This window comes from Myotis myotis, unplaced genomic scaffold (assembly GCF_014108235.1).
Source record: "Myotis myotis isolate mMyoMyo1 unplaced genomic scaffold, mMyoMyo1.p scaffold_m19_p_12, whole genome shotgun sequence".
In the NCBI taxonomy this organism is placed as follows: domain Eukaryota; kingdom Metazoa; phylum Chordata; class Mammalia; order Chiroptera; family Vespertilionidae; genus Myotis; species Myotis myotis.
This window is the reverse complement of record NW_023416316.1, coordinates 53,709,545-53,781,633: the sequence shown is the minus strand read 5'-3', so window position 1 is coordinate 53,781,633 and position 72,089 is coordinate 53,709,545. Positions and strand designations below refer to the sequence as shown.

Below are 72,089 nucleotides of genomic sequence, written 5' to 3'. Positions count from 1 at the left end.
GGGGTCCTCAAACTTTTTAAACAGGGGGCCAGTTCACTGTCCCTCAGACCGTTGGAGGGCCGGACTATAGTTTAAAAAAAAACTATGAACAAATTCCTATGCACACTGCACATATCTTATTTTGAAGTAAAAAAACAAAACGGGAACAAATACGATATTTGTATTTGCATGTGGCCCGCGGGCCGTAGTTTGAGGACCCCTGTTCTAAAGCTCTGGGACTGCACAGAGCTTGTCTCTACACTTGGAGCGGCAGAAGTGCTTATACCAAGTCAAAGTTCAACCTCAGAATGAGACCACCTACTGCAGGGGTGGGGAACCTTTTTTTTCTGCCAAGGGCCATTTGGATATTTATAACATCATTTGCGGGCCATACAAAATTATTGACTTAGAATTTAGCCTGCTATATTTGGTCATACATTTAATTAACTCACCCCTAATACCTTGGCAGGGCCAGACTCAAATGGTTTCTTGGGCCTCGATGGCCTGTGGGCTGGAAGTTCCCCACCCCTGACCCACTGGGAGGTTACCACAGATCCAGAGCTTCGTCTCAACCTCATACACACAGAGAAATTTGAATCATCTCATTTTAATTTAGCAGAATAACTATAGAAAGGAAAAGTTATTTTTTTTTCCAAAGGATTCCTTTAATATAGCACCGAAACCATCAGATCATTTATACATAATTTCTGATCATTCTTATATTGATGGACTAAAAATGAGTCACTATGGTGCTTATAGGTTTTTTTTGAAACATGATTTATTTATTAAAAAGTTAAATAGCAATAAATGAAATGGCACAGGGAAGGGTGTGATTAAATATTTAAAGAACTGGTGATTAAATGTGAATGTTTGGGAATATGACCAAAATAGTGGAGCCATTAAATTTTGAATAATCTTCTATTTTCCATCCTTGTTTTATTGTCTTTGATGCCTACAGGTGTTATACATAAAATGTCTCAAATTACCTTTAGAGCAGATGGAATTGGGAAGGTGGAACAATGGTCTTTGTCCCTTTGCCCATATTTAGTGCTATTGAATGTGCATGTGCTTTTGCTTCTACCATTATGTCCTGTTGCTCCTGTAGTTCTATGCCAAATGCTGCTGCCTTTCAAAGTAAAATTGGTTCTTGATAACCGCCTTCAGGAAATCCCCCAAAAGTATTTTTGTAACTTTCTGCATCCTGAGTGCAGTCTTCCTTCGAATATCTTAAGAAAGGAAGAAGGAGTCCTTAGTGCTGCTTATCCTGTCCTGACCCAGAAAGGTTTGCTGCTCATTGTCTAGTAAAATGACCTCATAAAAACATCATAATATAAACTGTGATTCAACATGTAGCTAGTAATAGGCGCTCAGCCATTTTATTTTCACAATAACTTTGAGCTTTCCATGTATACACACATAAGTCTATTTATAAACTGACCAGCCATATCTAATTTTTTAAAGGACACTCCCAAAGGTGCTCAGAGTAGAATAGACACATCAATGTTATTTTTTTAAAGGAGATCATTTTTTTAAAAATATATTTTTTGTTGATTTCAGAGAGGAAGGGAGAGGGAGAGAGAGAAACATCAATGATGACAGAGAATCATTGATTGGCTGCCTCCTGCACGCCCCCTACTGGGGATTGAGCCCTAAACCTGAGCATGTGCCCTTGCCTGGAATCGAAACTGGGACCCTTCAGTCCACAGGCCACCACTCTATCCACTGAACCAAACCAGCTGGCGCCAAATCAATGTTATTTTAATGTCAAAACTACTGCAGTGATACACATGCCAAATTTTTGCCCAAGGGTCTAGGAAAATGAACTTCATTACGATAGCACGGGGCTACAAAATCTCCATTTTGCTTTCACTGTAGCACAGGAAGGGAAATGTAAAGTCACTGTGCTCGAGATGGTGGTTAGGCCATTCTTCTCTCAGCCTGCTTGTAACTTGCTGAACATAAGAATTGCAGGTGTCTGTCACATGAGAGCAGGCTGTTAAAAGGAGCTGGGCAGAGTAAATGAGGGTGCTAGCAGCAGCCTGTGTGTGAGTGTATGTATTGTTTTAAGGGTCACTGGGAAGGAAGAAAAAAATATTGTACATTGAATATGTCCCTGGCATTCGGCTGGATGTATTATCTAATTACCCACCTATACTGTAAGGTGTATATTTCTATTTATTACTCAAGTTTATGGGTTAAGAAAATGAGACTCAAAAAGGGAATTAACTTGCCTAAGGTCACACCGACAAACACCTGATATTTTTACCTTGCTCGGTCAGGGCAGGTAGTTCAGTCTTGGGGAACAGATGGTGCAGGGTATGGAAGCCTGAAAAATTGTGGCATTGTTTAGGACACACTAAATAATTCAGTATGCTTGACTGAAAATATAAATGAGAAGTAACAGGCTCCGAGGAAGGAAGGGTGGACATGGGTTAGCTCCAAGTGACTTCTCACCAATGGAAAATTAAGGATTTGGCTCCAGTTTCCCTTAAATTCCATGAATATTCCATAGGAGCTCGCCCCAGACAGGCCAGCGTACAGTCAGTTGGTAAATCCCATTGTTTTTTCTGCTTCCCCTGTGTAGCCTGTTGTACTCTACTGACACCATCCTATTCTGATTTTTTTTTTATTTTTACTTCTTGTCTGGACAATTAGGATAGCTTTCTACCTGTCTCTTTCAGCAGCTTCATTTACTTTCAGTTCTTCTTTGATCATACCACATGTTTAATGTTTTAATCCGTGGGCTACTTTCTTTTGCCAAAAGCTGTATGTAGAGGGTGGGGCAAGGGTAGGCGAGGCACAGTTTATTGTATTCTTTTCCGTATGAATAACTGTAAACCTACTTTTGCCCCACCCTGTATATATACACTTTTTATTTTTTAAAGCAGTTTTAAATTCATAGCAAAATTGAGCAGAGAGTACAGAGAGTTCACATACATTCCCGTCACTACACATGCACAACCTTCCCCATTATCAACCCACTAGAGCAGTGTACTTGTTACGACTGATGAACCCAAATTCACACATCACTGTCATACCAAGTCATAGTTGACATCAGGGTTCGCTCTCGGTGTTCTACTGTGTGTGGATTTTGACAAACATATAATGACATGTATCCACCATAGAGTGTTTTCACTGCTCCAAAACTCCTCTGCGCTCTGTCTAGTTGTTCCTCTCAACCCACAAACCCCTGGCAGCCGCTACATTTTTTACTGTCTCCTTTTCCAGAATTTCATATAGTTGGAATCATAGGGTATGTAGCCTTTTCAGATTGGCTTCTTTCCATTAGTATCATGCATTTAAGTTCCCTCCATGCCTTTTTGTGCCTTTCCAGCTCATTTCTTTTTAGCATTGAATAATATTCCATTGTCTGGATGTGCCATAGTTTTATATATACATTTACCTATTGAAGGACATCTTTGTTGCTTCCAAATTTGGGGACTTATGAATAAAGCTGACATAAACATCTGGGTGCAGGTTCAAGGAAGATGATATCTAGATTGAAAGGTAAGCATGTTTAGTTTTGTAAGAAACTGCCAGACTGTCCTCCAAAGTGTCTACACCACTTCCCATTCCCATCAGTAATATATGTCTATTCCAGTTGTTCACATCCTCGCCAGCATTTGGTGTTGTCAGTGTTTTGAACTTGGCCATTGTAATAGGTATGTAGTGGTCTATTGTTATTTTAATTTTCAATTTCCTAATGACATATGATGTTGTACATCTTTTCATATGCTTACTTGCCATTCATATATCTTCTTTGGTTAGGTGTCTGTTAAAGTCTTTCACTTACTTTTTAATAGGGTAGCTTGTTTTCTTATTGTTGTGTTAAGAGTTCTTTGTATAATATATAACAGTCCTTTATTAGAAGTGTCTTTTAAAATTTTTTAAATTTATTTTTATTTATTTTCACCACCCTATTATCTGTGTTCATGGGTTATGCATATATGCATACAAGTTTTTTGATCTCTTCCCACCCACCTATCATCCCCCCCACCTTCTCTCTGAGGTTCAAATGTCTGTTCCATGCTTACATGTCTCTGGATATACTTTGTTCATCGGTTTATTTTGTTCAGTAGATTCCACATATGAGTGAGATCATGTGATACTTAACTTTCTCTGACTGGCTTATTTCACTTAATATTCTCCAGGCCCATCCATGCTGTTGCAAATGGTAAGAGTTCTTTCCTTTTTACAGCAGCGTAGTATTCCATTGTATAAATGTGCTACAGCTTTTTAGAAACATTGGTCAGGCTGAACTATGGCATCTTTAAATGCCATAATAAGAAATTTAACCTTCAGTCAAAAATGTTATTTGACATGCCACTTTTAAAAAAGGGTTTTAAAAGGGCAGAGAGTAAAATATTAATAATAATAATAATAAAATATAAATGTGGGAGATTGAGAAGATAAGCCACAGACTGAGAAAAAATATATTCAAAAGACATATATGGTATCAGAAAGAATATATATTGACATAGCAATTCTGCTTGGCAATTTGGCTTTACATTAAAAAACACACAAAACAAATCCAAAACACTGGTCTATTCCAACCTATTGATGGATTTCCTGCCTCACAGAAAATCCTTCACAAATGGGTATATGAGACCCAAGAGGACATTTGCTGAGGCACTGAAGAGGTGATCTGTTCTTCTAGATGTTGCTGTGTTTGTGACACCCAGAATTGTTGCTATCATTTTTTTTTTCACCAGCCAAAGGATTAAGCAGACCTTTTGAGAAAAACAGGGCCAAAGGATCTCAGTGAAATGGAGCTTTAGTTCTGATTGAACTCTAGCTGACCCATGCCCCACCTCTGGAATTTAACCAGTTATGTGAGCCTTCATGATCCATATGAGCCTTAATGTTGCTTAAGCAGTTTATATTGGATCTTCTCTTTTGGTTGAATCCATCAAAATTTGTACTTTATGGAGGGAACACTGAAAACATCCTAACTATCCACCAAAAGGGAACTGGTTTCATCAAAATTGCAAATGCAATGGAATAGTAAGTAGGGATTAAAGATGACACTAGAAGAAAATATAATGACAAAGAATGGTATTCATAATAGTTTTGTATGTAAATGATTTAATAAAGCAGTATATATGTGGTAATTAATTTTGCCTTTGTGGGAGGAAGATACTTTTCTGTACCCCAAGGTCCTCTCGGCTAGTCTAATAATCAAATAGACATGAGATAGATTAACAAGAGAAAATAACCAAATTTAATTATATGCATGAGTATGGGAACACTGCATACGCGAGGGAGTCAGAGACCCCACATACATGAGAGGTTCAAAGACCGAAAGGAAAGTAGTGAGGTCTCCCTGATATCCTGAGCCGAGGATGAGGTAGGGAACCCTGAGGCTTCAGAACGTAATTGCAGGGAGAGTGCTCGCTCAGTGATCAGTGGTGTTTTCCTGCCATATTGATAGGTTGTCTCTGATAATCTCTTACCATGGGCAAGGCCCCTAATTAAAATTCCTCTGGGTAGTTAAGAGGAACAAAAGTCTTTCTTGAGCCCCAGGGTCTAGGTTGCCTTTAGTTCAAAATAATCCACATACCACTGAGGTTCATCTTTGGGCGGCCTTTCTGAAACCCCTCTGGACATTTCCCATTCCCAAAGTGGGACTGATAGACAGTTTTATATCACAGTCTCGAGAAAGTTTAGCTCAGTTGAGTCTCATTTTCAGGAGGCAGCGATGCTGGCGGGCTCTCAAAGTGAAGCCTATGGCACAAGCAATCAGGTATTTAATAAGAGGCATCACTATGGGAACAAAAGAAAAGGGTTCACGATTGGAGCAGACTGTGACCGCGGTTCCTGGGTTCTGAAGGCAGGCAGTCAAGAAAATGTCTTGGAGCATCTTCAGGTGGAGTGTAGGCAGTGACAGTCTGGTAGACTCCCCTGGTCTGCAATCTGCAACTTGAATGTAACTGGTGCTCTTTCTTTTTTCTTTCTACCCTTTTATTGACTTTATTGGAGTGACATTGGTTTCAGGTGTACAATCCTAGAATGCAACATCTGTCTATTGTATTGTGTGTCCACTACCCCAAGCCAAGGCTCCTGTAATCTTTCTCTATAGGAATGGGGACTGGAGATTGTCCATGTATGAGCTGTGGTGGTGATTTCTCTGAAGTTTATATCAAGTGGTCCACCTTTACCTTATATGACCTTGGGAAAAGGGCAGTTTTGGTTTTCAATAATTCCAAGTCGAAGGATGAGGGGAAAATTGGAAATATTACCTTGGAGAGTCATAGGCAGATATTGTAGAAGAAGTAAAAAAACAACAACAACTCAACAGACAATGAACAGCACTAGAATCTAATACCCATGAAGGTGTATTATAGTTTCTCTTGAAAATATTTCTCCCCAAAATAACCCTTTTTTTATATAAAAAGACTAGAGGCCCAGTGCACAAAAATTTGTGCACTCGGGGTTGGGGGAGGGGGGGGGGAATCCCTCAGGCCGGCCTGTGTCCTCTTGCAGTCTGGGACCCCTCAGGAGATAACGACCTGTTGGTTTAGGCCTGCTCCAGGGTGGCAGAAGGCAGGCCTAATCCCTAGGTGCAGGCCCTGGTCAGGCTCAGAACAGGGCCAATTGGGGAGCTGGGGCGCCGCCCCCTGTCATGCACAGAGCAAGGCAGATTGGGAGGTTGCGATGCCACCCTCAGTCACGCTCAGGGTAGGGCCGATTGGGGGATTGGGGCACTGCCCCCTGTCACACTCAAGGCAGGGTCGATGGGGAGGTTGCAGCGCCACCCCCTGTCACGCACAGAGCAGGGTGGATCAGGGGGTTGGGGCGCCGCCCTCTATCACCCACAGAGCAGGGCCGATCAGGGGGTTGGGGCGCTGCTACTCTCACACTCAGGGCAGGGCCAATGGGGAGGTTATGGCTCTACCCCATCACAGAGTAGGGCCAGTGGGGTGGGGGAGTTGGGGCGCTGCACCCTGTCACACACAGAGCCGCAGGGCAACCAGGGGGTTGGGGAGCTCCCCCCTATCAGGCACAGTGCAGGGCCAATCAGGGGGTTGGGGCGCCTACCCCTGTCAGGAACAGAGCAGGGCCCATAGGGAGGTTGTGGCCCCGCCCCCGTCACACACAGAGCTGCAGGGCGATCAGGGGGTTTGGGTGCTGCCCCCTGTCACGCTGATCCCAGTACCGGGAGGCTTCGCGGCTCCGCTGATCCCGGTGCTGGGAGGCATATTACCCTTTTACTATATAGAATAGATGCCTGGTGCACAGGTGGGGGCCTGCTGGTTTGCCCTGAAGGGTGTCCTGGATCAGGGTGGGGGTCCCCAGTGGGGTGCCTGGCCAGCCTGGGTGAGGAGATGATGGCTGTTTGCAGCTGGTCACACACCCTTCAGGGTGGGGGTCCCCACTGGGGTGCCTGGCCAGTCTGGGTGAGGGGCTGAGGGCTGTTTTCAGGCTGGGACTGAAGCTCCCTACTGCTCCTTTTTTTCTTTTTTTTTTTTTTATTCTGGGCCAGCTTTAGCCTGGCTCCAGCTCTGAGGCCTCTGCTGCTGAAAGCAGGTATCTGGTTTGTTTGTGTTCTATAATCAAAACTCTGTATCAACTCCAGCTCTGAGATCCTGGCCGGCTGAAAGCTGGTTTCTGGGGTTTTGTTTAGCTTCTATATTTGTTACAATGTTCAAACTGCAGGTTCAGAGGCCAGCAAGGCAGGCGGGGAACGTTGGAGTCCTCCATCACTGAAGCAAGCAAGCCTCATGTTCAGTTTAAGCTGCCTGGCTGCTGGCTGCCATCTTGGCTGGCAGTTAATTTGCATATCACCCTGATTAGCCAATGGGAAGGGTAGCGGTCGTACGCCAATTACCATGTTTCTCTTTTATTAGATAGGATAGCCATTAAGACTTGATTTACTTGCAAAATAAGTCTGGTTTCAATAAACTTGGTCTGTTTCTTTGTATATGTCCCACAAGAATAATACTTAACCATATAGGCTCATTTAAATCTGCTTTGCTAGACCTTTTCCATTAGAAATCTTCAGAAAGGCCTCTCAAGGCTAAAAAATCCAATGCAAGTACTTGATATCAGAAGTTGCCTGCAATACCTACAGATTTGGGTGAGTTCCTCTCTGCACAAGGCTCCCCCAAATATCTTGAGGTTTCTGCACCTGCCAGGAAGTGATCTTCTTTATTCAATTGCAAAGACTGTTGGGGAACCTGTAAGCAAGTTAACAGGTGGATATTTCCAATGGTTTTATTGGCTTCCATAAGTCAATTTTAATTCCTTATAGCTGTCTGGTCACATCTGAGTCTATGACATTCCAGCCAAAGCCTTGATAAATAACCAGTTTCCAATTGTGTCCTGTGAGAAGGAAAACAGATTTTTATTCAAATTATGTAAATGACCACATTGCCATAAAAATAAGAATATTAAAAAGTTCCCAATTCTGGGGGGTTAAGGTAGGGAGAAAAAGATAAATGTTTTCACTTCTGCTTACAAAGCATAATTTACCAAACATTCTAAGTCCTAGCTAGCTTAAGGAAAAAAAATCCTTATATCAGTAAAACAAACAAACAAAAAGAACAAGCAATGTTACAAACAAAAGGTCATACAAATTTTAATCATTCCATCAGAACATTCAGTCCTGTGTAATCAAAACTTGTTCTGCTTGTATCCAGTTTTTAATTTTTTCTCTCAATCTTGCCTGAGAATTCAGGGCAATAGAGATAGTAACAATTACAAGAAGTTTGAAAGGTTCTTTGTCAAGACTTGTATGATTTGTTCAGTGAAGTGGGTGCTTTGATCACTAGAGATTATGGAAGTTATACCCCCAGAAGTGTTAAAAAATTTTTAACAATTTTTTTTTTTTTTGCCATTGTAAGGGCATCAGCTATGGGGGAGGGGAAGTGTCAACCTACCCATTCTGTATGTACAACAAGAATATATTGATAACCCTTTCTAAATGGAGGTTGAATGAAGTCCAGTTTAAATGTACTAGAGTGGATGAAGGAATGCAAAAAACAAAAGAATGGGGGTTTATGGGGAGCTGGAACAACCAAATGGCCATCTTGGGTTTCCCATGGCTCTGTTTATTTGAATTACATCTATGGTTTACCCATACAGTATACCCTAGAAATTCATTATCACTTATTTTACATGCTTCCCGAGCTACTTAACATACTACATAAACCTGATTAGCTTAAACTTTCTAGGAGAGGAAACAGGTCTTCTGAGGTGTTCCAGGGGCCCCTAAGTTGTCCCTAGGCCAACTTGAATTTTGCACAGTTTGCTACAATATATCAAGAGGTTTGGACAGTGGACTAAATAAGATCATACGTCATTTTGAAAGCATGCTATGATCAATTTAACTAGAGTGACAGTAAATGATTTCAGAAATACAGACATTTACATAATTCTTAGCACAACTTAGTTCATACTATTGAGGAGATTTCGTTTTATTTAGTTAGTTTTATTAATTAAGGACACAATTATGATAATTCTTATCAGTAGCAGACCAATAGTCCAAGAAAACTTGGTCTTTTTAGCATAGAAAGAACCAAATTCTAATTTTTTATCAGCTTTTATTTGATATTTAAATTCACTTACTTGATTACACTTATTTCAACCTTTGAATTCAGCTTGATCACATAAAATTTCTTTCTCAAGATTTATTTTTCATAAACTTTCAGTGTCCCTTTTACCTTGTCTCTTACCTGTTCAGAAATAATTAGGGCAAAATTACTTCATTTCCCTTAACAAAAACATGTCTCCACGTCTCATACCTGTTTTTTAAGCCAAAACGTAATCTATTTTCTTGTATATATAGTTGTTTCCCTATTGTTATTCATTTTTATAGTTTTAATTATATATAATGAAATGCTTTAAGCTCCTTAATTTCTAGTTAAGACTAAGAAGTGAACATTTATGAATTGTCTGTTACAGCAGTATTCTTTAGAGTGATAAGTTTATGAACACATTTCATAATTTCTAGAAATATATATTTCTTCACAGCACAATTTTTTTCAATGCGGCACAAGACATGTTTACTAATATCTTCAGTGCCTCTATAATAAGAAGCAAAAAGTAGATAAACCTATGTTCAGTAATTAATGTTTAATTATCTTATTTGGAAATGCTCTAAATAGTCAATGACTATCTGTCATATGGTTTAACTAGCAAAACTTTAAAGTTTCAAGTTACCAAAGAAATTTCAGAAACCATATTTAAGTACATGTACAATATAATTATTGCTAAAGAGTTTACCTAAAAAGGAAACTTTTTATCCTACTTAACTTTATTGAATTTACTTGCTCTTAACAATTACATTTACATTACTCTTGGAATTTCATCATACCAAGTTATTTTTCTTGCTGACAATTTTGCAATAGAGACAGCATGAACTTACTTGGCTAATAAACCCACCTAGGCTAACAGTATTACATTTAATGCTGATGATTCTGTAGACATACTTATTTAACCAAACCCAACACAAACAAGCTTTAAGATCAAATATTTTCCCAGGTCATGTGGTTCTGAAAAGCACTTGGGTTAGTTTCTGTTATATTTTTGGGAATTGTCCATATAAGTGCTTATTTGTTTAAGCCAATTTGATAGAGCTCTTTTATAAATTAACAATGTCTTCTAAAGGGAGAAAACACCACACAACACATAGGAACAAACAGTCACAAACAGACCTCGTAGCCTTCATTTTAAAATTCCCATTTTCACAATCTTATCAATACTAACATTTTGATATTCTTTTCATCTATTTTTAGTTAGAGTTTCACAACTGGGTTTTGGTACCAGAGTTCATGCATTCTCATAGCAGGGAGTCCTGGAAATTTCTGATCATTTACCCACTCTTGACTAAAAAGGCTTTGGGTCCCCTTGGCAGCCAAGGGGTCCTGGTAGTGCTGTATTAAAACCTTTGTTTTAACCCCATCAATGTTCATTTTATTTACATCAACTTTTTCAAGTAACCACCAGCGGTTTCCATTCTGCCGGAACAAGTCCTGCCTGTAATTTTCCTCTCTGTTTGCTCTTTGCTTCACCCTCGTCACTGTTTACAAATAGGTATCTCATGCTGGTTATTTGATTTGGAAGTCCCCATTTTATGAGGGCACTTTTAAATGACCTAATCTAATTGGAACGTTTCTCACAATCGCCTGTACTTGTGGGCTATAATTTCCTCGGGAGCTGGCAGCAGTTTGATTGGAGCCTCGCTGTATGTGAGTGGGATTTAGCCCATGTTTCTGTCTGGCTACATTTCAGAGCTTCCAACAAGCCGAGTCCTTGGAGTATACCATTTTTAGGGTTTTTTTTAAAGTAAGATTTTACTATTATTTTTCTCCTTAAGTGCAGGACAATTGTATTTCCAATGGCCTCATTTTTACAATGTCTGCAAATGACTGAAGGCAAATAGAAATTGGTGTGAGTGGACTTTGACTTTTATTTTAATTTCTGTTCTCCCATCTTATTAAGGGAATCTTAGTGACTAGCCATTATAACAATATGAAAGACATAAACATTTTTTTCTTTCTTTTCAATTTAGAAGTTTTTCCATTATGTCATCTTGCCTTGATGAGTAGGGACTCGGCCTAATAAGCCTTTTATGGCTTACACAAGGAAGCAAGAAAATAACCAGAGAAAGCGAAGGCACTTGTTGCACAGACAGGAAGGATGTATGTATAGCTTTCATCTCCCACAAAATTGTGAGATGCCTCCAGCCACAAACCTGCTAACTTGTGACATCAGGCAGGCACTACTGGAATGAGATTTTTCCTGGATGAACAAGCACCGAAGGTTGAGATAACAAAGGACCATTATGGGCTGGGGCTGCTTATGACAGATACTCTGAGAGTTGTGTGACTGGACAAAGGAGGACCTATACACCTTTATAACTTAACCAAGGCTTGGAGCCCTGTCTATGTGACTGGCCACCAGATGGTGGAGACAGAGAAGACATTCCCGCTGGTCATAAAGGTGAAGCTCTCAGGACATAGAATTAGGTAAAAGAGCAACACCAGACAGGGAGGGCGGAGAATAAAGCAGAATTTACAAAACCCGTGATGATTCGTACCAAATAACCAAGGGTCGCTAAGCCCAAGAAACTAGCTTCACAAATATTTTCCCCTGCTAAACCAAATTTAGAAAAGAAAAAAAGGACTCTCACCACTTTGCTTTCCCCAAACCTTGTAGGTAGAGATCTGGGTGTTTGACTTGGCAACAATTCTTACCTTTGCTGGCTTGCCGCCCACTGTGGGGCGGAAGAAACTTTCCTCTACCTCAGGGTTCTTTCGCTTAATCTAATAATCAGAAAGACCTGTAACAGATTAACAAGAGAAAATGGCCAAACTTAATTACAATCATATGTATGGGAACCTCCATTACATGAGGGAGTCAGAGACCCCACATGCACAAAAGGTTCCAAGACAGAAAGGGAAAGTGATGGTACATGACATTCTGAGCTGGGGATGCAGTAAGGAACCTTGGGCTTCAGGAGGCACTTGGGGGAAGAGCACATGTCCAGTAATGATCTTTGTCATTTCTAGTAATTACTCTTATCATGGGCCAGACCCAAATTTAAATTCTTCTAGACAGGTGAGGGGAGGGTGGGCATTCCTTTGTCTTGAGCCTCTAAGGCAGTGGTTCTCAACCTTCCTAATGCCGCGACCCTTTAATACAGTTCCTCATGTTGTGGTGACCCCCAATTTCATTGTTACAAATTGAACATAATTAAAGCATAGTGATTAATCACAAAAACAATATGTAATTATATATGTGTTTTCCGATGGTCTTAGGTGACCCCTGTGAAAGGGTCGTTCGACCCCCAAAAGGGTCGCGACCCACAGGTTGAGAACCGCTGCTCTAAGGTCTCAGTTGATTTTTGATCAAAATAATACACATGCCACCGAGGCACATCTTGGGGTGGCTTGTCCTGAACCCCTATGCTTGCATGATAACAATTAGCTTAGATTGGATGGCAGCTGCCCTTTTAAAGTGTTTGTTTCCTGAAGCATTTTATTCATTTATGTTGTCTCCCGGCCCCCGTAGACATTTGACTCCCACCATAACTTGGTGGGACTTTAGGCAAGCAGGGATATTTTGGCGCTTGCTTAGTATACACTGCTTTGCATGGTTGTTTTTTGTATGTAGATTTTCTATCTTTTAAGCCTCCTTGGGCCAAGGCCCATGCCTTCCACATGTTTGTAAATTCATAGTGTCTTATGCACGGTAGGCTTTTGATATGTTATTTATTGAATGAATTGAACCAAGGAACAAATAAATGTAACTGTTGCCACATCCTATACATTTTTTACTTGAAAGAGGGTTTAAAAAATATACATGCATTTTGATTAGTCAACTGAAGAAATCGCATTAGAAAACCACATTTGTGGACAAACAAGAAAATTGCACCATGAATCACAATTGCTGAACAGGCCCCGTATCTTTGTTGAATTTCAACAAAGTGGTTGATTTTTAAAGGGGAGATATGAGATCTAGCCTCGCATTGCACTCACATTGTTTGCTTACAGAGAATTTTGATGAATTCGCTTTTGTCCTTTTACCGGAAGAAATATGTTTTACCACCTGTCAAACAAGACAGTGATAGGAGTGTTGGCAACTTCAGGATAGAGCCATCACTTTTCATAGATGCTATTAGTTATGTCAAGCTGCAATGGTGAAAGAACCTTAGCAGCAGTCAGTTTTAACTTCTGTGTTTCATTTTGTGAAGGGTGGCAGGATAGCATCTCTGATCATTGTAGATGCTTTTAAGTGGGGGGAAGGCAAAGTTGGATAGCATATGAAACAATCTGTGGATGTGGAGAAATGTTGATAAGTAATTCATTCCTCGTGATCATATTATCTGAGCATGCTCATGGCTTCCGGAAGATAGTCCGGAATTTAAAATGCAGCCTTCAAGTGTTTTACGTATTAAATTAGACTTATTCACATGTGTGGACTGAAGAAGGAGGAAGATCTAGAAGTAGGGATAAGAGCTGTGACGTTGGGGCTGCCATTTTAACAAAAGTACCTGGTTTAGAGAGTCCCTTTCCTTTCACTGCCCATCACCTGGCAGCCTCCTGGCGATGTGACAGGACCGGCAGCCCCCAGCACAGGACCATGGCATTGGCGCAGCCAGTCTTGTCTTGGTCCCAGTCTGAACTCTGGTTATGTGTGATTTGGAAATACAGATTTTCAAGCTCTACCACTTGATGTCACCTGGCCTCTCTGAGCTTCATTTTACCTATGAAATACGAGTCAATATCTTAACAAATATGAAGGTCACAACATGGTTGGTGGTATTGAAAATCATAGGATTAGTGTACTCCAGGCAAGCTCCCCCTTCCCCAGGTGTGCTTCCTCCACCTTTACCTTCAAACCTGCTTAAAGGAGAAGGGATCGGATAAGGTCACTCATATTTAGATGCAAATAACTGATAAGACTTCAAGAGTCACCTGCCCTTATTCTTGTTTACCAGGGGTCAGAGGTGTTAAGTCAAAAGAATGAACCTTTAATTGTGGAATTTTAGGAATTGACTACTTACTGAGGGAGAAACTCTTGGCTCAGGTATTTACTTCCCCATGCTTTGGTGAAAGTGGCAGGCGGCTTACTGAGACTAGCCAACACCCAAGTGTACACTGGTGACTAACAAGTAAGATGAAAAAGGGAAAATTTTCTAGGTAATCATGCTTTTATTTTAAAGACACCAGGCTTCTTCTGTTTCTTCCATGGCTGCTCAATATTTAAGAAATAAGTACTAACTCTCTCTTTAAGAAGGGCAGAACTCCCAAATGAAATGTTATTGCTAACAATGACATCGTCATCAAACATTTTTTACCCAAATGGGGCAAGCAGCTGCATAGGAAGTCAGGCTGCATTTGTCATGTAAATACACAGGTCAGGGAAATGGGTTTTGCTTCCTTAAATGAAAAGAACAAACTATACATCCAGTTCAATTTCTAAACCCCATTGAAGGATCTAAATATGAAATTTTTGAACCCAGAGCCATTAGTGGGATCAACATTCTAAATTGAAATACAGGTTTGGACCATGTTTTAGGACTAACAGATATAGCTTTGGACAAATAATTTGCCACATCCAGACCTCTGCCACTTTTGTTCCAGCATTACCAGAAAAGTAATCGCTCATTTTAAATCAAATTCCCCCTTAACAGGCAATGAGGCAGGGATGGCTGCAAGGTCTATAGCTGAGAAGAACGAGGCTAGGTGAGTTCTCACAAGTCAAAGAAGTGGTTGAAATAGATTCCAGCCCAGCAGCCTGTTGAAAGAAAAGCAGGTTGAATTCTTTGAACTTGCAACATTAATTAAAGGAGGAGGCTTGATGTGGCTCTACTGCTTTGGCAGTCTATAGTATAAACAAACTAAAATCTAAGCCTGTAAATGCCTCAAGGTTACGAAATCAAAACACTCAGGACCACCAATCACAAACAGCCAAACGATTTCCATTCTTTGCTTCTATACTTTCTTTGTTTAAGTCTTTCCCCTGCTTCCTGCTGGCATAATGCTCCTAACCATTTCTGGTTTGGCGCTCCCTGATGCCAGTTGATTTTTGCTCAAATAAACTCTTAAAATTTGTAATATGCTTCAGTTTATCTTTTAACAAACTTTAAGGCCAGATGAAATTTATAAGTTTCCTGTTCCATCTTTCTCTAGTAATAACCAGGACCATATCCTTAGTCTTTTTTTTTCACTGTGCCTCGTATCTTAAGTGTATTATGGGTTGCATAATGTTTAATCTTTCCATCAGAATCTAAAGATAAGCATTATTATCTGGTTTTTATACTTGAATCCATTAATCTCAGAGGGTTAAATTTGTACCCAGCAGGGGGCTCTGTACTTACAAGTCCGCCAACTTTCCATCCTTGTCTTTCTAGTTTGGAATAACTTGGATCATCTTAACAGGGAAAATTCATGTTATCTCTACTCCTGAAAATCTTTAGGTTATAGTCCTATAAATGAAAAAGACACTAGGTTCCTTCCATTTAGAAATATTGATTGCAAACGGCCCAGTAATTTAATATTTTTTTCCTGCTCTGCTTTTGTAAAGATCACAAAGGAAATATCAAAGTTGACCATCTGTATTCTGCATTAGTATACATGGGTAACCACGAGGAGGGTTCCACTCTGTACACGTACACATGCACACGCGTGCATTTTGTAGTATACAAATATGATAGCCACCTTCCTTGCAAGCCTTCCTATTTTTTGTGGTCTCGCTTTAAAACGAAATAGTGCCACCTGGTGGACAGTAGATGTAAAAGCGGCTCCTTTAGGTTTACTCAATTTTGTCCAATTTGATAATTATCTATTTGCTTCAACTCTGTGCGAGGTAATCTTCGTGCTCTCTGGTCACAAAAATAAGTAAGATGTAGTTTCTGTCCTCAAAGAACAGCAGTGTCATGAGGCTTCCAATGTGGGAATGGCCAAGGACATGCCTTTTGCCAATTGCCAAGCAGAGGACTTCCAACCTAGAGGAAGGTTACGCGTTAGCTGGGCTTTCCCGGGAGGTTACCTTGAGTTATGACTCTTGCCAGAGCAGACACCCTACAAGGCAGGAACAGAAATGGTGGGACCAGAGGTAACATCATGAACAATAGCACAGAAGTAAGAAAAAGCAGTGTGTGTGTGTGTGTGTGTGTTCAGAAAAGCAAGCAGTTTGTAGTCTTGTAACTTACAATTTGGGAAGAGGAAGAGACAGAAGATGAGCTGGCAAAGCTACCCCGGACTGGTCACAGAGGGGCAGATGCCGTGCTAAAGAGATTGTGCTTTATTGACTTGTAAGTGGAGAGGGACAGAGTTAAGATTGAGTGGATCAGTGTTGGCAGAGAGGAGAGGAGGATGGATTTGAGACGGGGAGGAGAGTGTGCTGATCACGCCTCACGTCCTATCAAGAGGGAGGGACAGGGCTGAGGGAAGTTACCAGGAAGCCCCGTGGTACTGGGCGCACATTCACAAAGGGATGTTTGATATCCTCTCCAAATGAGATTACGCATCCAGGCTCTGACAAACATTGTCAAGTTTGAAAGAAGACAATATCAAACAATTTAAGCCTGTGTTCCTACATTAGTATTTCTTGTAACAAAGTCTGAATTCATGTCATAAGTTTCTCATGAATAGTACAGTGTCACTTACATTGAGATCATTATTCAACCTAAGTATTTAACATATACTTTATGGTTTATAACTGAGTTAGCTTTCTGTTTTTCACTTGTTAATATAGTGAAAGTCTCCCAAAATGAAAATATATGAACTGTCTTAAGTTCTGGAAAAATCCAGCGAGGCAGGGGTAAAAAGGGGGAGAGAATTGAAAATGATCTTGGAGGACAAATGAACAGAGGTGGTGTGGATGAAATGTAAAGATGGGGTAGCCACTTGGCAGATGAAGGAGAAAGGAGGAATCCAGACGACCCCCAGGTTCCTGCCTCAGTGACTCAGGGGTGGTGGTGGCACTTGCAACTGAGGCACACCATAACGGAGGAGGAGGCGTTTTTATGTCGGAAAAAGAAATTGTTCCATTTTGGATATGTAGAATTTGAAGTTCTTGAGAGCAAGTCAAATGAATTTGTCTAGCCCACAGTTAAATATGTGAAACCAAAGCTCACAGAGAGATGTGGGGATTGTCAGCACAGAGGGGTGTGATGAAAGCTACGAGGATGGTTGAGAAAACCTGCGGGGAGTGCTCTGTCTACAAAGAGCAATGGACTGAGAGCGCCCCCTTGTGACTCCTCCTGTACTTGGAAGGTATTGTTATAAGGGCAAGTGGATTCCTCATCATTCGTGGGAAAGCTGTGACACACAAAGCTATTGTGACTACATGAACGTTCGAAGAAAAGGGAAACTACAACTAAGATTAAGGGGAAGAATTTGAAAATCTATGCTAAATGGTTAAACCAAACTGTTTATCATAGAAGTAGTTTGAGGGGAACGTAGCAGAAAACAAGGATTCTTTGTGGAGAGGAGGGGAAACAATTGGAGAGCAGGAAATTTCATGGAAGATTTATGACGCCGTGCCAGAATTCCCCTGTCAAGTTTTACAGCCTTGATTTAGCATCTCCTATCTTTGCCAGAGGAGAGGCTAAACATAAACTTTCCATGACAGTTTAATGAAGAAAAATGAAGAATTTGGAACTAGCTCCATTTTCCTCTATTGCTAATAAGTGAGCCAATTTCTCAGTATGGGCACACAGAGAAAGCATTTGTGGTGGGCTGAAAAAATGGCCCCCGAAGATATCCAGGGCCTAATCCTTGGAACTTGGGAATGTTACCTTATATGACAAAATGGACGTTGCAGTCCTGCTTCAGTTAAAGATCTTGAGATGGAGAGATGATCATAGATTATCTGGGCGGGCCCTAAATGCAGTCCCAAGTATTCTACAAGGAAGGCAGAGGGAGACTTGAGGAACAGAAGAGAAGAAGGCCATGTGACATGGCAAAATCAGTCCATGGCCCTGCTGACCTCAGAGACGGAGAAAGGGGCCACGAGCCAAGGAATGCAGGGAATGGAGCTCCATAGGGGCTGGAACAGGCCAGGAGAAGGACTCGCCCCTGGCGCCTCCTGGGGACGCAGTCTGCCGACACTGTGATTCCAGCCCAGGGAGACCGGTTTTGGACATCTGTCTCCAGAGCTGTAGGAGAATCAGTTTGTGTTGTTTTAAGCCATCAAGTGCATGGTAGTTTGTTAGGAAACTAAAACAGTATTTTAAACTTATAAAATAATTGCTCTAGACATCTCCCAAAATAGTCTTTAAAAAGAAGAAAAGTCCTTAAGCACATACTGAAAAAAAAAATTTAAATGATTTGACAAAGTGCAAAATAAAGCCTCTAAAAATGTATGCACAGTTCCAATTTTATTTTCTGGAGAAACGTGATAAATGAACTTTCACCTTCTACTATGAGAGTGACATAGATCATAGACCATGGTAGCAAATTGAGTAGACTAAACATTTGGTGCTTAGGATAGTCTAATGATTTTTCAGCCATTGGAAGTGATACATGAGTAAGTATATATTCATTTATGTAGCAGGCAGGATCACTTCCTTCATGAAGTTTAGTTTGTGTGTGTTTTTTTAAGTGTCTGTCTCCTTTGAGTAGGGAGGTACTACTTTATATTTTGCCATAAATGGAAGGGGTTGTCTGTGAGGTCATTAGAACCATGTTTCTGGATTTTCCAGTCTTATAGATCAGTAAGCCCAGGTTATCTAGCCTTCTCCATAATTCCTCCCTCTTCAGGTGACAGAGTAATTGCAGTGCTGTTATGACATGCAGTGTTCTGGGTGTTCAGAGGAATGGAGGTTGTGCTGGCCCTGTAGTGTGAGTTCTGGCAGGGATTGGAAAGATCTCACCATCTTCTTCTTTCTTAACTGCTGTTATCTGCCTGATCCAGAACTCCAGCCTCTTGGGGGGACTAAAAATCATGCCAGTAGTCAGACACATACATGTGTACACGGACTCTTTATATGTCATGCAGTGTAAGAGTCGGACTGAAGATTTTATGAAAACAGGGTTATATATACTTCCGAGGCTCTAGAGTCACAACAAATTTCTATGCCTCAGAAATATTTTCTACCTAAAAGGGAATGTCAGAGCATTTGCTTAGAGAGCTAACACCTGATTAATGAAATAGATGAGTGCATATGAGTATTCATTGTTTTGCTTTTTCAATTTTCTGAGAATTTGACATGTTTCAAAATAAAATGTGGAGAAAATTAAGATGAGGGGATGTAATGAATTTCTGAAATGCATTAGATCCATACATGTAGAAGTGTCACTATTACTTATCTAGTTTGATTATTGAGAGGCACCCAGATGATATATAGACTACTAAGGAAACTTCATTTGAAGAGAAGAGAAAAAATTCTCTATGGCTGAAGGAATGGGGATTCCAATATTCTAATAGAGTATATAGGTTGTGATACATATCAACTAAACACTCATTCAAATCTTTGTATGTTGTTGCATTACTTTTTAAATTCTGTTAGTCTAATTAAACAGATCTACACTGTGGATGATAAAGATATAAGTCAAGAGTCCATGCCAATGGGCATGTTGGATTGAGGCCACTTATTGTAATGGATAACAATAATTATTGAAGATAAAAATTTTAAAATATGAATGTCTCTATAAAGGAGAACATAAATTATGATATCCAACAATGAATGATAAGGCCTTACAATGCTAAAAATGATATGGAAAATGAAGTGTGCTTGCAGAAATACATCATAGCCACCTTTTGTTCTTTCTGGTACAAAATCCATCCTGTCATCTGCAGAAGAACATTCACAGTTGCAATTTAGCTCAGTTTTCAAGAGAAAAACCTTTCTAATGTATTAATAGTATGGACTGGCAATAAACATATTTACTGTGCTCTTATTTTTTTTTTTTTTTTTTTTTCGTGAATGCTAAGATTTAAAAGTCCTGGGACTATACTGACATCTAGAGGAAATTATTTTAAACATCACTTATTTTCAGTGGTTTTCACAGCGTAGGGTAGATGAACTTCCCATCCTTGGGGCTCATTTATAATGCTGTATTTTTCCTTCATTTCTAAGCAAATTTTGAATTTAGTTTCTATAGAAGTCTCACAATAAAATGTATAGTCTAATGTAGAGAAAAGAGAAGGAAGCATTAAGAAATTTCACCCATTAATGAAATAAATTTCATATCAAGATTAACTGTCCTTGTCCTTTAGTAAGAATAAACTGTTGCAGTTTCCATAGTTTCTTTGTGATTCATTCACTGGAATATAACCAGATTTTTGAATAGAATTTTTTAAATTTTATTTTTTTTTTATTGACGGTATTACAGATGTCCCCCATTTCCCCTTCACAAAATTTGTTTTTGTGTTTTTAGAGTATGTATTATGCAGCTTATTTGAAGGAATAAAGTTTGTAATGGGACAAAATTATAATATTATATACGTATGCCTAACAGTTTAGGACTCATTGTTCTACATCTGCCCATGCTTTAAGAATTTACTTCTGTGTTTTGAATATAAATTAGAGAATCAGTTAATGAAATGGATTTCCTCTTAATTTGGAAAACTAGATGTACATAGTCTGGTTCCATCTTAAATATATGTTCTTTAAGAATTTAAACAGAAACATCGCAGTCACGGAACAGGGCCTGGTAAACATAGTGAGAAGGGTTTTAGCCTTTCGGTGGTAAAGGGGCACAAATGCAGCATGAGTCTCGGAGAGGGAGATCTATTTTGAGATTGCCTCACAGAGCTGTGGAAGCACAAAAGAGGCAGACGGTGCAGCCACAAATGAGGCTTCTGACAGGAAACCTTGCCAGACCCAGGAGCTCCCATAGCTATTTGCATAAGTGCTCGTGAAGTTCCTCAGCCGATCTGGCCCTGCACCCCAGACGCGAGAAAGCAGATGAGGCAGCAGATGACCGTTTACACTGCCAGGGTGTGTGAACCAGCGAACATCCCTCACATTACTCACTAAGTAATGAGGAGGGGCCTTAGCTATGTTCCACAACTCAGATGGGCCTGCCAGTTGGCCCCTGGGCTTCATTCTGTGTGATCCATACACAGCAGAGACACTCAGGAGGCAATGCAAATGCATCAGCAGACAGCACGGAGGTCCCAGCAGCAGCAGGCGAGGTACTGCCTATGCAACAGGGCGTGATGACAGATAATTAGCTGTGACATGCCCCTCGATGGCAGTGGGATGAGTGCGTTCTGTTGGAAACCGGTGTGCAACATGGCATCATGAACCACAAGATTTAACTTTGGAGCATAAATTCCTTTTTGCCAAACCATTGTTTTTTTAAAGGAGGTTGTTAGAAAGAGATAAATTTTCATACGATTCTAGGAATGAAAGTTAAATTTATTAAGCACTTACTATATTCCAGGCATTGGGGGGATATACTTGCCACAAACAGTTATTTTTAATATTCTAAAATTCCCTATATTATAAGAACTGCCTTTATTTCACAGACAAGAAAGCTGAAGTTTAAAGTAGTAATACAACTCTCTCAATGAGACATTGCCAATAAACGGAGAGGCCTGAAGCCAGCCCAGGACTGTTTGATTGCCAAGTTGACCCTATAATGCTGCATCTCATAAACAGATGTTGACTTTTTTTTTTTTTTTAAGGAAATTTGATAGACAGTCCTTCGCCCTTTCCCCCTACTTTTTGGGTTTATTGGCTTTACTAAATTCGAGTTAAATACATTTCTCTTATGTTTTTGATGTTTTTATGTCATACTGTTTTCATTTTTTGAAGTTTTGGATTAGTTATTTAAAAAAATTACTCTAAAGAACTGTATTGGAACGATTGGAGCAATTTAATATGGACTATATATTAGGAAGTGATATTGTATCCATATTACATTTCTTGAAAGTGACAATTGTGTTGTGGTTATGTAAGAGAATGCCATTTCATTAGGAGACCCATGAAAATAGGGACAAAGGATCATGATGTCTCCTATTTAATTTCGATCTTGTTGAGGAGAAATCTTAATATGTGCATAATTTTATGGGAAATAGAATGACAAAGAAAATGTGAAAAATATTGACAAGTGGTAAATTTAGGTGCATAGTATGTGGGAATTCATTATATTCTTGAAACTATTCTATAAATTGGACTATTTTCAAAGTAATATGAATTGTTACTATTTTTAGCCTCTTGTTAGGCCAGTTTTTATTTGAAAGCTGTAGGTATACATTTACAAAGTTACCCTTGACTTTCATTACTTGTAGTCTCAGTGGCTGAATGGAGCTGATCCCCATAGCTGGCTAGCCCCTTCGCCAATGTCACAACCTATCAGTGTCTTTGGTACTGGCATCATCTACTATATGTGAAATCCTTCGGGTGATATGCCACTCATTCTTCATGTTGTGGCCCAGAGAGGGGCCTGATGATAAGTGATTGTGATGAAGGAGGACAATGCCTACAGGGGAGTTTTAGTCAATATGGAAATACGTTTTTGTTATTATTATTTGGTTGGGAATTGAAGCCATGTGATGATTACTAATCTCACAAGCTATTCTCCCCCTTGCCCCCCCCCCAAAATGCATTTCTTCTGCTTGCAAAGATCATATGAACATTTTTAAACCAGATGAGGAATAGCAGATGTCTTCACTGTTCATTTTAGGAGGCATCTGATGCTCATAATCAACATTTTGAGATATGTTCAAAGCTGCCATCTTGTGGTAATATTCTATTCCATTTTTAGCAAATGTATTGATACAAGCCTCACTAAATCTGAAGACTAGAAGGAAAGAACGTTGCAGAAATGCATTTCAGGAGACTGTTTTGAAACCTACAAAAAGAATGCAAGAGTGTATTTCCATGTATAGTCTACTTAATTGATTAGTAACTGGTCTTACTCATTTTACTAACAGTTTCTGTTCAAAAGCCATAACAGATTTTATTCATTGTCCTTTCTTTCCCTATTCCCCAAATTAAAAGTCTAAAGATTCCTATTTTTGTTAAATATTTTTTTTTATTGTTTCAGAGAGGAAGGGAGAGGAAGAGAGAGATAGAAACATTAGTGATGAGAGAGAATCATTGATTGGCTGCCTCTTGCAAGCTCTGTACTGGAGCCCACAACCCGGGCATGTGCCCTGACTGGGAATCCAACTATAACCTCCTGGTTCATAGTAGATGCTCAACCCCCGAGCCAAGTTGGCTGGACTAAAGATTCCTATTTTATAGCAGAAAAATTTAAGGATAAACTTCTGCTTAGTGACCTAAATTCTGCAATCAATCATTCTTTACTGAGATTTTCAGGATTCACTCTCTTCTTTAAAATTTCCTTCTCAAAAGCCAAGGTTCATGAAGAACTATAGGGATCTTCTGCCCCAGTCCTCTCCACACACAAATCACACTTCCAGAGACAGTAATTTTCAGCTCTTTAAGTTGATTCTTCGAATTTTGCCTCTTTATTTATAAATTGTATATTTAAACTTCTATTTATTATCTTAAAAAATCAAAGGTAGCATTTTTAACATTCTGTTATGGATGATAAGGACTTGGCTTTTATCACAGCCCTTTGTATGAGCTTTTCCAGCAGTTTACCTATCTTCCAGGTTTCAACTAAATTTTCGCTTCTTCAGCTAATCTTCTCTAGTCACCCATCTAAATTAGATACCTTCCGTCATATTTAAGGAAAGCACGCTGTGTTTCTTTCATACCACTATAATTATTACATATCTTGATGGCTTGTTCATTTGTTGTGGCAGTCTCCAGGTTAATCTCAAATTAAGCCTCTTCTGTTCCTCACTATTAGATTTTGGGTTTGTTCAGAATAGTAACCAACCAATCAACAACAACAACAACAACAACAACAACAACAAAACAACCCTTCAGTTTTTAATATTCCTTTGCCATGTGATAAACTTCTAATGAGATATAGGCAGAATTCTTGGGAGGATATGTATTTCTGAATAAAAGGAAATTTTCTGCCTGGCATAGATATAAATCTGGAGATGCAGCAACCATTTTTACATCCCTGACAGTATACATAAAAAGAGTGGTGATGGAGAAAAGGTAGGAAGAGGCTGAGTCCTTGAAGGCATCATTGTGCTGCCTTACCTACCTTGGACTCTCTCAAAATAATGCATCTCCAATAAAGTACATTGGTGTTTTCATTCACTCTCATTTGATATGAAGCTCTGTGAGGCCAGGAGCACTAGGACACTTGTTTATCCTTGTAGCATTGCATCAGGTCTTCTTAACCTCCGCATTATTGACATTTGGGTTGGATAATTTTTTGATGAGAGGTGGGCTGTGTAGTCCATTGTAAGATCTTTAGCAGCACCCCTGGCCTCTGCCCAGTAGATGCCAGTAGCAGCCCCACCTGCAAGATTCTCCTGGGGGTAAATTGTCCTCCAGTTGAGGATCATTGCTTAGACCAGTGGTCGGCAAACTCATTAGTCAACAGAGCCAAATATCAACAGTACAACGATTGAAATTTCTTTTGAGAGCCAAATTTGTTAAACTTAAACTATATAGGTAGGTACATTGTTATTAACTTAATTAGGGTACTCCTAAGCTGGCCTTTGCTAAAAACGTCCTCAATCTGATTGAGGTACGTTCGCTGAGGTCAACCCCTTCCAACTCTCCCATCCACACTCATCTTGTATACTTGTTTCAGATAGACGAGTGTGGATGGGAGAGTTGGAAGGGGTCGACCTCAGTGAACGTACCTCAAAACAATGTACCTCCCCCCGTGTTGCGTATCCCGCGGCCCGCCTGCACCACGTCTCCTGTTGACCGACCAACCGACACCCTCCACTTCTTCTAACTCCACTTCTTCAAAATAGACTCACCCAGGCCCAGAACCGACTTCTGCGCATGGGCTACGAAGTTTCAATCGCACTGTCCGTACCCGCACATGGTATTTTGTGGAAGAGCCACACTCAAGGGGCCAAAGAGCCGGATGTGGCTTGCGAGCCGCGGTTTGCCCACCACTGCCTTAGATGATGGGTCTCAGTGCTCAGGATACAGGGGTAAATAGATGTTGACTGTATTAACAAAATTATTAATTAGTTGGATGTGAGGAGTGAAAGGGATGGTAGAAGTCAAAGGTGACTTTCAAGTTTCTCTCTTGGGCTAGTAATTGTAACATTGCATCATTTAAAAGATGAAGAGGCACATTTCAATTTATCAGTGTTCCCCTTAAACTGTGGCCATGTTCCACCTGTGACTCAAACTCTACAAATTTTTGTTTCTGTATTAATGAAACACATTATATTAGCTCCTGCATAGTTCTCCCCACCCCCTTATTCAATTGCTTAGCATTTTCTCTCACTGTAGGGAGCGGCTATAGGGTTAAGCCTCGAACGGACCTGTTGGCAAAGCCACAAACAAGTCCCAGCTTAGAGGGCACAGCCCTCTTAGCATAATTAGGCTTGACCTTGCTCCCTAGATCTTACCTGGGCAGCTAATGGGCTGTGGGAGATGCAGCAAGTGCTGCCAAAACAAGTGAAACTCACAAGAACATTGTAACTATGGTGACCACTACCTTGTTTACCTCTGGCTATAAAATAAAGGCTCAGCTTGCTGTCTGGATCTCTCTCTGTGGCCTCAGCCAGGCACAGGAAGATCCACCTAGACCAGTGGTAGCGAACCTTTTGAGCTTGGCCTTTCGGCATTTTGAAAAACCCTAACATAATTCTGGTGCTGTGTCACATATAGAAATTTTTTGATATTTGCAACCATAGTAAAACAAAGACTTATATTTTTGATATTTACTTTATATATTTAAATGCCATTTAACAAAGAAAAATCAACCAAAAAAATGAGTTCGCGTGTCACCTCTGACACGCGTGTCATAGGTTCGCCATCACTGACCTAGACCCAGCTTCTTCTCTTTGTCTGTCTTTTCTATATCCTTTGCCACCCCTCCTCAGGCTCACTGAACGCTTGGCTGTGCTGGCACAGCACACCTCATAATTGGTGTCATTGCACTATTGGCTTATATTGAATTTGAAATCCACTAAAATCTCCTGGTTGTTTTGTAAAGAATCCTGTGAATTCTTGCTTTCCTCTTCCCTTTAATTTTGCAGTTGTGATTTGGAAGGGGCCAGTTTCTGACATTTTTTCCTTTAAACTTAATCTATTTCATATCAGGCTCTGTTGTATGTATATATATATATATATTTCTGTTTCACATTAGCTCTCTCTGTCAACTGGATGTCCCATTGGTTGGTTGGTTAATACAAATTTTGACTAGTAAATGGCAAAGACCAAAATACTTGATATTATTGGATATTCAAGGAGTTATCTCTGAAACAATATATCATAACCAAATATTGGAACCCTTATTTTAATAACCCAAAGCTTCTTTTTCCCTGCATTAAATTTTAAACATCACGTGGAAATGTAAATGAGCACTATCTCGGAAATCTGCTTCTAGGAATGAAGACAGACTATAACTTCAGAGGACAGTACAGGCAGGTGCAGTCAGGCATTTTTACTCACTCTGTTTAGACTAGTAAGCTTAGCTCAATCGGTGGCATTGGCATGCAGTGGGTGCTTATGTAATAGGAAAGAATGGGTTTAAGTGGTGTGGAATGTGCTTTCCAATGAGCACTTAATATTAACAATTGTATTTACTATCCTATCTAATAAAAGACAAAAGGGTAATTAACCATACCTCCGCTACACTTCCCATTGGCTAGTCAGGGCGATATGCAAATTAACTGCTAACAAAGATGGCGGCCGGCAGCCACGCAGCTGAAGCGTGCAGGAGGCTTGCTTGCTCCAGTGATGGAAGAAGCCAAGGTTCCCTGCCTGCCACGGCCCGGCTCTGAGCCCAAAAGCAGCAATGTTTCAATTATAGAAGCTAAACAAACCCCAGATACCTGTTTTCAGCCAGCCACGGCCTCAGAGCTGGGAGCGCCAGTGATGGCAACAATGTTTCAATTATAGAAGGTAAATAAATCCCAGAAAAAAAAAAAAAAAAAGGAGAGGCTGGGAGCTTCAGTCACCGGCCAGCCTGAAAACAACCCTCAGCCCCTCACCCAGACTGGCCAGGCACCCCAGTGGGGACCCCCACCTGAAGGGAGTGTGGCAGCCTGAAAACAGCCATCAGCCCCTCACCCAGGCTGGCCAGGCATCCCAATGGGGACCCCCACCCTGATCCGGGACACCCTTCAGGGCAAACCAGCCAGCCCCCACCCGTGCACCAGGCCTCTATCCTATATAGTAAAAGGGTAATATGCAAACTGACCCTAACAGCAGAAAGACTGGGAATGACTAGTCACTATGACACACACTGACCACCAGCGGGCAGACACTCAATGCAGGAGCTGCCCTCTGGTGGTCAGTTTGCTCCCACATGGGGGAGCTCTGCTCAGCCACAAGCCAGGCTGATGGCTGCCAGTACAGCGGCGGTGGTGGGAGCCTCTCCTGCCTCCTCAGCAACACTAAGGTTGTCTGACTGCAGTTTAGGCCTGCTCCACGCTGGCAAGTGGACATCCCCCGAGGGCTGCCAGGCTGTCAGAGGGATGTCTGATTGCCATCTTAGGCCCAATCCCCCGGGGAGCAGGCCTAAGCCAGCAGGTCATCCCCTGAGGGGTCTTAGACTGCGAGAGGGCACAGGCCGGGCTGAGGGACACACCCCGCCCCCCCCCCCCCCCCCCCGCCGACTGCACAAATTTTTGAGCACCAGGCCTCTAGTCTGTATATATAAATGGCTAATATGCAAAGTGTCCCCTTGGGAGTTTGATCACTCGCTATGACGTGCGTTAACCACCAGTGGATGGTGCGGAATGAAGAAAGGCCCTTGCCGGCAGCCAGAAGGCCCCAATCAGCTCTGATCACTGACCAGGCCTAGGGACTCTACCTGTGCATGAATTTTGTGCACCAGGCCTCTAGTGTTTTATAAGAGAACTGGAAGACTGAGAACAGTGGGAAATATCCGAGATCGCAAATGAATATTATTTGCAATGAATAATGTAGAATATTATAGAAAAAGTAATGGTCACCTGATCAAGATCTTACAGAACTGTAAAATAAATAGAAAAAAAGGTCTTAAATGAAAGAAAAATAAAGCAACACATTTAGGGATACATTATCAAAGCTATATTTATAAGATAATGGGTGTACCTTTCTCTTATACTTAGAATTTCTTAAAATTAATGTTTATATTTTGAGACTGGTCATCTTTCTCTCATGACTTATTCAATAGTAACTAGTCTCTCAGTCTCTGCTCTTACCATTAGCCAACATTATTTACCAACATCACCACCAGCATTATCTTTACTAAACACACTTTAATCGTGACTTGCCCCTATTCCCTCTTACCTATAAAACGAATTCTAAATTTCTTAGGATTGCATATAAGACACTGATTTTATTCCTAATTTATGTTTCTACTCTCCTCCATAAAAACTGTGCTCTAAGAACACTGACCTACTTTATGTTTTTAAATGTTTCATGCTTTTTCAAACTTCTTTGACTTTGCTAATGCTGTCACTCTTGCATAGAAAGCCCTTCTCAAACCTTATATTTGGTAAATTCATTGGCATTCCTTGAGGCCCAAGTCAAATGTGACCTTCTCTCTTTTACATTTCTGAATTTCCCTTTCTCAAATCAACATTACCTTGAACTATGTTTGGAACCTATATGTGCTTAATAAATATTTATAAAATGGACAATTATTTATATAAATAACTATTAACTTCAAGAATATGAAGTGTAGGACTTAGTTTCATTGATGGTTATATAAAAAAATCTTACAAAATAATTTTTCTGAAAAGCCATGAGTATGTAAATCAAAATGTATTACAAGAAAATAGAGTGCTGCTATTTGCAAGTTAAAAATATACTATTCCTATATGCATTCTATTTTATTAACACATTTTGTCTATCTTTTAAATATAGCCTTAAGATTGCATGATGTAGGAAAAGCTGGTAACCAATCAAGTATACGTTACTTTAGTCTTGCTTTGTTTTTTGAATTGGAAATAACAGACTAGCCATTTTCAGTAGTGTATGAATACTATTGTTATTATTTACTTTTTACCAATTTTAATTAAAATATTTGTTTACTGCAACCAGCCTAGAGAGTTCTTCATTGGGAATATTGTTTCAGTATCAGATCAAAAAGAGGAAAAAAAGTATGATAGATAGAAAGATAAAGAATGACATTCTTGCAGAACTACATAAAAAAAAGGACCAGCCCTCGCCCCTGTGGCTCACCAGTGTGATTCCTGGTCAGGGCACATACCTCAGTTGTGGGCTCGATCCCCAGTAGGGGGCGTGCAGGAGACAGCAGATAGATGTTTCTCAGATCAATGTGGGTTTTTTTGTTTGTTTTAAATATGTTTTATTGATTTTCTACAGAGAGGAAGGTAGAGGGACAGAAAGTTAGAAGCATCGATGAGAGAGAAACACCGATCAGCCTCCTCCTGCACGCCCCCCACTGGGGATGTGCCCGCAACCAAGGTACATGACCTTGACCGGAATCGAACCCAGGACCCTTGAGTCCGCAGGCCTACACTCTATCCACTGAGCCAAACCGGTTCTGGCATCAGATCAATGTTTTTTTTCTCTTTCAATTTTATAAAAACATTAAAAAAAATAAAAATTGAAAAGATAAAAATACAGAGGACCGATGAAATATTTTATTTGAAAACACAGAAAAATCTGACAAGTGATAAGAGGAAGCTATTTGAATGAAACACAACTAACTGAATGCTATTTGTAGAGCACTGTGATGCAGGTTCTTCACCTGTATGCCCTCCTGTGGATCTCAGCTATTAGAAGAGGAATCCGGGAGGTGAAATGCATGGATGGGCAGTTCCTTTTTCAGCAAATTGAGAGGTAGGAGACAGGCAATATCAATTATCTCTTAAACAAGGTGAAGCTTTTATCTCTCTAAAGTGTGACAAAGATTGTGATTTGTTTTGGTCTTGAACCTTACACTAAATATGCTGGTACCCAAAGGGGAAGACCATTTTGAAGAAGTTAATTGGAGTCCCATTTATAACTCCACGTAAATTATTTTAACTAGTAGATGTGGCTTCCTTTACATCTGTTGGTCAGTGTCAATGAATGGAAATATATTTACATCTTAATACTGTAGAAATGCCTACTCATGTATTTTAATCAGGAATTTTCAATCAATCATGATTTTTCTTTATGATTTTTAAACAAAGTAAAAGCAGCTTATTTACATTGTCATATAATTGACCTTTAAGACATGCCAAAAATCTTGACACTTTCTGCTTAAACATCATGGAGTGGGTGCAACCTACTGTTTGAAATTAAAAGGAAAATGTTGTGACTCTTCCCAGCTATGGAAAGTGATTTCTGGAGCTTTAATTCCAACATGTGCGTGCATAGGAAGAAAGGAACAGAGTGAAAGAAAATACAGTTAGTAACTCAATCTATTATTTTTCAGCCAGAGCTTTTGTAAGACTAGGGTGTAAGACAATAGGTCTTTTATAGTTAGACCATAGATTGATTAGGATTCGGGATTTTTTCATATTCTTCAGCATAGTGTCGATACTGGTCAGTGAGGAGAGGCTGATTGGCTTCATCCATGTTGCTTCTGGCACGAATCAGACAAGAAGCGCCCACAAAAATGACTGCAACCAGCAATAAAGCAGCAAGCACTGCTATGGTAATAATCTCAGAAATATGGAAACTCTGACCTATGTGAAAAATAAAGCAAGAGCAAAATATAAATCTGCTAATAGTTGCCATCAATAATTGGATACTAAATTTAGGCACTTTACTGAAATCCTCATACTTAAGTTTTATTGGCTACATTGTCTAGTATAGCACTTGTCATCTTGGAGGCACTTTCTAATTTCTCATAATGAGTAGATTCCATTAGGACAGGTATTTTCATTCTAAACATGAGGAAATAATGGCCCAGAGTATATGTCACTTGCCCAAGGTCATTTAATTAGTAGATAATAGACTTGGTTTTGGAGTGCAGATCTTTCGGAATCCAAGCCCTGTGCTCTTCCACTGTATTCTATTTTCTTGAAAAATAAATTCAAAATTAAACAAGAAAGTTTATTTTTCAAGAAAATTATTTTCAAGAATTTATTTTTCAAGAAAACATAAATTCAAAATTAAACAAGAAAGTTTTGCATTTCAAAATCTCAGAAAGGACAGCTCAGAGTACCTCATGCCATTTTTTTAAAAAAATTAAAAGATAAACGGAGGCACATTATATTGTAGGAAAAGTAGGGGGCTAAGCTCAAAACTCATGTGACCTTTGACCTTTACCCTCGCTAAACCTTGTCTTCCGTATTTGGAAAATCAGGATGGTGACACTATCACAGAGGGCTGCAAGGACTAAATGAGATAGTGCGCTATATAATCAGCACAATACCAGGTCAGAGTGGGCTGGCAACAAATGTGAAGTTCACTCTCTTTATCCCCAAATGAAGATCTAAATGAACGTTTCTAAATGCAAGTGGGAAATGTCAGCCTCAAGAATCCTGTGATTAGTTTATCTTTAAAGGTAACATATTGCTTTTGAAAATTTCCACAGTAAAAATACATTTTTAATACTCACCTGGCCATTGAACTTCATAAGTATACCCCAGGTTATCTGGAGCAGTAACAAACATTTCAGTGTTGGTAATTGGAGGCCAGAATGGTACCATGTTGTATTGTCTATTATGTCCAATAGGGGCATTTTCCAATGGAAATGTGGATATATCTAAAATATGCCAGAAACAAAACAGACAAAATTCCTGTCTTCAAGGAACTGACATGTTGGTGTATTGCTGGAAATTATTTATTCAAATGAATAAGTTGGATTTGTAAACTTCCCATTTCACCTTCACTTGATCAGCCTTACCCATGTCAGCTTCAGCTGTGTGATTAAGTTATATCCATTTAAAATGAATGGAGAAATAATAGTAAAAATAACAAACCATAGCAATTGGGTTATAATGTAACCTTTCCATGCAAGACCCTTTGATGGCTCCCCATCTCTCTTTATTATAGATAATGCATTATAGTCATATGTATGTACATAAATACGCATGAGAATGAGGTGGAACTACAATCAGTGAATTCATAGCAGATTGATAAATAAACCAATATTTGTATGTAAGTTATCCACTTGTTAAATGATTTTTTGATGAATAGTAAAAATCATTAAAAATATTTCACTTGTCAAGTCAACAGCAGTGATTATACTGAGCAACAATTTTTCCTAAGCTTGCCAGGACAGTTTTTCCCTTAATATAATGGCATTGTTTCTCTGCACCTATGGTTAGCGATATTTATTTGCTATATCCGGAATTAGGTTTTAAGCTAGTGGCATGGCATTCTAAATATAGCTTCCAGGTTAAAAATAATGGAACATGCTATTTTGATCAACTCATCAATTAATGGTCTTAATCAGGTTGAATTAAGAACTTCTACTCTACACACACAAACACATACAAGAAAATAAGGGACTGGCTGAATTGGGTGGATAAATGAATAGGTAGTTAATCTTAAATATTATGTTTATATGCATGATGAAATAAAGACACAGAAGTCAACATTTAGGACACTTTTAAAATATAAAAATTTATGATGTTTTAACCAGAGGAACAACATTGAAAAGTAATGTGAAAGAATTAAATAAAAGAAAAAGTAATGTAAGTCTCTCAGCTGAGTAGTAACAAAGAGAAAGTGACCTTATAAATAAGAGTTTAAGAATCTCTTAAAATGAACTTAAAAAGAGATTTTCTGTGGTGTGATATAAAAACCAACATCATCTTTTCAAGTTGAGCAAAATTTCCATTTGTGAGAGTTCATAAAGTAATAAAATCAAAACTATGGATTATGAATGTAATATTTTTTCTCTCTTGGAGTATCAAAGAAGAGCTCGGTAAGAATGTCCTGTCTATATTAAAAAGCAATGAGAATGTTCATTGGAAGATATGAGGAAGAAAAATTTGGGAAAGAGTAAAAATGAGAAGGGATTAACTGCTTGGTTCTATTGAATGCTAGTAAATATCATCTTACTATAGCAATTCTGAGAGACTTCTTGTCTGCCTTGTCAAAGTGGTTTGGAGTATTTGGAAATGGCTAGATAATAGAGCTATTTTCGCCTTATTTTGAAATGTAGTTAATGTGTGTCAAGTGCTTAGCCTGAAGTGATAACTATGCTATCCAAACAATCTTTTTTTGCTGAGCCTGCAAAAAGCATATAAAAATGTCTCACCAGCATTATATCTCCTCAGCCATTCATCAAAGATTGCGTCAGTGAAAGTATGAAGGAGGACAAAAATAGGATCATTTGGGGATAAATGGGTTTGTCCCCCTGTTCCATTCAGGAATAGATGAGCCAAATTGTGAAGGCTTCGAACAGCAGGATCATACCTTCCCATGGGATCACTGTAACCTAGATATAAAAATAGAATGAAAATAGTAAAAATCATTATAAATATTCTACTTGTCAAGTCAACAGCAGTGATTACACTGAGCAACAGTTTTTCCTAAGCTTGCCAGGACAGTTTTTACCTTAACATAATAGCATTATTTCTCTGTACCTTTGGTTAGTGACATTTGTTTGCTATATCCAGAACTAGGTTGGTTTTAAACTAGTGGCATGGTATTCTAAATGTAGCCTCCAGGTTAAAAATAATGACCTGCAAAGGATAGCAATCAAAATACATAGAATACTCTATTTCCACAAGGCAAACATCGTTATATATGACAGTGGAAATCTCTAGCTTCTACTGAAAACTGCTGACACAATTGGGAGACCATTCTGATTGTCCTGGAACTTAAATTGCCAGATGTTACTTTCGTTTCCTATATTATTCCCTTTGAATGACTGTCAGCATATTTATTTTTGGGAACTTATTTTTGTGGTGAAGTTACAATTTCTCAGAGCTTTCTTAACACCTCTGTATTAGTTTTAAACATCTGGAGAGCCTGCCCTCAGAATATTTATAGAACTTTTGATAATGATCTCTATTCCATATACATATTTCCAATATATATCCATTTTATATATAATAAACATATATATTATCTATATATATAAAAGTCTAAGCGACCGTCCAACATTCGACCATTTGTTCAACCAGTGGCTATGATGTGCACTGGCCACCAGGGGGCAGATGCTCAATGCATAGGCATGGAAACATGGAACAGAACAGACTGATGAATCTCAGAGGGAAGGGAAGAGGGCGGGAAGAGATTAACCAAAGATCGTATATGCATACTAGAGGCCCAGTGCATAGATTCATGCACTGGTGGGGTCCCTCAGCCTGGCCTGCAGGAATCAGGCCGAAAACAGCAGCCTGACATCCCCCGAGGGGTCCCAGATTGCAAGAGGGCACAGGCCAGGCTGAGGGACTGCACTGGTGCAGATACGCGCACCGCACCTCTAGTATAATATAATTTATATATTTCCAATATATATTCTCATGTTATATGGTGATATTGAGAATAGATCACAAACAAAAACAGAGTGTCTGTGATGTGGGATGGAGTTATATGTGTGTCTTCTGTCTGGCCTGAAGGACCAGAGGTGGGAGATCAGGGAGAGGTTATATATTATAAAACAAAATTCAAATTTAAAATGCATTAACTTACTTTGTAATTACACTCATTTATTTATTCATGTTTATACATCTGTTCCATTATTTCTTGATTCAAACGTTTAATGATTGCAGTGTACATGGCATGTGGCTACCACTAGTCTTTTTATAAATTCTGTCAAGAAATCAGTCTAACTGAGGAACTTATATGCATATGTGCATAGCCCATGGACACTGACAATAGAGTGGTGAAGGCCTGGGAGGGGCACATGTTGGGTGGAGGGGGCCAATGGGGGGCATATAAAAGGAGATATATCTGTAATACTTTCAACAATAAAGATAATTAAAAAACAGGAAAAAAAGATATTAGTATATGTTATACTTAATTAGGCATCAATAAGATATAATCTGCACATCTATATATACAAAAGCCCAGCAACCAGAACAAGGGAACAACCAGAACGACCAGAATGACCCTTGGCTATGACGTGCACTGTGGCAGTCAACCAGCCTGATCCAGGCCCTGATCAGCACCCTCCCGGGCCAGCCCAGCCCCAGATAGGCCCCCAACACCCTGATCAGGGGAGGAGCTGTGACTGGCCAACCACCCACGGCCCATCCCCCCTGCTGCCTGGCCCAATGGGCCCCCATTGGGGCGGGCCAGCTGAACCCCACCTGTGCACGAATTCATGCATCAGGCCTCTTGTTTATTTATAAATCAGTACTTATAACCTCATTTTTTATATATATATGTTTAGTCAAATTAATAGTGTTAATTTATTGAATTATCTCCAAATAAGTGATTCACATATAGTTATCAAAATCAACATAAAGAGAGCAGAATGGCATATAATCCTATCTAATAAAAGAGAAACATGGTAATTAGCATACAACTGCTACCCTTCCCATTGGCTAATCAGGGCAATATGCAAATTAACTGCCAGCCAAGATGGCGGCCAGCAGCCAGGCAGCTTAAAGCGAACATGAGGCTTGCTTGCTTCAGTGACGGAGGACTCCAACGTTCCCCGCCTGCCGCTGCTGGCCTCTGAGCTGCAACTCTAAGCAACTATGTTACAAATATAGAAGCTAAACAAAACCCCAGAAACTGGCTTTAGTCCGTAGGGCTTCAGCCAGCAGGATCACAACATTGTTTCAAACACAGAAGGTAAACAAAGGCCAGAAACCTGCTTTCAGCAGTGGAGGCCTAAGAGCTGGAGCCAAGCCTCAAAGCTAAAGCTGGCCCAGAATAAAAAAAAAAGAAAAAAAGAAAAAAAGGAGCAGTTGGGAGCTTCAGTCAGCCTGAAAACAGCCCTCAGCCCTTCACCCAGACTGGCCAGGCACCCCAGTGGGGACCCCAACCCTGAAGGGTATGTGACCAGCTGCAAACAGCCATCATCCCCTCACACAGGCTTGCCAGGCACCCCAGAGGGGACCCCGACCCTGACCCAGGACACCCTTCAAGGCAAACCAGCAGGCCCCACCCATGCACCAGGCCTCTATCCTATATAGTAAAAGGGTAATATGCCTCCCGGCACCGGGATCAGTGTGACAGGGGGCAGCGCCCAAACCCCCTGATAGCCCTGCGGCTCTGTGTGTGACAGGGAGCGGGGCCACAACCTCCCTATCTGCCCTGCTCTGTTCGTGACAGGGGAAGGCGCCCCAACCCCCTGATCAGCCCTGCTCTGTGCCTGATAGGGGGAGTTCCCCAACCCCCTGATCACCCTGCAGCTCTGTGTGTGACAGGGTGTGGCGCCCCAAACCCCTGATCAGCCCTGCTCTGTGTGTGAAAGGGAGCAGCGCCCCAACCCCCTGATCGGCCCTGCTCTGTGTGTGACGGGGTAGAGCCATAACCTTCCCATCGGCCCTGCCCTGAGTGTGACAGTGACGGCGCCCCAACCCCCTGATCGGCCCTGCTCTGTGGGTGATAGAGGGCAGCGCCCCAATCCCCTGATCCGCCCTGCTCTGTGTGTGACAGGGGGCGGTGCCCCAACTCCCCTATCGGCACTACTCTGTGAGTGACAGGGGGGAGCTCCTCAACCCCTTGATTGGCCCTGCTCTGTGCGTGACAGGGGGTGGCGCCGCAACCACCCCATCGACCCTGCCTTGAGTGTGGCAGGGGGCGGTGCCCCAACCCCACAATCGGCCCTACCCTGAGCGTGACTGAGGGTGGCATTGCAACCTCCCGATCCGCCCTGCTCTGTGCATGACAGGGGAAGGCGCCCCAACTCCCCAATCGGCCCTGCTCTGAGCCTGACCAGGGGCTGCACCTAGGGATTGGGCCTGCCCTCTGCCACCCGGGAGCAGGCCTAAGCCAGCAGGTCGTTATCTCCCGAGGGGTCCCAGACTGCGAGAGGGCACAGGCCGGGCTGAGGGACCCCGCCTCCCCCCCCCCATCCCCCAAGTGCACAAATTTTTGTGCACCGGGCCCTCTAGTTTTGATAATAAAAGGAGAGAGAGTTGACAATAATTATCAGATTTACACATCAGATATCTTAAATCATGAGGATAGAGAGATCAGTGCCCATTTGTGTGTGTGTGTGTGTGTGTGTGTGTGTGTGTGTGTGTCTAACATGGGCAATGTTATTTTTAAGGTAATATTGAACAATAGCAAGTTTATAATAAAGTTAAAAGTTTTTCTATCTTTTAAAACATTAAATACAGGGTTGGGAAAATGTAGGTTTACAGTTTTTCATATGGAAAATAATACAAATAATAAATAATATAAGAATAAATTCTTTTGCATACTCACAACTGTAAACCTACTTTTGCCCCTCCCTGTATATATCAGGCATGATTTAGAGATTTCAAAATTTATTGAATAAAGACACTGAACTTAGAGAGTTTGGGTGTGAATCTGTGCTGTTACTTGCTAGCTGAATATCTTGGGAAATTAATTTCACTTGTTTGAACCTCAGTTTCCTCAGTTTTAAAATACTTTGAATTAACTAAGGAAAATAAAACTAAATGTCACTATTTGCTACATTGAATTTTTATAGACCTTACAAAAAAGGTACAGAGTAATACAGACCTAAATAAACATGTGCCCAAACCAGGCTTTATAGAATGTGAATGAAATTGTTCAGATTTTCAAATTTTTAAGAAAAAAATGTAATAAGCTCTGAAAGGTTCAATATTATTTGTCTTAACTAGAATTTGATATAGTTATACATATATTGGCCAGCCACCTACCAGAAATTTGAGTTTAAATACTTTTTAAGTATTTAAGAGACCTGCGAATAATTTCCAAGAGCTTCTCTTATGCTTAAGAGAGTTCTGTGGACCCTAGCTGGGTGGCTCAGTTAGTTGGAGTATGGTGTTATACACCTACAGGCAAAAAGTTGCGGGTTTGATTCCTGGGTCAGGGCACATACCTAGGTTGCAGGTCCCTGGTTAGGGCACATATAGGAGGCAGCTGATTAATGTTGCTCTCTCACATCGATGTTTTTCTTTCTCTCTCTCTCTCTCTCTCTCTCTCTCTCTCTCTCTCTCTTTCTCTCTCTTTTTCTCTTCCCCTCTCTCTAAAATCAATAAAAATATATCCTAGGGTGAACATTTAGATAAAGGGACTCTACTGGTCTGACACTATTATTTGAGGAAGTGCTTTTCTGAGCAGAGAATTGTGACTATATCATAATAGGCAGCGCCATTCAGATAAATTGATTGGATCAATATGGCGTTTAAAAATTTTTTCAAACAGATATGAATGTGAGTACTTTAGTTTACTGTGATAACTAAATCAATTCAATCTTAAATTCACCAATTTTGTTTACTTGCCTTCCACTGTGTTTCGGAAACTGTTCGTTGAGTTGGAATAAAAAGGAGGTGTGTCAAATAAACCAACTTCTAAGCACTGAGCGACATCCTGTGGTTCAGGAAGACGTTGCACCATTGGTCTAGCCACGTTTCCAGCTGGATTCCTCCTAATTGGCGCTCCCTCAGTGCCTGGGAAGAAGATGGGGTTTGCAAACATTTAGAGAATGTTTAGAGATCTTATCATTGTCCTTTAACATTTTATATATATATAGTATGGACCCTGAATAATAGGTTCTTCTTGGTAGAGGAGAGACATTTTTAAAATGCTTTTCAGTGGCATTAAAGTGAGAAAATCTAAGTTATCATTTCAACTTCTCTGAGAAGAGTAGATAAGTGATACGTAAAATCATCTGAAAGAAGAGGTGATCACAATAACAGATGAAGGTCCCGGTGTTTGTTAAAATCAACATATGCTTCTTTCATGAGAATATATTAAAATAAACATTCCATGGAAAATTGAATTTTGTCCAAATAATCTCATAAACCTAAATTCTACATTGAAATCTATATTTCATATATAATTAGTAATCTTAAATTCACGAAGTGGGAGGCCTTAGGTGGGTGGGAGGAGCCTTTTTGATTAGGAGCATTTTTTTTAGTCTGCTTCAGTGGTCTCCAGAGAGGAGTGCTCATGCCTTAGAGGGGACACAGAGAATAACTTACTAGGTGGGAGAGATAATATTTCAACATCCACTCATTTTTACTTTACCTCATTCATAGAAATCCTAATTGTATGCTTTATAATTAACATAATGATTAGCATATATATATGGAGTTTGGTACTTGAATGCTGTCTGTTTCAGCCCTCAGAGAAAGAAAGAAAAACAATCTTCAATTTCAATGAACATATTTTTCAGCAAGTGATGTCAGAAATAATTAAAGTCTTTTGAAGGGCAGTAAGACTAACAGCTGAACAAAGAGCTGTGATAATAGGGATCATATGATAAATGCCTCTTTAGGGAGGGAAGGATATAACTTTCCCAGTTGGGTGGATCCAGAAAGTGCCCTGGAGTACTGAGGAGAATTTCCACATGTGAAATAGGACATATTTTAGGCAGGGATAATAACAGGAGATGATAAGCTTTCTTTTATATATAATACTAGAGGCCTGGTGCACGAAAATTCATGCACTTGGGAGGTGGGGTCCCTCATCCCAGCCTGCACCCTCTTGTGGTCTGGGAATCCTCGGGGGATGTTCACCTGTCGGCTTAGGCCTGCTCCCTGGGGGATAGGGCATAAGCCACAGTCAGACATCCTTAGCACTGCCGAGGAGACGGGAGAGGCTCCTGCCACCTCCACTGTGTTCGCAGCCATCAGCCCAGCTTGTGGCTGAGCAGAGCTCCCCCTGTGGGAGCGCACTGACCACCAGGAACCAAAACTGTGGCACATACTAGTGAGCAAGAACAGATAGAGTTCTTGCTCCAAGGGGGCTTATCCTATATAATAAAAGGATAATATGCAAATTGACCCTAACAGTGGAATGTCCGGGAACAACCGGCTGCTATGATGTGCACTGACCACCAGGGGGCAGACACTCAACACAGGAGCTTCCCAGTGCCTGGCATTTAATAGTTGCTAAATAGTTGTTTGGTACATGTTGTTATATGGGATAGATCATGTTGTTTGTAAAAGAGGGCCTGTTTGGGGGATAGCTTGCCTGGGCTACATGACAATGTAGGAGATTATTGAATGGTGGGAAAGATGAGAAGTTACATAAGAACCATGATATGAAGAAATCAAACAGCAAGATGAGAAAGTTATGTTTAATTCACAAAGTGGGAGAGGCCTTAGGTGAGTGGGAGGAGCCTTTTTGATTAGGAGCATTTTTTTTTAGTCTGCTTCAGTGGTCTCCAGAGAGGAGTGCTCATGCCTTAGAGGGGACACAGAGAATAACTTACTGGGTGGGAGAGATAATATTTCAACATCTACTCATTTTTACTTTACCTCATTCATAGAAATCCTAATAGTATGCTTTATAATTAACATAATGATTAGCATAAATAGCTTTATATAATAAATGTAAAAATAACTTTATATAATATAAAAATAAAACATGACTATATTGAGACTGGAAAGTGCATATGTGTCTTTTAGGTATACATTATTATAAAAACTTTCAGACTGTACTAGCGAACCCATCAATTTAAGCTGATATTTTGGAGATTACTATTCAGGGAGCTATCACTACATCCCAAGAAAAAAGTTTTGGTTACATGGGTTTCAAAAACACTGCATTCAAACTTGCTCTCATGGAGCTTCATAGTGCAGGATTTTGATAGTGCAGAAACTAGTTAAACCAATGAATTTTAATCTGGTGACTTTAAAATTTGTACATGTACAACTTCTGCCATTGCATCTATTTTTTATTTTTAAATTAAAACAATTTAATTACAGGTGACAATATTATATTTGTTTCAAGTGTACAACATAGTGGTTAGACATTTATATAACTTATGAGGTGATCTTCCCATTGAGCATAGAACCCATCTGACCCCACACATAGTGATTATATATATATATATATATAATATATAATATATATACTGCACTTTACATCCTTTCCCATAGTAACTTCCTATGGATTGGAGTCCTGTACAATTTCCATGCAGGAATGAATTGAAAGTTCTGATTTCTGAAGGAGAAAGTAGTTTTGAGAAGTATTGTGAAGAAAGAAGAATGTTTTCCATCTGATAAATCAAAGACTATATTTTAGTGGCAGGAAGAATGTTAGGGGGCAGTAATTCACTCTGTTAATTTACATAACATGTTTGGGGTATTAATGGGATAGTGGAAAGATACTGTGCAACGAGCATATGGAAACATAGGTGTGGAGAGCCTAAGGACAATCCTATATAATAAAGAGCTAATATGCAAATGGTCATCACGCCCCTGTGCCTTCACACCTTAAAGGCTCAGACACTAAACACTGGGGAGAGAGGAATGGGGACCAGCCAGGCTGTGGCCCGGGAGAGGGACAAGCCGCCTGCTCTGTGGTCCTGGGTGCCTGCGGCTGTGGCCTGGGTGAAGCCACCCACCCACAGTCCCCTGCGGCTGTGGCCAGCCTGGAGGAAGCTGGCCTGGGTCCTGGGTGCCTGCAGCCAGCCAGAGGGAGGGAATCCTGGGTCCCAGGCATGGGGCAAAGCAGAGATGTTTAGGGGCAATCAGGCAGGCAGGCAGAGGTGGTTAGGGGTGATCAGACAGGCAGGCAGGCGTTTGGTTAGGAGCCAGTGGTGCCAGATTGTGAGAGGCAGTCGGACATCCCCTGAGGGGTCCCGGATTGGAGAGGGTGCAGGCCAGGCTGAGGGACACCCTCCTCCACTCCTCCCCACCCCCCCACAAGAATTTCATGCATTGGGCCTCTAGTTTGATATAAAGATGTATAGTATGACTGTCTTGTAAAAAATAATCAGTGAAACCACAGGAATGGAAATTTCATTCAGGAAAAAAAGTAGAAGGAGAAAAGAATTGTTATGATGACTAGTAAATAAGATATTAAAGCATTTAATACCATATCAGGCACAATGTGCTTAATAAAATATTGTTTCCTTTATTTCTTTCACTGGCCTAATAAAATTTTTAGCATTTTTTAAAAAAAATATTTTATTGATTTTTTACAGAGAGGAAGAGAGAGGGATAGAGAACTAGAAACATCAGCCAGAAGGTACATGCCCTTGACCGGAATTCAACCTGGGACCCTTCAGTCCGCAGGCTGACACTCTATCCACTGAGCCAAACCAATTAGGGCAAGCATTTATATCTTGAACTAAGACAAGGAGTAATCTTAAAAATTGTTCCACCTGAAATACATTCAGTATTTTAAGAAACTATGTGTCAGAATTATGAGTTATATTAAATAACAAAAAAAAATGTGATAAAAAAAATTTCCTGTGCTATAATTTAATTTACCCATTTAATTTGTGCTGTATTTTGTTATTCAGTCAAGAAGGTGATCAGAAAATGTCTGGAAAACTTCCAGGCCGAAATATAATAGCCTGGTCAGAAAGAGATGAATGTTTTACTATCTAAAGAGATCTTGATCCTTCATTTCATCTCCCTACCTCAAGTGCTACCACTTATTAAACATGCCAAACAAATAAACATTTATTCTAATTCTTAAGTTTCTATGGAAGAAAATTTCATGCATATCACTTCATCACTTCTCTTATTCCTAAACACAGCTAAATAACCTTCTAACAATGAAAATCTACCTGATTCCTTTGTTCCATTTAGAATAGTCTCTCTTTAAGTTTAGAAAATAATTTAAATAATTGATGCTTTAAAGAATATATGCAGAATAAATGTTATGAATATAATAATACAATAAATTTCCATAATTCTAGCTTTTATATGGAAGAACATTAATTCAAAACTAGAGGCCTGGTGCATGACATTTGTGCACTGGGTGTGTGTGGGGGGGTTCCTCAGCCAGGCCTGTGTTGTCTTGCAGTCTGGGACCCCTTGGGGGATGTCTGCCTGCCAGTGTAGGCCCGCTCCTCCCAGCAGGCAGACATCCCCTGAGGGGTCCCGCTGCTGTGCTCACCAGCCGTGAGCCCAGCTTCAGGCTGAGTGGTGCTCCCCTGTGGGAGCACACTGACCACCAGGGGGCAGCTCCTGCATTGAGCATCTGCCCCCTGGTGGTCAGTGTGTGTCATAGTGACCGGTGATTCTGTGGTTTGGTCAATTTGCAAATTAGCCTTTTATTATATAGGATAGCCAGACATGCCTAAAGAGGAAAAATAAGGGGGGGATTGGGAGACTAATAATGAAGACCTTGTGTTAGCAGTACAGTGACAGATAATAAGATCCAAGGAAGAGAACAGAAAGCTCAGTTAAAGATCCACATATAACAGAAACGACCTGTGGCAGAGCTGGTGTTCAGATCCCCGGAACAAGGATGCTAGGACAACTGGTTAAGCATTCTCTATATTATCTTTTTATTTTTAACCCTCTGACTAGATCAGTGATGGCCAACCTATGACACGCGTGTCAGAGGTGACACGCGAACTCATTTTTTTGGTTGATTTTTCTTTGTTAAATGGCATTTAAATATATAAAACAAATATAAAAAATATAAGTCTTTGTTTTACTATGGTTGCAAATATCAAAAAATTTCTATATGTGACACGGCACCAGAGTTAAGTTAGGGTTTTTCAAAATGCTGACACGCCGGGCTCAAAAGGTTTGCCATCACTGCACTAGATTAACATCATAATAACATAATGTAATTATATTATTATTATTATTATTATTATTTACTCCTTTGGCACTTCCAAGTCTTTCTGTGTACTTCAGATTTCCTAGGGAAACATTTTCTGTGAAATTCCAACACAAGACACATGATCACTAAGCAGTGCTGAGTGTGCTAAGAGGATTAAGTTATACAAGTAGACCTTTTCAAAATATGAAAGTGAGCAGTGCACTTACCAGATTGCTCAAGAAAAGAAATGTAATAATGTACAGACACTCTGTTCCTCTTGGTGCACCTTATAGATTGCCTTGAGTATCTTAGTTATTTCATGAATTGGTTTTACTACATCGATTCTCTGCAATAATAGATTTTAGCCTGACATCCTTAATAGAATGAATGGCCTTCAGGCAGCACATTTAATCTCTCTCCCCAAAGGGAATTCTGAACCTAGACGTCATTTGAAACTTACTGTTACAGAGGGTTCCTAGGGTATCATAATCTTCCAAGGATTCACACACCACTCGCCATTGAGAAAAGACAGAGTTCGGGCTTATAAGGTTGGGATCAAAGTTGCTTCTGGAGCCCATCATGTCATCGGTGCAGATGTCACAGACGTTCTTCCCAGTTGCAAAATTCCAGTAAGGCAGGGAGAAGGAAGGATTCTGCAGCATTTCCTAGATCACAGAGACTCAGTTAGCATTCTCTGGTTTTGTTTAAAATTCCTTCTGTTTGCTGGGTTTCCTCCTGGGCAGTCTATTTCTATTAGTTCATTTCAGCCACTTAGAAGCCAGTTAGTGTGTCTGAGGGGCTGGACAACTCAACTACTTTATTAGCAAAGCTGCTCATTTACCAAAAGGAGTCACTTTAGGCTCAAGAGCGATTTAAACTCAATTCATTATACCGAAGTTCCTGCCATTGATTTTTTTTAGGGGGCAGGGGAAAGGGTCTTCCTTTTCTTTTTTAGATAGATAATTACATTTCTATTGATTATACCACAAGTTATCAATAATAACTTCTACTCCTTGACATTTTCACCTCTCTCCATTTTCCTTTCTGTAATTCAAGCACTGCGAACTCTTGGTCTGGAGTCAGACCCAGCCTCGAAATGTGTTCTGTTTTGTTTCTGTTTATTTTTTTATTTTTTTTATTTTAACTTGAATGACTTTAGGCATTAGATTCTGTTTTGGCCACAGGCTACAGACTCTATCAGACTTACCTTATCTGCCTGGGCTGTAAAGCAGTTTTACTTAGAGACCTCTGCTTCAGAGTCTAAACTACGAAGACTCCGGCTCCTGCCCAAAGCTCATACCTTCAGGACATGCTGAAGGGAAACAGAGAATCTCTCTGTGCCTGCTGCTCTTTAGAACAGGGATCTGGTTTCCACTCAGGGCTGACCGCAATGATTTTAAAAATGCTGGACTCAAGATCACATGGGTATTTTTCCTAGGTTCCTTAAAAGATATATTTATGGTCCCTGTTGTTTCTCATTCCTTTTGGCCTTCTGGAAGTTATATTGAGAGTGTCCGACTTAAATGCAGGAATCGCCATGGTTTAATTCCGCCTCCATGCATTTGGTACATGACTGCCTTTTCACTTCCAACCTTTCTAGGAAGCATCCCCGGGTCCTCAGGGTGTGATCGAGGGCCGAGAGCTTGCCCAGGCGTTGCCAGCTATGGGTCTCCAGGGACTTAGAGTCCTCATTTGGAAGCCATTGTTCTGGTTCACAGATATTAGTGACAGCTTCCAAGGGATTATTAAGAGTCATTTGTGGTTCAGTAACTGACATTTGGGAGCTGGGGCATATTCATGTGGCATTTCCACGGCGCATTACATATAGACTGTAATTTGTCGGATCCCTTGTGCTGTTGGGTTTTAAAAATGTAAGTAGTCCTAGAGGTTGAAGTTTACACAGGCAAAATTTGAAGCTTTTAGATACTTTCCATCTGCCCTTTCATTTTGGTGTGCTCATGGGAAAATGACTCGAAGGCATGAAGCTCTAGAGTCAATTGCAAATGACAGATTTATCTACGAGTAATCTACTAAATGTCTTGCATTCAGAGCTATAAAATATGAAGTGCAGAGTACCAGATGAATTCATTAATCACCCTCGAACTGCATGTGGATAGACTACTTTCGTACAAATATCTTATTCTGTATCGTCGTGCATTATTTTTCTCTCTTTTAACCATTTATTTTCTTGGAATAATGCTGGGCACAAGGATACTACAAATCGATAAGTAAACACCTTTTCTGCCTTCAGATATTTTTAGGTTAATTTTTAGATTTTAACTTAGGGAGAGGGATTCATTACAGTTCTTGCACAAAGGAAACTGGTTTAATTTGTTGATTTCCTAGATCTAGTAATTTAAAATTTTATTTTAAAATTACAATACTTTTCTTAAGAAGGAGCAATTAGTAGAAGACACAATAATAAAGTATCTTTGTTAACAGATAATTTAATGTGGTTTGAGCTTATGTGCTTAAAAATAGATAGGAAGCCTGGTCGCTGCGGCTCAGTGGTTGAGCATTGATCCATGAACCAGGAGATAAGGGTTCTATTCCTGGTCAGGGCACATGCCTGGGTTGTGGGCTTGATCCCCAGTAGGGGGCATGCGGGCAGCAGCCAATTGATGATTCTCATCATTAATGTTTCTATCTCTCTCCCTTCTCCTTTCCTCCCTCTTGAAAATCAATAAAAACATATTAAAAATAAGCAGGAAATAACTGTTTGGGTTGAAGTTAACTTTATGCCAATGCCTCTTAAGTAAAAATGATTTCTAACTGATGGGATGTTTTTAATAGATTTCTTCTGTAAGCCTCAAAGTGGTAAGGGGCACAGAAAACAATGGTGCTCCATGATAATATGACAATATAAATGGAAAGGAACTTTTTACATCATTTAAACCTATTCCCACATTAGTATTGTCCACTGGTATGAAGAGTTATGTATTTAGGACTTGAAAGACTGTCAAGTTCATACACACTTGCTTCACCCAAACCAGTGAGGGGCTTACATTTGAGAAGAAGGGCATATCAAATGAGATTCTTTCATTGCAAACTATATGAGTCACTGTTTTACTTACAGAGCCCTGGAACATGTCCAGTGCTTTCATTTCACCTACAAATGTCTCACTTGGCTTCCTTATCATTGAGATTACTTTCTTTTCACTTCACAAGTGGTCAAGATCAATTAATAAGCAATTAGCATAGGGAGAAACTTAGAATGCCTAAGGCAGATCAATAACCGGGATTGCTTTGTCATGCCATGCTTTGGAACACAGTGGATCAAATGACTTGCAAACAAGGTGCCCTGGGTGTAAAGGATCTGAAAATGGAAATGTTCCCTGCGTACCTGCATGTCTCTCTCCAGCTGCAGCAGGTGGTACCTGTGCCACGTGAGAAAAGCTGGCCCTTCATGGGAGAAGTCCACTTCGCCAAAGCTTTCCTGGCCTGCCCCAAGGAAAGTCTTTTTGACCGAATAATAGTGTGTCCACACAAAGTAGTTGTAAATGGAAATGTTCTCAAATTGGGGTGTGTTGCCATCTGGCCCCAAGATTTCTTCTGACCTCCTGGTGGCAATGACAAACTGGGGGTGAGTTGTGCGCTTTGCCATATCCAGGGCCTGGACAAAGTAGTTCTTTTCTTCTGTACTTAAATCCAGAAGGTTTCTCCTGACTTTAGGGATACAAAATTCAAATGTGAAAACCTCTGCCTTGTAGGGATGGGTAGAGAATGAGCATAATAATCTAACATACCATACTCTGTTTACCGGTAATGATAATTTACATATATGTTTAAAAAATGTTATACTGTAAAAAATACCTCTTACTATATATCCGTCCCTCTCCATCTCTCTGGCTCCTTCCTTCTGTCCCTCCCTCAGTTGCTCTCTCCCTCCCTCTCCAATTTAATATAGAATTTTGTTAGCTTTCTGTCATCTTACCTGTGGACTTTATGATTGTGTTCTGTTTATTTCTCTCTATTGACATTTTTCTTAAAATTTTCTACATTTTTAATGTCATAAATCTTGCAAAAACAAGGGATGTGGTATAGCGTGGTGGTGAAGACCAGAGACTCATTCAATGGCCACACATTTCTCTAAGCCTCAGTTTTCATCTGCAAAGTGTATGTAAAACACTAGAGGCCCAGTGCATGAATTCGTGCATGGGTGGGGTCTGGCCGGCGGGAGGGGCCGTGGGCGGTTGGCTGGCCTGCCCCCTGGTCAAACTCCAGGTCTAACTCCTGGTCTAGGGGACAATTGCGTATTAGGCTTTTATTATCTAGGCTAATCTATCTTTGCAGAGTTGTACATTTTAAAGGGTTTACACGTGAAAAGCAGTTAGACCAGAGCCTGGCTCATAATAAAGACTCAACACACATTCTGTTCAACCCTTGGTCTGGCACATAGAAAACAGTCATGTTTTGCTGGCTGTTACTATTTCATGCCTTGTTATTAATTGCTATTTAGGCTGCCGGCTGGGCTCATCATCTAAAATGGCTAAACTTGCTCATCACAGTGGAAAATTTATTAGGGGGGTAGCAAGGGGAGTAGAAGAGGCCCATGTATTAGAGGTAGACAGACCTCAGCCTGAATTCCAGGTTTTCCTAGTAGCAGCTGTGTGGATTTGTCCTTTTGGGACCACACCTATGCTACTTAACCTAAGTACCTTGCAGAGTTACTGAAAGAATAGTCCTAAACCTCTAGCACAGTTCCCAGCCTACAGTGGTGGCTCAACATGTTTTGGAAGAAAATATTAATCAGATGACCTGAGCTCCAAGCCCATTCCTTTAAATTACATACATTTCTTAATCTTTGTAAGCCTCTCTCCTCAACTGTGGAGAGAGGATTGAGCTGTATCATTTTTCCAGAGGTTCTTCCAGCTCAAATGATTTGGGTCTCATGCAGGACTGGCTATCCATCCATCCCCCCACTTACCTGTGAGCACCCTCTGGTCACAGGCGGTTCCTCTCCATCCAGGACGGCAAGTCCCACAGTTGTGTCCAGAGAAGTTGCCATTGCAGTGACACGTCCTGTTGAAGAAGCGTGTGGGCCAGCCCTCCCGGTCGTCTTGGCCATCGTGCGGGTACTGGGGGCCGTGGGGTCGGGAATCTGCAGTCACTGCCTCACACCTGCCCCTCCCTGATGAGGAGCCGCAGGGGTCAGTCCCAGGCCCGGACATGGGGGCCAGGTCTGGGCAGCACACACCATTCCTCAAAGCCTCAGTGGTGGCACACTCCCTGGGAAACTGAGCCCCCACTTGCTGAGTGAACAGCAGGGCCAGGAAGACGTATCCTCGAGAGAGGAGTTTATGAACTTCCATTCTGCGGGAAGCAAGGCTCTGGTTCTGCGGCCCTTTGTGCAGAGGCTGACGCACATAGAGAAAAATCAAGCTGGAAAGGAGAAAGCACAATGGAATTATGCAAGGCTTTTGGTTGTTGTTGTTTTGGCATGTGATCAGTGGCATGAGCCCTTTCCAACCCACCTTCAAAACGCTTTTCAAATCTGTCACATGACAATCCAAGTCAGAAAAACAGTTATTTACCTTTAAAAGTTTGACATGTATAATACCTACATAATTACACCCCCAATCCTAGTCATTTAGTTTTCTTCCCTCTTAATTTCTGTTTATAAAAATACTTATCCTGGATGTCATTTATCAAAAGCAGTCATTAGCAGGTCGCCACCACTAACTACATCTACCCATGGGGCTGCAAGAAGAATTGGGAGCAGGTTTCCAGCAAGTTAATTTTCATCCTTTAAAATCCGTCGTCCCCCCCCCACCCCCCACCTAATGGAGGCTTGGCTGGGGTCCACCCACTTCCCATGGAGCTTCTCCCCAGTACCTCCAACTCCTGAGGGGGTTCGCCGCCAAACCGCTCTTAGAGCTGAGGGTTTTATATTTGCCCGTCGTCCCCTGATGTCAGAGCTGTTAATTGCTTGTGGGTTTCTGCCTGATAACTAATCACAAATCTGCTCACCCAAACTGGGAGGGGCCGGTGCCCTTCTGCGCCCTTTACTAATCCTCTTTCACGTCAGTGAGTTTTTCTGCCCTTTAAGTACTTGGTTAGCACATGATTCCCTCCCCACTGATTTCCTTGTGATGCTCAAAAGGCCAGAGGCACTCGTTTGGAATACAGCAAATCAGAGAGACCGGAGAACGTTTGTCTCCGTTGTAGAGTTTTTATGTGTGACACATATACCTTCAGAGGATGAAATCAGAATACTTGCTCTTTCTTGGTGATACAAGGTTAGGCCGATTGCACCTGATGGCAGCTTTTGATTGTGTTTTGTCTGGAAAACAGATGCTGCCATTCTTACCATTTCTAGAGAGAATAATTGTTTTAGAAAAGGCATGAAATTGCCCGGCTGGCATGGCTCAGTGATTGAGGATCGATCCATGAACCAGGAGGTTACGGTTTGATTCCTGGTCAGGGCACAGGCTCCATCCCCACTGTGGGGAGTTCAGGAAGCAGCCGATCAATGATTCTCTCCCATCATTGATGTTTCTAATCTCTCTCTCCCTCTCCCTTCCTATTAGAAATAGAAAAGAAAATAACTATAAAAGAAAAGCATCAAATACAATTGCACCAAGTCACATGCCGTTGGTCCTCCTGGTGCCGACCTTGAGTACCTTCCACCTGCATTGGGCGGGTGTCCGTCTCTTCGGCAAAGTATCACAGGTTCACTGCTGTTTCTGTGGTTTAGAAGTTGACCCCTAACCAGCTTCTTTCCTACTTTCTGTTCAAAGATTAAGCCAATGGCATTAATTTTAAATTACTTAAATGCCCTGCTAATTTTAATAGTCTTATACCATCAGTAACCAATATCTTAAGGTTTCATATCCATTCAGGGCAAAATTAATTGTAAAACCTAATGCATATAAAATAATATTTACATAGTTAGGTTTTTGTTTTTTTTTTTTGCTTGCTTTGATTTTTTTTAGTTTGACTTCTTGCTGGATTGAAGTAGATTATCATTTTTCTCTCTTGATTAAATATAATCGAAATGTACCAAGGTGGGTTTCTTAGTTTTGATAAAGGTACTAAAATCATGTATGGGTGAAGAGAGTATGGAAACTGTGTAAATTCTCTGTATATCTAAAATTATCCCCCAAAAAATGTTCATAGTAAAAAGCTATTTTTAAAATTAGGTAACCTATTCCTATATGTTTATGTGTGCAGATATCAGTAAACTACAAGGTGCCATATTATGTTGAAAGCAAAACAGAAACAAAAATGAAGGTTTGTCCATCACGTCTCTTTGTTATATAATCCTCACAGTTACCCCCGGACACCCCGAGTGCAGGGTGATACATAAATGACTGATAGGGGGCAGGCGAGGGCATCAGTATCAAATCACAGCATATTAATTAAGTGTAAGAATAAATATAAAACTATGCTCTGATATTTTCTTTCTGGACCCTAATGGATTTGTGCACTTCTAGGAGATTGTGGGAACACCACCTTGGGTATCACTACCAAGAGAGATCTTATTTGGCCACATGGAATTCATCCATGAGCTGGCGAATCCTGCTGATAACTAATAACAATCTTTCCCCAGAGGATATGACTTATATATCTAACTTCCTATTTACTAAGTCCACTTAGATGTCTAATTGGTCACACATTTTTAAAACATCTTCCTCAGCCTTTCCCATCTCAGTGAATGAAATTACTGTTTATCCCATTGCTTGGGGGTGGGGAGGAGAGGGGAGAGAGGAGGGAACATACTGCAAAAGCCACTGTTTCTTTCTCTTCGTTTCATGCAAACTGCATTCGTCACTTGGTCTAACAGCCTAACTTTGAGCATCATTATCTTTCACCTGCCTATGACAATAACCTAGTTTATCTCCTCACTGTCCATGCTTAACCACACAGGAGTTTACTCTCCACTTAAGGTTTTATTCTCCATTCGGCAGCCTGAGAGAGCTTTTTATTGCTGGTGCTTGATTACCACTGCTCTCAACAAAATACTTCAATGGCTTCTGAACTCACTTAGGATAAATCCGAGTGCTTAGAGAAGCCTATATGATCGGCCCCTCCTATGTCTGACAACCTCCGTCCATCCTCCCACTGCCCTCCCTCTTGTTCTTTTGCTTAAGAACAAGCTTAGTACAGCCTCTGTGCCTTATCCCTACTGCTCCCTCTGCCATGTCTCAGGTCTTTTATGACTTATTCTGTCACTTCACTCAGGTCTCTGGTCCACTGTTACCTCTTCATAGAGGCCTTGCCTATGCGCCCCACCTGAAGTAGACCTCTCCATCCCCAATACCATCATTCATCACTTGCTTCTTAGGGCTTAGTCTTTTTCATAATATGAAGCACTACCTGAAATGTGTATTATTTATTCATTTCTCACTTATGGTTTCTCACTTATCAGAAGACAACCTTTTGTTGTTCTTTTCCAGTATTGACCTAAGCCCATTGTCAGCAAACTGTAGCTCGCGAGCCACATGAGGCTCTTTGACCCCTTGAGTGTGGCTCTTCCTAGGCCTTAGGAGAACCCTAATTAAGTTAATAACAATGTACCTACCTATATAGTTTAAGTTTAACAAATTTGGCTCTCAAAAGAAATTTCAATCGTTGTACTGTTGATATTTGGCTCTGTTGACTAATGAGTTTGCTGACCACTGACTAAGCAATCTTAGAGAGCCATATAGCCATGCTTAAAAATGAACGAGGATTAGACATTTGATGTCTTATCCCCAGTCTAATGGTAATCAGTGCTCTCACTGAAAGGAATGTATTTTCATTAGCTACCAAGAACGAGCATCTATTATTTCCCTAAGTACTGTACATACATTACCTCTCATTCTTTCAAAATGTTATTAAAATATTACTTTTATTCTTTTGAAAATGAACAAACAGAAGTTTATGGAGTTTAAACCTTTTTAAAATTATGCAGTTTGTAATTAGAAATCTCAGGTTTCGAAGCCAACTTAGTTTGGCTCCAAAATGTTTGTGGTTTGCAAGCACTGCTCACACTCTAAAGGAGGAAGGCTGGGGAATGGAGAGAGTGCTGCATTTCAACTCATCAAATAGACCAGCTGTGACTGAGTGAGCAATGCCTTTGTTTCCCTGAGACTCAGCTCTGACCTGTCAACTATGTGTAACAAGTCTATATTGTTGGAGCAAATAAGCTCAGATAAAAGTAATCAGTAGAGTGCAGACAGTCAATCAATACTAATTTAACAAGTAAATGAATCAAAGGTAGAACTTTTGAAATGGGTGAAAAATAATAAAGTGAATACCATATTTGCAACTACCTTACAATACTCAAATGTATTTTACACAATGCCCTCGTTACTGGCAAATGCCAAATCCATGTTACAAATAGTCCTGTGAAATAAGAATGTCAAACATTGAAGAGAGAGGGAAGCTGAAACAACACTCTATTAATTGTGAAAACCTGGAAATAGACCCCCCACTAGTGTATTCCACACACACACACACTGGCATCATTCCTCAGCTTGCTGGTGTTTTCCAATGCAAGAGGCTGGGGCAAAGTGTAGAAAGAAGAAAATGTACTTGTGTCTTTCTGTTTTGCCTGGATATTGTGAAATGTGTGGTGTCAGGATCCTTCTAAATTATTCACAGCACAGGTCAGAAATGAATGTCAAGCTACATGTGCAACACTCCTCGGACCACTGCAAAAATTATGTCTAAGATTTCTTTGGTGGAAATTAATTTTTACACAGTAATTTTGCCTTACGAATGGGCTAAGTCTGAAACTTTACGTACATGTATCTGTCTACACATGAATCTAGCAATACAGGCATTTGTAAAAAATGCATAATTAGTTATTACCAGTGAAATAATAGCAAATGCTCCATGACCTTTAGATGAATGATATTGCTGAATTTCCATAAATTGTGTCTTAGTGTTAAAGCATTATTAAACCAAAGAGATCACTTTGGAGACATAGGGAGCTATGCACAGAAGGAGTACTAAGAATTGTACTATAAACACAGTACAATTAGTGTGCATGTCAGACATTTATAGCTGATGTGAATAAAGATTGTATCTCAGGAAAAGGGACTGATCCTCTCCCCCTATATTTTCCTTTGAAGCCTTATGATTGTCATTTATAAAAGAAGTAAGAAAAAAATCTAATGATAAAGGACCAGGAATTCAGCTTAAGTTGAGGAGGAAAACTTTCAGGAATATCCTTCTTTTTCTAGAAAAATTATTAATTCATATTAATATCTTTAGTAATATCTGTGGCAAATGGTAGTGACTATATTCATTGCCCTTTTGGCTTACATGTTATTCAATTGTATGCTTAGTTGTTCTCAGCTTAGATTAATGGTTAGAATTACAAAGGCATTAAGGCAACTCAGTCATCTGTTAGGCCAGTCATGTGTTCATACCTCATGGAGGAGCTTAAATTCAGTGAAAGCAAAGGGAAGAATGTTAGGCCTGTGTTTCTGTGTCACTGAGCAGAGATTCAGTCAAACATACCATTGCTATTTTTGGGCAGAATATTTGAAGTTGAGGTCTCAGATAATGTGGTCTCCAATACAGTGTGCTATTAATTTCCTTATTGCATTTTTGAAACTCTATAATATATTGCAAATACCGGTGCAGGGCCAGTTAACAATATTTGATTTTGTTTATTGAAATCTTCTCTTGATAAGTTAACATTAATGCATTTAAAGTATTCGTTTCGTTTTGTTTTTAATCCTCACTGGAGGAGTGAGGATATTTTTTCCATTGATTTTTTAGAGAGTGGAAGCAAGCAGGAAGGGGGAGAGGAGAGAGAAGTATTTATATGAGAGAGACACATGGATTGGTTGTCTCCCACACACACCCTGACTGGGGTGGGGATTGAAGCTGTACCCTTCCAGGGCAAGGTGCAGGTACCCTTGACCTGGAATCAAACCGGCAACTCTCTGCTGCTCAGGCTGATGCTCTAACCACTGAGATCACCAGTCAAGGCTAAAGTATTTATTTTGCTGATGATTTACTGGTATATTCTGCTTGTTTTAACAAATGACCTTGTAAGATTTCCCTATAGAGAAACTCTCAGCTACATGTATGTTAGGCATCAAAGTAAAATAATCAAAGATACTTGTATTTAGAGTGCAATTATTCCACTCTAAATACAAGTACCTTTGATTATTTGTTGTGTAGCTAAAATTATTGTGCTCATTTCCAAAGGTTATGACACTGGTATAAAATAAAGTTTCCATTATTTTGGTATTTATAAATCTATCTCTGTGGTCATCACTGTGGTTCATCCTCATGTTCTTCTGTGTGCTAGGGGCTGCAACACAGCTGACACTCTGCAAATGACAGGTAGTATAGACATTATATTCCAAGTCCTAACTAGCAAGGAGCAATTGGTAGAAAAATTGGAATTCGAACTTGGGGTAGGGTTGCCAGATAAAATATAGGACTCCCAGATAACTTTGAATTTCAGATGAACAAGTAAATTTTTTAGTGTAAGTATGTTGCCTGAAGTATTGTAAGTATAATTTTACTAACAAAAGTAAACCATTGTTTATTGATACACAAATTTACTGGAAACTTTATACTTTTATTTGCTAAATCTGGCAACCTTAATTTAGAGTCATTAAGGCATATAGTGTGTCTATGATTCCATAATCACAGCAAATCCTATATTTTAAGGAGTAATTTTTTTTAAATCAAAAGGTGAAAAAGGCATTGCTTATTATCTCCTAGATAATTCTCAAAGAATGTGCATAATTTGATATGAATAAAACTGATATAATCTTTGCTCCTCAACTGAAGTGCGAAGAATCAGATGCCGCCACTTGGTCTAAGCCAGCAGGTGGTGACAGCAGTCGGCAAACCACAGGGCCCTTTCCTTGCCAGCATTCACCTCAGGTAGGACTCGCACCAATTCATCACATTCATTCTTGTGGATGCTGCATTGTGTCAAACTGTGTAAAAATAAGCACAATCCTCCTATGTGTCCCAAATGTAAAGCTTTAAAGGAGAAAGTCAAGTTTCCCTTTTGTCTCTCTCAGGGGGAGAAAGATTTAAACTATTTGCAGTATCCTTAGATGAATCCATTACACAGTTTTCCAGAAGTGGGAAGAGACCTCAGAATTAGGTCATGATATGATTTCTTAGTTTCCTAATACAAAATATCTGAAATATAGAAGTAGGAAAACTTCTACAGCAATGTTGGTGATTTGTCAGTGACTTGCTGCTGCGTTTGTCATATGACTTTTTGCGTAATTATATGCTTTCAGGCAGAAGTAGTTGGCATTCTTCTTTTTTTTTTTATTGTAACTCATATGATCCTGGAAGAAACCCAGTGTTTTGAGATTGAGGTCCAGCCTTTGAGTGATTCAGCATCTTAAAATCTCCAGCCAAATAAGCATATCTTTGTTGCAAGAAGGTAATAGAACAGCTTTCTCTGTCCTCATTCTCATTTCAGCCACCGCCTAAGAACTATTGATGGGCTTGGCACTGGGCAATTGAATAGCACAACAAGACAAATCAGATGTGCCCCCTACTCTCACAGAGCTTAAGTCATTACAAAAGGCCCATAATACTAATTTATAAAATGGTGGTAAACAAGCAAAGACATGGGACTATAGAACATGAAGTGATCCATTTTGGTTAATGATGTAGGATCATTATTTTATTCAGCAAATAATGATTGATCATCTATGTACCAGACACTGAATACAAAGGGAATACAGATATGTACACTGAAAAAGTGGTCCCCATCTTGAAAAGCTTGAATTCTAGTTGAAGAACCTGAGTACACACACACACACACACACACACACACACACACCACACCACATAAAATACAAACCTCAAACCCTAATAGTTAAATACATATGTAAATAAAAAACATTGTAAGTCAAATTGTCATATGTGATGGAAACAGACACAGCATGGGAAAGAGGCTAACAAGGGAGGGTTGGCAATGAGGAGGGCAGTTAAAATACTGCTTAAGCTTTAGCTGATTTGGCTCAGTGGATAGAGTGTTGGCCTGTGGACTGAAGGGTCCGGGTTTGAGCCTGGTCAAGGGCATATACCTGGGTTGTGGGCTTGATCCCCTGTGGGGAGTGTGCAGGAGGCAGCAGGATACAGCAGGAGGCAGCTGATCAATGTTTCTCTCATCATTGATGCTTCTATCTCCCCCTTCCTCTGTGAAATCAATAAAGATATATTTTAAAAAACACTGCTTAAGATAATATGCACACTTACACTGAATTATTATCTTTAATATAGGTAATTAATAGCTTTTCATTTCTTTCATTTCTACTATATAGAGAAGAAAAAATACTTGACTTAACCCAACTCCATAACGTCACAGAATGATACTTATGGGGTTACATGCATACAGAGTTGCTACATAGGAGTAGCGTCCTTATTAGTTGCTAAAACATTGAAATACTTTGCCATCAGTAGGCAAATAGCTTCCTGTAGCCTAGTGGTCGGCAAACTCATTAGTCAACAGAGCCAAATATCAACAGTACAGCGATTGAAATTTCTTTTGAGAGCCAAATTTTCTAAACTTAAACTATATAGGTAGGTACATTGTTATTAACTTAATTAGGGTACTCCTAAGGCCTAGGAAGAGCCATACTCAAGGGGCCAAAGAGCTGCATGTGGCTCGTGAGCCGCAGTTTGCTGACCATGGCTGTAGCCCATTTCTATCAAAGCTCCTTTATCAGGACCCTTTGTACATTCTCATGATCCAACCACTACAAGGTTCAAGCCAGGTCTTACCAGGGACTGTCAGGACTCAGCACTTATATCTGTCCAAGTAATCCTCTTTCTTACTGCTGTGAAATATTTTGAACATTGTCATTGGTTTCCTCTAATGGTTATAAATAAAATCAATCTGTAATGGGCTATTATGGTTGACCCATATTCAAAGAGCCACAGATATTGGTTATATAACCATAAAATAAATATAATGATGTGGGAAGAGATAAATGAAAGAACTTGTATGCATATATGCATAACCCATGGACACAGACAATAGGGTGATGAAGGCCTGGGCTGGGGGGCGAGAATGGCTAGAAGAAGTCAATGGGGGGAAGAAGAGGGCATGCTTTTTTTTTTTTAAGTGAGTTGTTGTTCTTTAGTTTTTAAATAGATTTTTATTGGTTTCAGAGAGAAAGGAAGGGGGAGAGAGAGAGATAGAAACATCAATGATAAGAGAGAATCATTGATCAGCTGCCTCCTGCATGCTCCCTACTGGGGATCGAGTCTGCAACCCAGGCATGTGCCCTTGACTGGAACTGAACCCAGGACCCTTCAGTCCGCAGGCTGACACTATCCACTGAACAAAACCAGGTAGGGCTATGTCAGAGTTTCAATAATAAAGATTTCAATATAAAAAATAAATATAATTATATACTGAAGGCAGAATGTACAGAGCTGCAGCAAATTTCCTCTAAAGTTCACGAACATCAGGATTCACTATGCTTTTTCTTAACTAAATGACATTTATCATGAAATGAATTTGATATTTAAAAAAAACTCAGAAAGCAATATTTGTGATTTGTCAGTGACTTGATGCCAGAATTTTCATATGACCTTTAGAATAAGACCATACTTTCAGAGAGAAATAGCTTTTTGTTTTGAAAAAGGAACCCTAATTCGCTGCTGGTGGGAATGCAGACTAGTACAGCCACTATGGAAACGAGTGTGGAGTTTCCCCAAAAACTAAAAATGAAACTCCCATTTGACCTGTGATCCCACTTCTTGGAATATATCCTAAGATCCAGAATCACCAACCAGAAAGAATATATGTACTGCTATGTTCATAGCAGCATTATTTATAATAGCTAAGATCTGGAAATGGCCCAAGTGCCCATCAGTAGATGAGTGGATTAAAAAGCTGTGGTATAGCCCTGGCTGGTTTGGCTCAGTGGATAGAGCACTGGCCTGCAGACTGAAGGGTCCCAGGTTTGATTCAGGGCAAGGGCATGTACCTTGGTTGCGAGCACATCCCCAGTAGGGAGTGTGCAGAAGGCAGCTGATTGATGTTTCTCTCATCGATGTTTCTAAATTGCTATCCCTCTCCTTTCTTCTCTGTAAAAAATCAATACAATATATTTAAAAAATTTTTAAAAAAGCTGTGCTACAATTACTCAATGGAATACTATGCAGCTGTAAAAAAAGAAGGATCTCTTACCCTTTGATACAGCATGGAGGTACCTGGAGAGTATTATACTAAGCAAAATAAGCCAGTCAGAGAAAGATAAATATCACCTGATCTCACTTACATGTGGAATCTATTGAACAAAATAAATTGACCAATGAAATTGAACCAGTGGCATGATAACATGGAACAGACTGATGAATCTCAGAGAGAAGGGGGAGGAGGGGTAGCAAGAAATTAGCCAAAGAACTTAGATGCATGTATGCATTGCCCGTGGACACAGCAATAGGGTGGTGAAGGAATGGGGTGGGGTGAGGTGGGAACCAGGTGGATGGGGACAATGGGGACAAAAGGGGACATTTGTAATACTCCCAACAATAAGATTAAAAAAAATAGTTTTTAAAACATATGCTATATATTGAATAATTTTTATTCACTCATTTCTTTTTTTCCTCTCATTTATGTCAGCCAGGCTTTGGGGATCTCTGCCGTAATAGTAAGATAACCTGAAAAAGACTGTGTTTCTGAGAGGCAAAGTCAATTGAAGCGATTCCATTTGATTTACTGGCAAGAGAGGAAAGGGAGGGTGTCTGTGAACGTTTCACAGAGAAAGTCCCTTTCCTGTCATTTTTACCATTGCATCCCAGTACCGAGAACAAAACTGCTTCTGAAATACAGTGGACATATTTAATAAATAAACATTGAATAAGTGAGTAAGCGAATGACTGAGTAAATTCTAACTTTCCAAGCTATAAACATTTTCCTGAGGAGGGATCAAGGTTTTTCTGTCAATAATAATGAAGAAATTTCTCTTACGGGCTTCATATTGGAGCAAAACATTGTATTTTACAATGTCCGGTAAAATATCCTAGAGGCATTCTTTAAAATTTGGTTACTTAAGTAGCTATTGTGCCAGTGCTTAAGCTTATCAGAAACAGACAATGAAACAGGATTGTTCCCTTATTTTAGGTACAGCATCTAAAGTTCAACCCTATAAACAGATGTAGTTTCCCAATAACTCCTGCATTATATCGTGTATAGCATCAGGAAAGATAAGACCAGCTTGAACTGGGATGACATTGTGGTTGTCACCATACATTTATATGTTTTTTTCAACTATTCCATTTCCACGCCTATGCCTAATCTGTTGGTATTCATCAACATTTTCCCACTGTTCACTTTAACAGTTAAATTGTGGTACCCAGAGCTATATCCAGGGCTCTAAGTGTGTCCTTTCCACCATAAAATAGTATGGGACGTCCAGTACCATTTTTCTATCTCTAGTCTTTAATGAACATACATTCTTAGACTGTGGTTTTTGTTTGTCTGTTTTTGTGGGGTTTTTTTCTGCCTTGTCATCCATTGAAGTTGTAGTCAATCTAAACCTGAATTCTTTTCACATGTAGGTGACAGAGAAATCACTTCCCTCAAATTTACTTTACCTTATACTTCTGCTTTGGTATTTGATTGTCCTTGTTATATTTCACTTGCTCAATTTTGCCAATTTTATAGACTGATAAGAGCCCTTGTAATTCTAGCCTATTATTTTTTCTGATCTTTATATCCAGTTCTGTGTCACTTGTAAATTTGATACATGTCTCCCATCTCTTTATTAAAAAGTTTGACACAGACTTTTAACAGCTGAACTTATACACCAGTATTTTCCTGAGTTGTTCTTCTCTGTGGACTTGGTTTTGTTAGTAGTGATTCATTGACCAATCATCCAGCCCACTGAGAAGCCACTTAACATTAATTCAGCCCTCATTATTTTAGCTTTTGTAAGACAAAATCATAAGAACATCAAAATGTCTTGCTCAAAATCAGCCACACTATGCCTGTAACATTCTAACAATCTTACAATAAAGATGAAAATAAGGAATTTTTATATGTATCTGAAAATTATACACATGAGAAATTTTATGACAGTTCAATAAAATTTAACTTAAATGATTGTACCTTTTAAAAAATATATATATATTTTATAGGATACTATGCCTTCATTGATATTAGTGCTTGATGAAAATCATCCCCATAAGGATGAATGAAGAATAATATCATTATAATAATTACGGTTATTGAGCACCTACTATGCTAGGCACTATAAAAACATTTATAGATGTATCTTTAAAATTTTCCCATTTATTATCATTATTTCCATATGCAGATATTCAGAGCTAGAGGATTTATATAAATTAGCTATGAATAAGTGCAAGTAAACAAAAAAAACCTGAATTCACCTTTAGGTTATTGATGTGATTTGAATTGCCAATATCTTGTATCAACTACAAATTATATTGTGCTGCACGGGTATCAGATCCTGGAAATCATCGAATGCAGTGGAACCTATTTTATATGAAGAAAGTAAAACTCAAACGACACAAAGGAGTTAATTAAATTGACCAAGTCAAATTGGAGAAATTCCAAAGTAAGAAAACTAAAACCGTCTACTTTTTTAAAACAGAAGGAAATTTCAAGGGAATACATACAAAAGGAAAGAACTGAATGAATTCCATAAGTGCAGTTCTCATCGATGTCTTGATAACTTGGCATTGTTCTTTGAGCCAAGTGACGTCAGTCATGTACGCACGCATATGTACAAGCATAACCCATGATCTGCAAACAAAGAGTGCAATATTGTGTTTCCCTCACAAGCTTGAAAGTCATCAGTTTAAACTTGAAAATGTTTTCTCATAAGTTCAGCAGCACCATATCTTCTGTTTTCTAATTAAGTTTGTCATGCCACGGTTAGGTGCCGAGTCAGAGCCTATTCTATACAGTCATCTGAGGTTAAAGTATTAAAAAGGAAGTAGCACCTTGAAATAAGTGCAGTAGTTGGGAGAAACATTTGCTTTAAAGGCAATCTGTCAACCACTCAACTGACACCTCACCTATATATTTGTTCATTAATTATACATGAACAGAAATTACCTTCTGAAGAATAATTAATGCCAAGAAACAACTATGAGATGTACAAATCACATTAATTATTTAAAACGCATATGGAAAAACTATTAATTTTTAAACTGAAAATAAACCCATTCCATGTAACTTCAGACTGGAAGTGTTACACTTTTGAGTACAGTGATTAAAAATCACACACAACACATAAACAAAAAAACAAATATTAGGTTAGTATGGAAAGGCAGCTGTAAATCTGTGCCTTGCCTTATTTGATGTCTGGATCTGCATTAAAGAGAAACCTGAGTCAACGCAAACAACATTTTTTATGTTAATATATGATTGTATTTATGGTTGTTGATTTCCTGAGACTAAACTTTGGGCCATACATAATCATATTTTACATATTTTTAAATAACAACAATTCTTGGTTTACTAAGCATAGAGGATATCTTTGGAGTCCCTATGTATTCCTCAATGTTTGATGAGAAATTTGGGTACCCTGAGAAACTTAATCTTTATGATCTTTAGAAACTTGTAAGAAAAGGTAGGATACTCCTAGTCCCAGCTGTTTTCTATCTGTCATACAAATGGGTATTCACTAATCCACTAAATATGTGCAGACATTTTCCCACTTTTGATAAAATGTTCCATCTATAAATGGCAAGATTTACTTAAGTTGAGACAGTGATTTAAGACCAGAGGAAACCATTAGCATTTAAATTGTACAAGAAAATAGAAAGATGTTGAACTTTTTCAAATGTATTGCATGAAGCTCTAAAAACCTTAATCCCCAAACCTCATAAAGATAGCACATATAAACAAAACCACAGACAATAAGATGTAGGAATATGCATGCAAAAATGTAAAATAAAATACCAGTAAATAAATTTCAGCATCTATTAAAATATAATGTGTTTAATCAATAATTTATTTAGGATATACAAATGGAAACTTAATTTTATTGAATACTATATTCTATCAATAAATAAAAGTAAGAAATATAATGGAATTTTTAGTAAATGCTTAATATACATTTAGACAGTCTAGTGCCTGTTTCTGATAAAAAGAAAACCTTGGTGACCTAATAACAAGAATATTTTTTTATCTTCCTTAAACCTTCATACATTGCAGTTAAAAGGGGAACATTTTAGCAATTTTTATTGAAATAAAGATGAGATCAGTGTAGTTACTATCACGATTATGATGAATATTGTTTTAGAATTTCTTCCAGAGCAATGAGACATGAAATTGAATTTATATATAGTATATATATATATACATCTATATGTATATAGATATATATATAGAATATATATATTCTATATATATATATATTCTATATATATATGAATATATATAGAATATATATGTATCTATCTCTATATATATCTTCTGGAAATAAAACCATAAATTTTGGTGCTTCAGCACAATTTCCTGAGGTGTTGACAATGCAAAGTTTAGAGGTAAACTGACTCCCATTCTCTCCTTTGTGGCCTGAGAGACGCTTTTTGTCATGCTGATGCATCAGTGTGAAAGGTTGTCAGGTCAAGAACTGAAGTTTTGTTAAAAAACTGAGACTTTCTTTTTCATTAACAATTTGGTCCAGAACCAAATTGTTTGAGACTGGAGACCTTTGAGAACTGAGGTTTGACCGAACTATTAGTGCTATGAGGACTGTCTTGCTCACTTTTCTCTCTCAGCACCTTAGTATGTTGTCTGACTCAGCGTTCTGGATCAATATTCATACATTGAATGAATAAACCCACTTGGGTTCTGATGGCTGTATTTCAGAATCAGTTCTTTAGACCAGAATACTTTACAAATATCTTATACTGGCTTCAGTCTTTTGTTCAACTCAGATTGAATTAGAGGTAATCTAATATTGATTTTATTTCCATCATTTTGTCAAATGTTATATCAATTGAATTTTTCCTAATCTTTTTTTTTTTTAAATATATTTTATTGATTTTTTACAGAGAGGAAGGGAGAGAGATAGAGAGTTAGAAACATCGATGAGAGAGAAACATCGATCAGCTGCCTCCTGCACATCTCCTACTGGGGATGTGCCCGCAACCAAGATACATGCCCTTGACCGGAATCGAACCTGGGACCCCTCAGTCCACAGGCCGACGCTCTATCCACTGAGCCAAACCGGTTTCGGCATCCTAATCTTGAGTTATTCTTGAAATTTGACCTTGAAATATTTTATGATTAAGAAATAGGCTTCTCAATGATGAGTGGTTTTATTCCTTTCATTAGCAGAAACTCCTTGAGTCTTCCCATTGCTTGGTATAACAATGTCTTTTTGTTGTGATAATTATCATGTCTGTCTGTCAATCACTGACTTCTTTGTGTCCATCTATCTACTTTATGACTTTTCCACAGTCTGCAATATCCATTATAGAAGGGACTACATGTTATTTGTCTTTTTATTCCACATTTTAACATAGTTCTGAGCATTCAATAGGCAATTCGTGTTTGTTTAATTTTATTTTTCAATTACAGTTTACATTCACTATTATTCTGTATTAGTTTCAGGTATACTACATAATGGTTAGATAATAATATACTTTACAAAGAGGTCCCCCCAATATTTCAAGTACCCACCTGGCCCCATACATAACTATTACAATATTATTGACTATACTAGAGGCCTGGTGCATGAAAATTCATGCACTAGAGGGGGGGTCCCTCAGCTTGGCCTGCCCCCTCTCACAGTCCAGGAGCCCTCAGGGGCGGGAGGCGACGTCCCCATCATACCTCTGCTGCTTCCATTGCTGGCAGCGCAAGCCTCAGCCAGCCCTGGTGACCTGTGCCTCCGGCCGGCCCTGGGCAGCTGGGCAGCCGCCATCTGAGGCTTGCCTGTGCCTTGGGCTGGCCCTGGGAGACTGGGGGGTTGAGGGGACTGGGGGACTCTGGAGGCAGGCACATGGCAAGGCGCCTGCCACCTCGGCGAGGCTGAGGGGACTGGGCACCACCATTCTGTGGCTGTGGGTGCTGCTGTCTTTGAGGGTGTGGCAATCAATTAGCATATTCCCTCTTTATTGGCTGTGGGTGACACCATCTTTGAGGGTGGGGCAGTCAATTAGCATATTCCCTCTTTATTAGATAGGATTCCCTCTGCTGCAATTTACATCCCTGTGACTATCCATAACTACAAATTTGTATTTCTTAATCCCTTCACCTTTTTTCACCCATCTCACAATCCCCCTCTCCCCTGACAACCATCAGTCTGTTCTTTGTATCTATGAGTCTTTTTCTATTTTATTAGTTTGTTTATTTTTCTTTTTTGATTCCACATATAAGTGAAAATCATATATGTGTTTTTTTAATCACCCCACAACAACTAGTGTCTTGCTAATCTATCAACAAATTTTATCTCTGTACATGTTACAGCCTTAATATAATATTAATAATTTCAAAAGTAATTTTTATAAGTCCACTACGGAGGAAATACTGATGTGTATGAAAGATTAGCAAGCAATACAGGAATGAGTAAGTGTTAAATGGTGTGAGAAAGACACCAAGTGCTACTGAAGTTAGGGAAAATGGTGATCAATGAATTTGGGGTTTAACAGAGCTGGCATCAGAATAGAGGTGATGAGAAGTGTAAATTGCTCTCTACTTGCTAGGATCCAAAAGTTATGACAGTCATGGATACTGATCCATTAAAAAAAATCAAGTATCTCATTTCACTTTTGAAAATTAAATATTAATTAGGGTTCACAAATTTCCTTTTAGTGGATAGATATTAAAGTGTTCATTGCGTCACTAGTGTTGAATTTTAATCAATATTTCAGAAACTGTATGTGAATGATCTGATGAAATGTTAATGAAGCATTACTTTCTTGCAGTCTCCTTTCATACCATAGTTTGTACTGAAGGTCTAGCCCCCATACAAAAATGAGGTAGTAAAATATGTTCTCTTGTAGCTCCCTACCACATGTTTGTGAATTACTTCCTCCAGGGATCCATGAACTTACCTATTATTGTATAGACCATGTCTGGTATTCTCCCTCAGTATCTCACATATCTCATACTTCAAATATCCTTTTTTATATACACCTGAGTAAATGAGAACCTGATGGAAAACATTTTTTACCTTTATAACTGCAGGTTTAATTTTTTTAAAAAATATATTTTATTGATTCTTACAGAGAAGAAGGGAGAGGGATAGAGAGCTAGAAACATCGATGAGAGAGAAACATCAATCAGCTGCCTCCAGTACACCCCCAATGGGGATGTGGCCGCAACCAAGGTATATGCCCTTGACGGGAATCGAACTCGGGACCCTACAGTCCGCAGGCCGACACTCCATCCACTGAGCCAAACCGGTCAGGGCTGCAGGTTTAATTTTTGATTGATAATTTATGTTACTATAAGAAATTACTTTGGTTAACAGCCTCATATTCTACAATCAGGAACTGTCAGTCTTCTCAGTGCAAATACTCTAGGTACCACTAGCGACTTGCAAGTAAACCTAATGCAAATGATGAAACTTTGAAGTCTTGTAATGTTAAATACATTTAAAATGTTTGACATATGAAAAGCTGTGTGTATGATATGTGAATGAACTCTTTTCTTTGGACTGTCAATAATAGGACTTATGGTAGATTTTATTTTATTTTTTTGTCTCCTGCTATTTTATAATGGGTCAGAGGTTGTTTAGGCCTCATATGCATATTTCTGAAAGGGCAGCACACATTGAAAAAATGTCACTGCATTAATGTGTGCCATTCTTGGCTTCCTTGGCCATGCCCACTTGTCACAATTATTGCCAAAGCAATGCCATTGTTTGTTCTGTGGTTCTCTGCCCATGCAATTTAGACCAGCCCATTTCCATGTTCTTAAGGTAATTATGTCCCTCCAAATGTCAGCTAAATGACTTTGACATTCAAGATTCCTAACAGCTTTTGAACACCATGTTATCTGTGCTATTTGTAATTCATATTCATGCAAATCCCCAGCCCCAAACACATTACACCATCCCATCTGCTGAGAAGGCCCCCCCTCCTTCTCCTTTCGCCTTTGCATTGTAGCTGGCTAGAGAGGCAATATACCTTTTGAAAATGCTTTTAAGGTATTTACTGTTTCCATAGATCCCTCTACAGGTGGGATATACTCACCATTGCAAGTGAGAAAACACTGAAGTAAATATGTCAATGTGAAAACTCTTTTTTTTTAAGCCACTAGGCATTATCTTGTGGAAGCATGCTACTATGGGCAGTAGCAATAACTTGCTCAGATTTTTTATTGGCTATCTTATCTTTGGTTTATTTTTAAAATAAATAAAACATATACTGTATAAAGTTTCAATAAAAGAAAAGTGTGTGGAGATGTGTCAAAACAGAGGGATCAGTCACCTCTGCATTTTCATATGACATAGATACAGTAAGTGTCTTTGACTGGACGATTGTCTCTCTCTCTCTCTCTCTCTGTCTCTCGCTCTCTCTATTTCTATCTCTCTCATGCACTATTGCTCAGTGTGAACTGGAGTATTAGTAAAATTATGTGGATATCTAGGCAAGTTGTGGTTGTCATAAGATTTCTCTGCTGGATATTATTAAAAGTCAACTTTGAAAATATATTTTTTAAAGAGCAGTTATTGTATAGTATGAAAAAGTGACCAAAAAAAAAAAAAAGAAAGAAAAGAAAAAACGGTAACATGTTATAGATGGCTACATCCTTGGGAATAGCTCTTTATCTCAGCACAATTACAAACCCCTCAACTCTTTTATCAGCCATATGAATTTATGTTTGATTAGTTGACCTCTCCGGTCATTCCAGAGGAAAATAATTTCTCATCATAAAATGAATATATTCCTGATGCTACTCACCTGAGAAATATACTTCATAGAGTCGCTCATGTGAACAGCAGTTTAATCACAAATCAATGCTAGTAATTTTGTGTCTGTCCCTGTGAATTACAAGTTAAGGCTCATATTGGAATCATGCCATTTACTTCTGATTAGGAAATACAAGGGCCTCTCCTATTTCTCAGTTCCAGCTACTTTGAATGCTAATTGCCTATGTCTTTTAGGTATAACCTCCCCTTGCCCCAGATCCATGCAAAGAAAACATTGTTTATGCCACATAACCTAAAAGTAATTATAATAGAAATAGAATGTTAGTAAAGGCTTGAGAGCATGAGTCTCTTACAATTCATTTAAAATGATTGAAATAGCCAATGGAATTAGACTTTCATCACTCCTGTTTGGAAATATTTTCTATTATATGTTTTAGCTGTTATTGTTTAACCACATTTATTTAAGAACAAAGTGAATAATCAAGTTTTAAACCCCAGATCTCATTGCTTTGCCATAATAAAGACGATCACCCTGGCTCATTTTTAAATGAAAGCTCAAGCCTTTGCTGTTTGGCCACTAACACAGTAATTCTGTGATACCCTATGAATCATACTTTACAAGGAATCGTATTATTAAAAGGGAATACACACCACAGTGCATTTCAGAGAGAACTTTACTGTAAAAGGAAAGAAGCAGTTTGCTGTAAATCCCGCATATGAAGCATAAAATTATTGTTTGTAGATATTGCTGGGAAGGGAAGGAAAACAGTATTTTTTAAAACATGCTATTTCCTGGCACTGTACTAGGTTATATGATCATAAATGCCATTTATTCCTCATAGTCACCTTTTAGGGTTATTGTTGTATGCCTTATATTACATGTCAGGCAATGAGTTAAACACTGAGGGTAGAACAATAGGTAGGGTCTTATGCTCTATTCTCATTTGGTGAATAATTAATTGGACTCATGCATGTAAACTGATATTAGCAATACAGGGTGAAAGTGCAGTCAGGACAGTCTGTGTAACAGACAATTGTGATTCAGAAGATGAATTGTTTACTTCTGTTGTCCTATCGCCTTGGCTTTTTAAAAATTTAAGGATAATTTAAGTGTAGTAAAGTGCCTAAATTTTAAGAGCACAACTTGATATATTTAAAAAATATTTTTATTGATTTCAGACAGGGGAGAGAGAAACATCAATAATGAGAATCATTGATAGGTTGCCTCCTGCATGCTCCTGACTGGGGATTGAGCCTGCAACCTGGGCATATGCCCTGACAGGGAATTGAACCCCAGTGACCTCCTGGTTCATAGATTGACGCTCAACCACTGAGCCATGCTGGCTGGGCAATACATTTTTCATATGTATCCCACCTATGTAACAACTACCTAGAGCCAGATATAGAACATTTCCAGCAGATGCTGAGGGTCCCACATGCCTTCTTCCAGTTAATATGCCTCTCCAGATAAAGACTCTTCTACACTCATTCACTCAGCATGTCTTTGAGATTCATCTATATTATTTTATGTCTCAGATGTTGTATTCTTGTTATTTCTATATAATAAATAATTGTATATACATATCACAACTTGTTATTCAACTTTAAATAGGCACCTATATTGTTTTCAGCTTGGGGCTATTACAAATATACTACTATGAATCAACGGTTTATGTATCATTTGATGCACAAAATTATGCATTTCTCCTGGGTATATACTTCAAAATGGAATTGCTTGGTCATGAATTATGTGCATATACAGTGTTAGTAGTTATTGCCAAACTGTTTCCCTAGGAGTTTGTACAAATTTGGACTCAATGGAGAGGATTTATCATTTGCTATACACCTTCCATTTATTAGGTTTTTATTTTCTCAGCTACATATGTGAATATTACTTTAATGGCCTTATATATCTTTCATTACTTTTATTTATTGATATTTTATATTTAATAATGGGATTTTGAATAGCATTTAAAATTTTCTGTTTTATGTTTTGTGTGTGTAGTATATAGAAATACAATTTATTTTATATGTGTTGACCTTGAATTCAGTCACTTTACTAAATTCCCTTATTAATTCTAATAGTGTTTTTTCACAGATCCTTTTCAAATTTTCTATGCAAAAAATAAAGTCAACTTTAGTTCTTCCTTTCAATCTCCTTACCTTTTATTTATCTTTCCAGGCTTACTACATAAATAAGGCCCCCAACACAATGTTGACTAGAAGTGGTGATACAAGGCATCTTAGTCTTATTCTTGAATGTAGGAGGAAGTATTCAACATTTCACAAATGATTATACATTTCATTAATTGCTTATATATTTCTTTGCCAGATATCCTAAATCAGATTAAGAATATTATCTTCACCCTGTAGTTGCTGTAGTTCAGTTGGTTGGAGCATTATTCCATACACCAGAAGGTTTCAGGTTCAATTCCCAGTCAGGATACATATTTAAGTTTCAGGTTTGATCCGGTGTGCATATGTTCCTCTCTCACATCAATGTTTCTCTCTCTCTCTCTCTCTCTCTCTCTCTCTCTCTCTCTCTCTCTCTCTCTCTCTCTCTCATCAATCCATATTCTCAGGTGGGAATTTAAAAATTTAATTAATTAAGTAATTGACTTAAAAACAAAAAGAGCATTCTCTTTTATTACCAATTTACTGAGACTTTTTAGCAATCACAAATGGAGATGAATCTTTTTGAATCTCTTAAAATTATCAGACAATGTTCACCTTCATTCTCTTAATGTGGTGAATTATATTGATTTATTTTGTAATGCTAAACCAACTTTGCATTTATGGGATAAACTCATTTTGTATTATACTTATTATGTATCGCTGGATTTTTCCTGCTAATATTTTGTTTCAGAATTTTTTTTTCATCTATGTTCATAAGACATGTTTACCTGTTATTTTCTTTTAATATCTTTGTCAGAAGTTTGTGTTAATATACTGGCATTATAAAATGGGCTTGCAAAGAGTCCCTTCTCTTTCTGTTGTCTGGAGGAGTTTCTGGGATATGTTAATTAATTAACATATATTAATTAAATGTTATTTAAAATTCACTGGTGAAACAAATTAGAGTTTGGATATTTTTCTTGGGAATATTTTAAGTTATAAATTGAGTTTCTTTAAAAGTTATAGTATTGTTCAGATTTCTATTTATTATTTGTTAGTTTATTAAGTTGTGTTTTTCATTGTTTCTAGTTCACCTAAAGTCAAATATTTTCTACTGTCCTTCTGATCATAAGACATACTATGGGTAATTTCAGTCCGTGTAAAATTTGTTTGGGCCTGATTTATGACTCAGAATATGTTTGCTTTCAGTAAATTTCCATATACACCTGAAAAGAATTAATATTTTCATGTTTTTCAGTGCAATGTCTGCTAAATATGATTAAGTAAAGTTGGAAAATAATGTTCAAATCTATATTCTTTCTTTTTTTTTTTACCACTTTCAAACTATGTTAGAAAAAATAATTTAAATTTTTCCCCTTCTCACGTATTTTGCTTTTATTGTCTTATTTTTAATGCCTATTATAAACTTCATTTTTGAATAGCATTTTATTGAATATAACATAAAATTCTAGGTTAACAGTTATTTTCTTCCATCACTTTACATATGTAATTCCATTATCTTTTACTTCTACAGTTTCTATGGAAAAATTAGTTGTTTGTTTATTGATCTACTTTTGAAGGCACTATGTCCTTCCCCCCACACCCTCTTTTATTTTCTGTGGCTACTGTTAAGGCTTTTTTTTTTAGGTCTTTGGTTCTCCATTTTAATGTGCCTATGTGTGGTTTTTTCTACCTAGGATTTGCTGAGTTTCTTGAATCTCTGGGCCAGCCAATGAGAGAAACCATCTGGATCAAGATATTGTAGTCTCTCAAGACTTGCTTGATAATGTAAATCATGGGTAAGTAGAGAATTTCATAAAATATTGTGTCCTTTATGAATTGAATTGTAAGTCATAGCTAACTGGGGTGGGAGATTGTATTTTAATCAAATATGGTAGAAATTGTCTCAGAAACCTTTTTTTGTGTGTGTGTGTGTGTGTTAATTCTTACCCAAGGATTTTTTTTTCTCTATTGATATTTATTTATTTATTTTATTTATTTTTTATTTTTTTAAAATATATTTTATTGATTTTTTACAGAGAGGAAGGGAGAGAGATAGAGAGTCAGAAACATCGATGAGAGAGAAACATCGATCAGCTGCCTCCTGCACATCCCCCACTGGGGATGTGCCCGCAACCCAGGTACATGCCCTTGACCGGAATCGAACCTGGGACCCCCCAGTCCGCAGGCCGACGCTCTATCCACTGAGCCAAACCGGTTTTGGC

The 72,089-nt window shown here is 39.1% G+C and overlaps 1 protein-coding gene across 2 annotated transcripts; it reads right to left on the bottom strand.

Annotated features, from left to right (window-relative positions):
- Nucleotides 1-30,029: 30,029 nt before the first annotated feature.
- On the bottom strand, nt 30,030-49,952 carry TYRP1 (tyrosinase related protein 1). 2 transcript variants are annotated; one of them, XM_036331160.1, is made up of 8 exons: nt 49,784-49,952; nt 48,876-49,330; nt 47,292-47,614; nt 44,409-44,613; nt 38,713-38,880; nt 33,612-33,791; nt 31,962-32,108; nt 30,030-31,083 (listed from the first exon to the last, which is right to left on the bottom strand). In XM_036331160.1, exons 2-8 carry the CDS (start codon nt 49,258-49,260, stop codon nt 30,878-30,880), a joined length of 1,614 nt encoding a protein of 537 aa, XP_036187053.1. In that variant the 5' UTR covers nt 49,261-49,330; nt 49,784-49,952; the 3' UTR covers nt 30,030-30,877. The 2 variants fall into 2 exon arrangements, with proteins under 2 accessions (XP_036187053.1, XP_036187054.1); XM_036331161.1 differs by lacking the exon at nt 49,784-49,952 and adding an exon at nt 49,423-49,653.
- Between the last annotated feature and the right edge of the window lie 22,137 nt (nt 49,953-72,089).

What these genes read in the sequence shown, in the direction of transcription:
- TYRP1 (XM_036331160.1), bottom strand. Translation starts at nt 49,260, where the DNA reads ATGGAAGTTCATAAACTCCTCTCTCGAGGATACGTCTTCCTGGCCCTG. An exon ending in TGACCAGAGGGTGCTCACAG is followed by an intron (nt 47,615 to 48,875) that starts GTAAGTGGGGGG and finishes GTATCCCTAAAG; the next exon opens with TCAGGAGAAACCTTCTGGAT. An exon ending in AGCTGGAGAGAGACATGCAG is followed by an intron (nt 44,614 to 47,291) that starts GTACGCAGGGAA and finishes TCTGTGATCTAG; the next exon opens with GAAATGCTGCAGAATCCTTC.